The sequence below is a fragment of the Salmo salar genome, chromosome 25, assembly GCF_965601325.2.
Source record: "Salmo salar chromosome 25, fSalSal1, whole genome shotgun sequence".
NCBI classification, from domain to species: Eukaryota; Metazoa; Chordata; class Actinopteri; order Salmoniformes; family Salmonidae; genus Salmo; species Salmo salar.
Window position 1 is genome coordinate 17643252 of NC_138315.1, and position 53631 is coordinate 17696882.

Consider the following 53631-nt stretch of genomic DNA (forward strand, 5'->3'; position numbering starts at 1 on the left):
TATGATTTTTTTTACAATATCACAGACATGCAGAGAATGAAGTTGGGTTAGTTCTAAGTAACTTTGAGTTACTCGGAAGTCATCATCTCCAACATTGTGACCTTCCATCACAGAGCTTTGCTTTTGTGTGGATTGAGGCCTATATATTCATATATGTTCTGTTCCTCTATTGTCGTCACCTTTCCTTATTTCTATTGTGGATGATGTTTCTGTGCACAAATGGAAAGTCTACAAAACTATGAGAAAATATGTGCAATCAAAAAGTATTCAGACCCCATCACTTTTTCCACATTTTGTGACGTTACAGCCTTATACTAAAATGGATTAAATATTTTTTCGCCATCAATCTACACACATTTACATAAGTATTCAGACCCTTAACTCAGTACTTTGTTGAAGCACTTTTGGCAGCGATTACAGCCTCAAGTCTTCTTGGGTATGACGACACAAGCTTGGCACAACTGTTTTTGGGGAGTTTCTCCCATTCTTCTCTGCAGATCCTTTCAAGCGTTGTCAGGTTGGATGGGGAGCGTTGCTGCACAAGTCTCTCCAGAGATATTAGATCGGATTCAAGTCCGAGCATTGGCTGGGCCACTCCTGCATTTTCTTGGCTGTGTGCTTAGGGTCAATGTCTTGTTGGAAGGTGAACCTTTTCCCCCGTCTGAGGTCCTGAGCGCTCTGGAGGAGGTTTTCATCAAGGAGTTCTCTGTACTTTGCTCTGTTCATCTTTACCTCGATCCTGACAAATTTACAGTCCCTGCCGCTGAAAAACATCCCGACAGCATGATGCTGCCACCACCATGCATAACCGTAGGGAATATTGTCCAGGTGATGAGCGGTGCCCAGTTTCCTCCAGACATGATGCTTGGCATTCAGGCCAAAGAGTTCAATCTTGGTTTCATTAGACCAGAGAATCTTGTTTCTCATGATCTTAGAGTCCTGTAGGTGCCTTTTTTGCAAACTCCAAGCAGGCTGTCCTGCGCCTTTTACTGAGGAGTGGCTTCTGTCTGGCCAATACCATGAAGGCCTGATTGGTGGAGTGCTCCAGAGATGGTTGTCCTTCTGTAAGGTTCTCCCACCTAAGGGCTCTTTTTACCTCAGCTCCCATGCTGGCGATTCCAGATCCCTCTTTGGTGTTCATAGTGGAGGTGGACGCGTCCGAGCCTGGAGCCGTGCTCTCTCAGCGTTCGGGCACGCCACCGAAGCTCCACCCCTGTGCCTTTTTCTCGAAGAAGCTCAGCCCGGCGGAGCGGAACTATGATGTGGGGGACCGGGAGCTGTTGGCTGTGGTTAAGGCTTTGAAGGCGTGGAGACATTGGCTTGAGGGGGCTAAACACCCTTTCCTCATCTGGACTGACCACTGCAACCTGGAGTACATCTGGGCAGCGAGGTTCCTCCGCCCCCTCTGGACATCGAGGGGGCCTCGGCGTACCCCGTTCGGTCCATCCTTGATTCAAGGTGTCGGGCGAGGGGCCTTCTATACCTCGGGGAGTGGGAGGGGTATGGTCCGGAGGAGAGGTGCTGGGTTCCGGTGGAGAACGTGTTAGACCCTGCAATGCTGCAGGAGGTCCACCGTCTCCGGCCGGATCACCCTGCGCCTCGCCCTCCGGGTCGTTCCCGAGGCCGGTGTCGGCGTGCTGCCAGAGCCGCGCGTCAAGGGGGGGGGTACTGTCACGACTTCCGCTGAAGTCGGCTCCTCTCCTTGTTCAGGTGGCGTTCGATGGTCGACGTCACCGGTCTTCTAGCCATCGCCGCTCCACTCTTCATTGTTCCATTTGTTTTGTCTCGTTTCCCTGCACTCCTGGTTTATATTCCCTAATCACACTACATATATATTCCCTCTGTTTGTTTTTGTTACATGTTTCGTGTTACGTGCCAGGCTGGTTTTTCCCCAGGTACCGTGTTGTACCCAAGTGTGTTTGTTGTTTAACTTATGCATTATTGTGACTGTTGTCGCGCTTTGCACTTTTGCCATTAGGCTGGAGGTTTTTTTAAATTAAAGTGTGCGCCTGATCACAACTCTCCGCTCTCCTGCACCTGACTTCTTACCAGTAACGCACGCCTGACAGACTACTGGCTCTCACTGTGACAATGTCCCATTGTTGCGACAGTGTTTTCGGAAAGACAAGCATCCCATTGGGCACAGACATCAGTTCAATGTATAGTTTTTATCTACATTTGGTTGAGTTGTCAACTAACGTGAATTCAACCTGAAATCCAAAAAACATGTCACCATGTCATTGGATTGAAGGTTTTTTTAAAGACGAAACTACTTTTTGCAAATCCAATCCATATTCCATGTGTATTTAACGTCATCATTTTCTTTGTTGAAATGACGTGGAAACAACGTTGATTCAACCAGTTTTTGCCCAGTGGGATTGTGGAGACTCGGACACGAGTAACATCTGCTTACTTCTGCCCACTTCCTGTTCTGAGCTAGAAGTACACACTCAGTTAGTACTGTCCAGAATCCTTGGGACATCCCTACACTAAACCCTGACCTTAAACCTTACCCTTACTCTAACCTTAACCATAACTCTTACCTAACAATAGCCTTAAAACCTCACTAGGGTAGCGAGCACTATTTTCCCCTCCGGATGAAAAGCCTGCCCAAAGTAAACTGCCTGCTACTCAGGCCCAGAAGCTAGGATATGCATATAGGTAGAAAACACTCTAAAGTTTCCAAAACGGTTAAAATAATGTCTGTGAGTATAACAGAACTGATATGGCAGGCGAAAACCTGAGAAAAATCCATCCAGGAAGTGGAATTTTTATTTTTTTAGTTTTCTATTGAATGCCATTACAGTATCCATTGACTCAAATTGCACTTCTTATGGCTTCCACTAGATGTCAACAGTCTTTAGAAATTGTTTCAGGCTTGTATTCTGAAAAATGAGGGAGTAAGACCATTTTGAATGAGTGGACCATTCAGGGTCCCAGAGGTTTTTCATGCGCACGACCGAGAGCACGCCTTTCTTGTTTTCCTTTTATATTGACAAAGCTATTGTACGGTTGAAATGTTATTGCTTATTACGACTAAAAACAACCTGAGGATTGATTATAAACATCGTTTGACATGTTTCTACGAATTTTACTGATACTTTTTGGATTTTTCATCTGTCTGTTGTGACTGCCTTTGAGTTTGTGGATTACTGAACAAATCGAGGGAACAAAAACTGAGGTTTTTGGATATAAAGAGGGAATTTATCAAACAAAACAAACATTTATTGAGTAAATTGGAGTCTTGTGAGTGCAACCATATGAAGATCATCAAAGGTAAGTGATTCATTTTATCACTATTTCTGACTTGTGTAACTCCTCTACTTGGCTGGTAACTGTTTGTAATGATTTGTCTGCTGGGAGCTGTTCTCAGATAATCGCATGGTATGCTTTCGCAGTAAAGCCTTTTTGAAATCTGACACCGTGGTTGGATTAACAAGAAGTTAATCTTTAAACCGATGTATAACACTTGTATGTTTTATGAATTTTTATAATGACTATTTCTGTTTTTGAATTTGGCGCTCTGCAATTTTACTGGATGTTGGCCAGGTGAGATGGTTGCGTCCCACACCCCCAACAGAGGTTATTAACCCTTCCCTTAACCATTTTACATTTCAACTTCAATGGAGGGTAGGGACGTCCCAAGGATTCCAAATAGCATGGACCACCCACTTTCTCCTCATGTCATATGCTTCGGTCCTCTCAGCCAACCAGGGAGGAGATGAGCCACCAATGCCCTTTGACCCTTGGAAGCAAGCCTATCAGCAGCTTTCCTCTCTCCATAACGTTCTTTAGAATTGTGTTTTTTATATGAGGTTGAGGAGGTGTTCCTACCATGTTCACCTCTTGTAAAATATACAGTCAGGTCCATAAATATTTGGACATTGACCAAGTTATTATTTTAGCTGTCTACCATAGCATATTGTATTTTAAATTAAATAATGAATAAGAGCTGAAAGTGCAGACTTCAATATGCTTTAATTTGAGGGTATTTACATCCAAATTGGGTGAAGGGTGTAGGAATTACAGCACTTTTTATATGTGGTTCCCCCTTTTTTAAGGGACCAAAAGTAATTGGACAATTGGCTTCTCAGCTGTTCCATGGCCAGGCGTGTGTTATTCCCTCATTAGTTAATTTACAAGTAAGCAGATAAAAGGTCTAGAGTTGATTTCAAGTGTGGCATTTGCAATTGGAATCTGTTGCTGTTAATCCTCAATATGAAGTCCAAAGAGCTGTCACTGCCAGTGAAGCAAGCCATCATTAGGCTGAAAAATCTAAACAAACCCATCAGAGAGATAGTAAAAACATTGGGTGTGGCCAAATCAACTATTTGGTACATTCTTAAAAAGAAAGAACGCACTGGTGAGCTCAGGAACACCAAAAGGCCTGGAAGACCATGGAAAACAACTGTGGTGGATGACAGAAGAATTCTTTCCATGGTGAAGAAAACACCCTTCACAACAGTTGGCCAGATCAAGAACACCCTCCAGGAGGTAGGCGTATCGGTGTCAAAGTGAACAATCAACAGAAGACTTCAGAGTAAATACAGAGGGTTTACCACAAGATTGGTAAGCCTCAAAAAGAGGAAGACCAAATGAGTTGGCCAAAAAACATCTAAAAAAGCTTGTACAGTTCTGGAACAGCATCCTATAGACATTCTGGTACAAGTTGATCTTTGTATCATCTGATGGGAAGAGAAGTTATGGAGAAGGAAAGGAACTGTTCATGATCCGAAGCATACCACCTCATCTGTGAAGCATGGTGGAGGTAGTGTTATGGCATGGGGATGTATGGCTGCCTCTGGAACTGGTTCCCTTGTATTTATTGAAGTGTTTAGGGCTATATTATCTGCTCAGATTCAGCCAAAGGCTTCAAAACTCATTGGACAGTGCATCACAGTGCAGACTGCGAAAGGAACCCAGTAATTTTTTTAAGGAAAATATGTGGAATGTTCTGCAAGGGCCAAGTCAATCACCTGATCTGAATCCAATTGAGCATGAATTTCACTTGCTGAAAGCAAAACTGAAGGCAAAAGACTTCAGGCAGTAATTGACTGAAAAGGATTTGCAACCAAGTATTACAATCATAAATTAAATTGTGAGTTATGTTAGTTTGTCCAATTATTCGAGCCCCTAAAATTGGGGGGCTATATATACAACTGGTTGTAATTCCTACACGGTTGAAACAATTTTGACAAATCCCTTATATTAAAGATGAAAATCTACACTTAAAGCACATCTTGATCGTTTTCCTTTCAAATCCATTGTGGTGGCGTACAGAGCCAAAATGATGCAAATTGTGTCACTGTCCAAATACTTATGGACCTGAGTGTAGTACAGTATATCTCCCCCTCGCTCTACTAAAAGCCAGGTTTCCTCTTTGCTTTTTATCTCTGAGCAAAAAAAAGGTGTTTATATTCACTGTGCATCATCTCTCTGCTGTGGGAGCCATTTTTTATTAATGAGCAAATATAATGGGGGGTTCTATGATTCTACTAGTCTATGCATTCTTACCAAGACAGTCAGCTAGAGTTTGGCTGCTGTTGAATATTACTAAGACACTTATTTTCAACTGAGCTATGTTCAACAGCAGAGATGGGATTTCCAGTGTTTTAAATACTGAGTCAGGGTTCTATGTGCTAAGACTACAGTAAGGGCTCTGTATTCATTTAACTACATGGTAACTAACTACTTACTAAGAAATAGAAGAAACCCGCACACTGCTCTTGCTAGTATCACTGCTCTTTATTAAGCATGGCCTTCGTCAAAGCACTGGCGAAGTCCTTGAGGCCGATACGTAAAGCTTAATAAAGAGCAATGATACTAGCAAGAGCAATGTGTGGGTTTCTTCCATTTTCTCATCTTATTCAACTGTTACCATGCACCTGCAACAAAGATAGCTCAGATGTGAGAGTGCCTTTTCAACTAATTACTTACAGTGAGGGAAAAAAGTATTTGATCCCCTGCTGATTTTGTACGTTTGCCCACTGACAAAGAAATGATCAGTCTATAATTTTAATGGTAGGTTTATTTCAACAGTGAGAGACAGAATAACAACAAAAAATCCAGAAAAACGCATGTCAAAAATGTTATAAATTGATTTGTATTTTAATGATGGAAATAAGTATTTCAACCCCTCTCAATCAGAAAGATTTCTGGCTCCCAGGTGTTTTTTATACAGGTAACAAACTGAGATTAGGAGCACACTCTTAAAGGGAGTGCTCCTAATCTCAGCTTGTTACCTGTATAAAAGACACCTGTCCACAGAAGCAATCAATCAATCAGATTCCAAACTCTCCACCATGGCCAAGACCAAAGAGCTCTCCAAGGATGTCAGGGACAAGATTGTAGACCTACACAAGGCTGGAATGAGTTACAAGACCATCGCCACGCATCTTGGTGAGAAGGTGACAACAGTTGGTGCGATTATTCGCAAATGGAAGAAACACAAAAGAACTGTCAATCTCCCTCGGCCTGGGGCTCCATGCAAGATCTCACCTCGTGGAGTTGCAATGATCATGAGAACGGTGAGGAATCAGCCCAAAACTACACGGGAGGATCTTGTCAATGATCTCAAGGCAGCTGGGACCATAGTCACCAAGAAAACAATTGGTAACACACTACGCCGTGAAGGACTGAAATCCTGCAGCGCCCGCAAGGTCCCCCTGCTCAAGAAAGCATATATACATGCCCGTCAGAAGTTTGCCAATAAACATCTGAATGATTCAGAGGACAACTGGGTGAAAGTGTTGTGGTCAGATGAGACCAAAATGGAGCTCTTTGGCATCATCTCAACTCGCCGTGTTTGGAGGAGGAGGAATGCTGCCTATGACCCCAAGAACACCATCCCCACAGTCAAACATGGAGGTGGAAACATTATGCTTTGGGGGTGTTTTTCTGCTAAGGGGACAGGACAACTTCACCGCATCAAAGGGACGATGGACGGGGCCATGTATCGTCAAATCTTGGGTGAACCCCTCCTTCCCTCCACAAGGGCAATGAAAATGGGTCGTGGAAGGGAATTACGGCATGACAATGACCCAAAACACACGGCCAAGGCAACAAAGGAGTGGCTCAAGAAGAAGCACATTAAGGTCCTGGAGTGGCCTAGCCAGTCTCCAGACCTTAATCCCATAGGAAATCTGTGGAGGGAGCTGAAGGTTCGAGTTGCCAAACGTCAGCCTCGAAACCGCTTGGAGAAGATCTGCAAAGAGGAGTGGGACAAAATCCCTCCTGAGATGTGTGCAAACCTGATGGCCAACTACAAGAAAATTCTGACCTCTGTGATTGCCAACAAGGGTTCTGCCACCAAGTACTAAGTCATGTTTGGCAGAGGGGTCAAATACATATTTCCCTCATTAAAATGCAAATAATTTTATAACATTTTTGACATGCGTTTCTCTGGATTTTTTTGTTGTTATTCTGTCTCTCACTGTTGAAATAAACCTACCATTAAAATTATAGACTGATCATTTCTTTGTCAGTGGGCAAATGTACAAAATCAGCAGGGGATCAAATACTTTTTCACCACACTGTACTAACATCTGTTATCATTGACATCAAATCAAATTTTATTGGTCACATACACGTGATTAGCAGATGTTATTGCGGGTGTAGCGAATTGCTTGTGCTTCTAGCTCCGACAGTGCAGTAATATCTAACAAGTAACAACAGTGCAGTAATATCTAACAAGTAATATCTAGACTATATACATATGGACAAGTGATGTCAGAGCGGAACGACTGAATATCCCACCATTACAGGACCTAGCAGCGTGCCCAGGAGGTAAAAGAGAGTTGGACATGGGAAGAAATACTGGGTGGATGCAAGACCATTCCTTGGCGGGAGTCGCCGAGGAGTAAAGGGGGCAGCGACGACGCCGGGGTCCGCGGCCACAAACAGCCCAAGGGCAACCACAAGAGACCGTCTGGGAGTCGATGGAGCAGTTGGAGGAGGGATATCGGAGAGAGATATTGGTTAAGTGTATTCTGCAGCACAGGCGCCCTGAGGAGTGTGTCATCAGTCTGGTGAAACCTGAGCCGGCTCCACGCATCAGGCCTCCAGTGCGCCTCCCCAGCCTGGTACGTCCTGTGCCGGCTCCCCGCACTCGCCCTGAGGAGCATGTCATCAGTCCGGTGAAACCTGTGCTGGCTCCACGCACCAGGCCTCCAGTGCGCCTTCCCAGCCCGGTATGTCCTGTGCCGGCTCCCCGCACTCGTCCTGAAGAGCGTGTCATCAGTCCGGTGAAACCTGCGCCGGCTCCACGCTCCAGGCCTCCAGTGCCCCTCTCTCCAGCCTGGTACGTCCTGTGCCGACTCCCCGCACTCGCCCTGAAGAGCGTGTCATCAGTCCGGTGAAACCTGCGCCGGCTCCACGCTCCAGGCCTCCAGTGCCCCTCTCTCCAGCCCGGTACGTCCTGTGCCGACTCCCCGCACTCGCCCTGGAGAGCATGTCATCAGTCCGGTGCAACCTGTGCCGGCTCCACGCACCAGGCCTCCAGTGCGTGTGTACAGTCAGGAGTCTCCAGCGATGGTCTACGGCCCAGAACCTCCAGCGACAGTCCACAGTCCAGAGCTTCCAGTGACGGTCCACGGCCCAGAGCTTCCTGCGCCAGTGCCATGGACGGAGCCTTCCTCTGTGCCGGTGCCCAATCCAGGCACGGCGTCCAGTCCCGCTCCATGGCCGGAGCCTTCCTCTGCGCCGGTGCCCAGTCCAGGCACGGCGTCCAGTCCCACTCCATGGCCGGAGCCTTCCTCTGCGCCGGTGCCCAGTCCAGGCAGGGCGTCCAGTCCCGCTCCATGGCCGGAGCCTTCCTCTGCGCCGGTGCCCAGTCCAGGCACGGCATCCAGGCACGGCGTCCAGTCCCGCTCCATGGCCAGAGCCTTCCTCTGCGCCGGTTCCCAGTTCAGGCACGGCATTCAGCCCGGCTCCATGGCCGGATCCGCGGTCTGAGCGGGTGCTACGTTCCGCACCGGAGCCGCCACCGACGCTAGTTGCCCACCCTAACCCTCCCCATCTAGGTTCAGGTTTCGCGATCGGAGTCCGCACCTTTGGGGGAGGGGGGGTACTGTCACGCCCTGACCATAGAGAGCCCTCGGGGTTCTCTATGGGGTTTTAGGTCAGGGCGTGACTAGGGGGATTTCTAGTGAGTATATTTCTATGTTGGTGTATGTGCATGGTTCCTAATTAGAGGCAGCTAATAATCGTTACCTCTAATTGGGGATCATACTTAGTGTGTTCTTTTTCCCACCTGCGAGGTGGGGTATTGTTTTGTCTGGGTGCCTTTGTGCGCTACGTTTTGCAAGATCGTTATATCTTTGTTGTTTTTTGAAGTTTTACGAGCAATACAATGTGGAACTCTACTCACGCTGCGCCTTGGTCAAATTATTTATATGACGATCGTGACATGGCCAGTGATTTCTAGTCTATGCCTACAAGCAGCAGCCTCTAATGTGCTAGTGATGGCTGTATAACAGTCTGATGGCCTTGACATAGAAGCTGTTTTTCAGTCTCTCGGTCCCAGCTTTGATACTGACCTCAGCTTCTGGATGATAGCGGGGTGAACAGGCAGTGGCTCGGGGGTTTGATGTCCTTGATGATCTTTTTCATGATACTCCACTCCACTGTTCCAACGCCCCCGGCTTCTGACTGTAATTATTATTTTATGCATGTAGGTTTTTACAGCATTCTCCATTGCTTGCTCACAAGTAGATATCTGCACACATATTACCAAGCCAGTTCCTGAGTGAACTATGAACTTGTTCTCCTGCTATCTCTGCTTTGGGTTAAACATGCTAAACCACCCCCAGTGTTAGTGTGACCTCTTATAATAACCTTGATCACCAATTCCAGTCAAAACAGACAATGATAACCCCCACCTACCCTTTATAGACGAAATGCAGTACTTACTGAATGAATGAGTTCTTCTAATGATCGAAGCTGAGAGCTGCAGGTCTCACTGCCATCCCCTTCTCTCCTAAAACAGTGATGGGGTTGGTAGTGGCATTAGTGTACAGAAACTACTGTCCACTTATAACCTCATTACTGAAATTACATTTGATTCTGCGCTTCATCTCTAGACAGTAGTAATGTTTGCCTTAATTCAAGTTTCCTCAGGCTAGGGTGATTGTTTGATTGGTTGCTAGGTTCCCTCCCCACCTCATCTCTCCCTCCACTACAGTCTTCTATTCAGACACACTTCACCAACCATTCATCCATAATGGTGCACTGTGGGTAGTTGAGTTTTCTCCGGGGTAGTACTGACATGTTTATGGGTTTATTAGGCCCAGGTATATGTTGTGGATCAATAGGATCTTAGTATCACTAGCCACCAACGAGTAACACGATGTTACTAAAGCTACTATTGGTCCTGAATTGCACAGGAAGGAATTGTTCTTATTATTACATTTTCTTCTCTTTTTATTTTGCTGCTATTCATTGTAGGGCACAGCGCCACCCTAGGCTCAGGCACTGCAACTGCACTTGCTTTTAAAACATGTTACATTGTTTATCTCTACTCATTGGACAACTATTTACACGATGATGATACTCTTAATGGTGACCCGCCCCATCTGTGGTCTGAGGGGTTGGTGTATAGGGAGGCTGATGACTCCTTTATAACTGGAACTGACATGAAAGCAGACCTCAAAGATGACAGGTGACTGGCATTTCTCTAGTGCAAAATGCAAACATGGTAGCAACACATCATCACTAGTCTACAGAACACCATCCTGTTTCAACGTCACCATCTTTTCTCCCTATGTTGATGTTTGTTGTGCTTTTTATTTTAGCATTAAAGGTTTTTTAATGTGGCTCAGTTGGTAGAGCATGGTGTTTGCAACGCCAGGGTTGTGGGTTCGAATTCCCACGGGGGACCAGTACGGAGAGAAAAATAAAAAATAAAATAAATGTATAAAAATGTATGAAATATGTATTCACTACTGTAAGTCGCTCTGGATAAGAGCGTCTGCTAAATGACTAAAATGTAAAAATGTAAATGTTAACCAGGACAGATTAATGCAAGCCTTAACAGACAGAGTGCAGCTTCATTGCATTGTGTGTGTGAACTTAGACAACACTTCCTCAGTAGTATTATGTTTTGATTGGCAAGTAGAGGGACACTGACTCAGTAAGATTCACATAAATCTGCCCTCTGTTAAAATGACGAGGAACTCATGTTTTATTTCTCACTACAGAAAAAAGTAGTTAGGGTTAGTTAAATTATAGCTATTTGTAAAGCTAAAGAGATGAGGGTCCCATGACAACCTGCTCCTAGTTACAGTAATAGTTAAGAGGGCCCCATTTTAATAATACTTACTGTCCCATGATGCTTCTGTGTTCGATACCTCTGTTACATCTCCTGTTAAATCTCTCAACTGTCAATACAACTGTTACAGTAGCTTAGGAGAAATATGTTCTAGGTTTAAAGGCATAATGTTGTTCTCATCTCCAGTCTACTCCCATAACTCCAAACTACAGTACCACCTCTCCCTCGGGTATCTATCAGTCCAGCTCTCTGTATAAGGTGTATATATTTCCAGTGAAAGAGAACATGCAGAGAAGTTAACCTGTAGGTTTTTACTGGAAAAAAATCCCACAAATTTTAGATTTTCTTCATTTTGCCAAGTTTTCGAAACTAAAGAATTAGGTAATGTTAGAAATACGACAATGAAATCTGACCGTTTTTGGCTTAAAAGTGGCACATCTCGACTCAACTTTGATATGTCTTTTTTCAAAATATTTGCATCTGTTTATTCAATTAAACAATTAAGAATATTAAAGGATTTAATCACAGTTGATTCAAATTCTGTCAGTATGTCTGAATGAACTTCTCAGTTTGCAGCAGAAACCACATTGTTTTCAGACAGATGTCATTCTAACGAGTCCACGTCATCACAGGAGGGTGCTGAGGGGAGGCTGGCTCATAATAATGGCTGGAATAGAGTGAATGGAATGGTATCCTACATATGGAAACCATGTTTAATGTGTACCTTTCCATTCACTCCATTCCAGCCATTACTATGAGCCTGTCCTCCCCAGTTAAGGTGCCACCAGCCACCTGTGGTTGTCATGAACTATCAATACAGATTGCGTATAAGACAATGGTAGAACCACACACTGCAAGAAGTTACATCTAAGCACGACTAAATATCTTGTATTGAATGATAGTTCATTTAGTTATATACACTGCCATTCAAAAGTTTGGGAAATGTACTTGTTTTTGAAAGAAAAGCAAAAATGTTTGTCCATTAAAATAACATCAAATTGATCAGAAATACAGTGTAGACATTGTTAATGTTGTAAATGACTACTGTAGCTGTAAACGGCTGATTTTTTATGGAATATCTACATAGGCGTACAGAGGCCCATTATCAGCAACCATCACGCCTGTGTTCCAATGGCACATTGTGTTATCTAATTCAGCTTAATCATTTTAAAAGGCTAATTGATCATTAGAAAACCCTTTAGCAATTATGTTAGCGCAGCTGAAAACTGTTGTTCTGATTAAAGAAGCAATGAAACTGGCCTTCTTTAGACGAGTTGAGTATCTGGAGCATCAGAATTTGTAGGTTCGATTACAGGCTCAAAATGTCTAGAAACAAATAACTTTTTTCTGAAACTCGTCAATCTATTCTTGTTCTGAGAAATGAAGGCTATTCCATGCGATAAATTGCCAAGAAACTGAAGATCTCGTACAACGCTGTATATTACTCCCTTCACAGAACAGCGCAAACTGTCTCTAAGCATCATAGAAAGAGGAATGGGAGGCCCCGGTGCACAACTGAGCAAGACGAGCAAGTACATTAGTGTCTAATTTGCGAAACTGACGCCTCACAAGTCCTCAACCGGCAGCTTCATTAAATAGTAACCGCAAAACACCAGTCTCAATGTCAACAGTGAAGAGTCGACCCCGGGATGCTGGCCTACTAGGAAGAGTTGCAAAGAAAAAGTCAAATCTCAGACTGGCCAATAATAATAAAAGATTAAGATGGGCAAAAGAACACAGACACTGGACAGAGGAACTCTGCCTAGAAAGCCAGCATCCCAGAGTCGCCTCTTCACTGTTGAAGTTGAGACCGATGTTTTGCGAGTACTATTTAATGAAGCTGTTGTACGAGATCTTCAGTTTCTTGGCAATTTCTCACATGTAATAGCCTTCATTTCTCAGAACAAGAATATACTGATGAGTTTAAAAAGAAAGGTCTTTGTTTCTGGACATTTTGAACTTGTAATCGAACCCACAGAAAATGTGCTTTTCTTTGAAAAACAAGGACATTTCTATGTGACCCCAAACTTTTGAACAGTAGTGTACATACATAGAGTACCAGTCAAAAGTGTGGACACACCTACTCATTCCATTCTGCAGCGATACACCATCCCATCTGCTCTGTACTTAGTGGGACTATCGTTTGTTTTTCGACAGGACAATGACCCAAAACACACCTTCAGGCTGTGTAAGGGCTATTTAACCAAGAAGGAGAGTGAAGGAGTACTGCATCAGATGACCTGGCCTCTACAATCACCCAAACTCAACCCAATTGAGATTTACTGCAGAGTGAAGGAAAAGCAGCCAACAAGTGCTCAGCATATGTGGGAACTCCTTCAAGACTGCTGGAAAGCATTCCTCATGAAGCTGGTTGAGAGAATGCCAAGTGTGTACAAAGCTGTCATCAAGGCAAAGGAAAGGGTGGCTACTTTGAAGATTATAAAATATAAAATATATTTTGATTTGTTTAACACTTTTTTGGTTACTACATGATTCCATATATGTTATTTCATAGTTGATGTCTTCACTATTATTTTACAATGTAAGCAATTGTAAAAAAATAACGAAAAACCCTTGAATGAGTAGTTGTGTTCAAACTTTTGACTGGTACTGTATATAGATTTATATATGTAAATGACCTAGACATTGTCAGATATTCTTGCCTATTTTAACTTAAATAGGTATTTTCTGGCAAAAATTGGGCTTATGTGGTGGGTGTAATGGCTGGCGTGGACATGGGTGTGACCAATAGTGCAGTCGCTGACTGAAAATTGTATTCCTCCTGTTGGCCTCGGTGAAGAAATTGTAGCTGTTTTAAAGCTAATTTCCAGCAATTCTACACATTTTGTAATAGCTTATGCTATCCTAGTGACCGAAACATAAAATCAATGGGGGCCCCATGACATGACAAAAATGCTCCTGAATGCATAATTTTAGATTCTTCAGCTTTTCTTTTGGTGCATGTTCATTCTCAAAGATGATCTTAACTGAAATTATATAGGTCCATTATCTTTTCTACATACTTTACAGTATATCTGGTTTAGTAATTTAAGTTTAAACTGAAAATGTTTTTCCATCCCGAAATGTTGTTTGTTTTTACTGTTTGGACATAGGCAGCACCGAAAAACACTTAGGCAGCCGGACCAATAGTTTATTTGATAAATTATCTGCAAATGAAGTTGAATAATTTAGCTTGGATAGAAAAAACTAGAAATAAACACAAATTTAAGTAAATTATCACTCATTTTAAACGGGTGGTTCGAGACCTGAATGCTGATTGGCTGGGATATCCTGGGATATAAAATTCAAAAGGCTCTCGCACATCTAAAAAATATTTTTGCAGGTGCATGGCAACAGTTGAAACAGGATGAAGGAAAAAGGAATCCGCACACTGCTCTTGATAGTATCACTGATATTTAATAAGCTTACGTATCGGCCTCACGGCCTTCGTCAGCCTTCGTCAAAACAGCACCTCTATGTAGACCTAGCCCCACCCACATCCGTTCCACGCATGGAAAGGGGTTGGAGGCAAAGGAAAAATAAACAAGTGCTACCAAACATAACAATATGCATTTCACAAACACCACAAAAGTGTATAAATAAGACGCAGTAAACACGTCCATAAAACCACAATGAGGACATAGCAAGTTTTCATTAATCATTGGGTACATCATACGAAAAACATCAGAGTTATTTTAAATAGGCACATAATTCATGTTCAAAGCACATTAGAGGCTGCTGCCTGTGATCCCCTGCTGATTTTGTACGTAGGCAGCACCGAGTGATTTTGTACGTAGGCAGCACCGAGCTCTTGCTAGTATCACGCATCACTGCGTGATACTAGCAAGAGCTCGGTGCTGCCTATGTACAAAATCACTAAGCACATCTAAAAAATATTTTTGCAGGTGCATGGCAACAGTTGAAACAGGATGAAGGAAAAAGGAAACCGCACACTGCTCTTGATAGTATCACCCGCACACTAGCAAGAGCAGTGTGCGGGTTTCTTCTATTTCTTAGTAAGTAGTTAGTTACCATGTAGTTAAATGAATACAGAGCCCTTACTGTAGTCTTAACACATAGAACCCTGACTCAGTATTTAAAACACTGGAAATCCCATCTCTGCTGTTGAACATAGCTCAGTTGAAAATAAGTGCCTTAGTAATATTCAACAGCAAACAAACTCTAGCTGACTGTCTTGGTAAGAATGTATAGACTAGTAGAATCATAGAACCCTCCCATTATATTTGCTCATTAATAAAAAATGGCTCCCACAGCAGAGAGATGATGCACAGTGAATATAAGAGCGAGGGGGAGATATACTGTACTACAGTCAGGTCCATAAGTATTTGGACAGTGACACAATTTGCATCATTTTGGCTCTGTACGCCACCACAATGGATTTGAAACGAAAACGATCAAGATGTGCTTTAAGTGTAGATTTTCATCTTTAATATAAGGGATTTGTCAAAATTGTTTTTAACAGTGTAGGAATTACAACCAGTTGTATATATAGCCCCCCAATTTTAGGGGCTCGAATAATTGGACAAACTAACATAACTCACAATTTAATTTATGATTGTAATACTTTGCAGTCAATGACTGCCTGAAGTCTTTTGCCTTCAGTTTTGCTTTCAGCAAGTGAAATGCATGTTCAATTGGATTCAGATCAGGTGATTGACTTGGCCCTTGCAGAACATTCCACATATTTTCCTTAAGAAAATTACTGGGTTCCTTTCGCAGTCTGCACTGTGATGCACTGTCCAATGAGTTTTGAAGCCTTTGGCTGAATCTGAGCAGATAATATAGCCCTAAAACTTCAATAAATACAAGGGAACCAGTTCCAGAGGCAGCCATACATCCGCATGCCATAACACTACCTCCACCATGCTTCACAGATGAGGTGGTATGCTTCGGATCATGAACAGTTCCTTTCCTTCTCCATACTCTTCTCTTCCCATCAGATGATACAAAGATCATCTTGTACCAGAATGTCTATAGGATGTTGTTCCAGAACTGTACAGGCTTTTTTAGATGTTTTTTGGCCAACTCATTTGGACTTCCTCTTTTTGAGGCTTACCAATCTTGTGGTAAACCCTCTGTATATACTCTGAAGTCTTCTTGTTCACTTTGACACCGATACGCCTACCTCCTGGAGGGTGTTCTTGATCTGGCCAACTGTTGTGAAGGGGTTTTTCTTCACCATGGAAAGAATTCTTCTGTCATCCACCACAGTTGTTTTCCATAGTCTTCCAGGCCTTTGGTGTTCCTGAGCTCACCAGTGTGTTCTTTCTTTTTAAGAATGTACCAAATAGTTGATTTGGCCACACCCAATGTTTTTGCTATCTCTCTGATGGGTTTGTTTAGATTTTTCAGCCTAATGATGGCTTGCTTCACTGGCAGTGACAGCTCTTTGGACTTCATATTGAGGATTAACAGCAACAGATTCCAATTGCAAATGCCACACTTGAAATCAACTCTAGACCTTTTATCTGCTTACTTGTAAATTAACTAATGAGGGAATAACACACGCCTGGCCATGGAACAGCTGAGAAGCCAATTGTCCAATTACTTTTGGTCCCTTAAAAAAGGGGGAACCACATATAAAAAGTGCTGTAATTCCTACACCCTTCACCCAATTTGGATGTAAATACCCTCAAATTAAAGCATATTGAAGTCTGCACTTTCAGCTCTTATTCATTATTTAATTTAAAATACAATATGCTATGGTAGACAGCTAAAATAATAACTTGGTCAATGTCCAAATATTTATGGACCTGACTGTATATTTTACAAGAGGTGAACATGGTAGGAACACCTCCTCAACCTCATATAAAAAACACAATTCTAAAGAACGTTATGGAGAGAGGAAAGCTGCTGATAGGCTTGCTTCCAAGGGTCAAAGGGCATTGGTGGCTCATCTCCTCCCTGGTTGGCTGAGAGGACCGAAGCATATGACATGAGGAGAAAGTGGGTGGTCCGTGCTATCTGGAATCCTTGGGACGTCCCTACCCTCCATTGAAGTTGAAATGTAAAATGGTTAAGGGAAGGGTTAATAACCTCTCTAGGGGGTGTGGGACACTACCATCCCACCTGGCCAACATCCAGTGAAATTGCAGAGCGCCAAATTCAAAAACAGAAATAGTCATTATAAAAATTCATAAAACATACAAGTGTTATACATCGGTTTAAAGATTAACTTCTTGTTAATACAACCACGGTGTCAGATTTCAAAAAGGCTTTACTGCGAAAGCATACCATGGAATTATCTGAGAAAAGCGCCCAGCAGACAAATCATTACAAACAGTTACCAGCCAAGTAGAGGAGTTACACAAGTCAGAAATAGTGATAAAATGAATCACTTACCTTTGATGATCTTCATATGGTTGCACTCACAAGACTCCAATTTACTCAATAAATGTTTGTTTTGTTTGATAAATTCCCTCTTTATATCCAAAAACCTCAGTTTTTGTTCCCTCGATTTGTTCAGTAATCCACAAGCTCAAAGGCAGTCACAAGAGACAGATGAAAAATCCCAAAAGTATCAGTAAAATTCATAGAAACATGTCAAACGATGTTTATAATCAATCCTCAGGTTGTTTTTAGTCATAATAAGCAATAACATTTCAACCGGACAATAGCTTCGTCAATATAAAAGGAAAACAAGAAAGGCGTGCTCTCGGTCGCACGCATGAATAACCTCTGGGACCATGAATGGTCCACTCATTCAAAATGGTCTTACTCCCTCATTTTTCAGAATACAAGCCTGAAACAATTTCTAAAGACTGTTGACATCTAGTGGAAGCCATAGGAAGTGCAATTTGAGTCAATGGATACTGTAATGGCATTCAATAGAAAACTACAAAAATAAAAATCCCACTTCCTGGAAGGATTTTTCTCAGGTTTTCGCCTGCCATATCAGTTCTGTTATACTCACAGACATTATTTTAACCGTTTTGAAAACTTTAGAGTGTTTTCTACCTATATGCATATCCTAGCTTCTGGGCCTGAGTAGCAGGCAGTTTACTTTGGGCAGGCTTTTCATCCGGAGGGGAAAATAGTGCCCCCTACCCTAGTGAGGTTTTAAGGCTATTGTTAGGTAAGGGTTATGGTTAAGGTTAGAGTAAGGGTAAGGTTTAAGGTCAGGGTTTAATGTAGGGATGTCCCAAGGATTCTGGACAGCACTGACTGAGTGTGTACTTCTAGCTCAGAACAGGAAGTGGGCAGAAGTAAGCAGACGTTACTGGCGTCCGAGTCTCCATAATCCCACTGAGCAAAAACTGGTTGAATCAACGTTGTTTCCACGTCATTTCAACAAAGAAAGTTATGACGTTAAATGAACATGGAATATGGATTGGATTTGCAAAAAGTAATCAACGGAAGGAAGTTTCGTCTTAAAAAAAACCTTCAATCCAATGACATGGTGACATGTTTTGGGGATTTCAGGTTGAATTCACGTTAGTTGACAACTCAACCAAATGTAGATAAAAACTATACATTGAACTGATGTCTGTGCCCAGTGGGATGTTTGTCTTTCCGAAAACACTGTCGCAACAATGGGACATTGTCACAGTGAGAGCCAGTAGTCTGTCAGGCGTGCGTTACTGGTAAGAAGTCAGGTGCAGGAGAGCGGAGAGTTGTGATCAGAACCCAACTGCGTCAAAAACCTCCAGCCTAATGGCAAAAGTGCAAAGCGCGACAACAGTCACAATAATGCATAAGTTAAACAACAAACACACTTGGGTACAACACGGTACCCGGGGAAAAACCAGCCTGGCGCGTAACACGAAACATGTAACAAAAACAAACAGAGGGAATATATATGTAGTGTGATTAGGGAATATAAACCAGGAGTGCAGGGAAACGAGACAAAACAAATAGAACAATGAAGAGTGGAGCGGCGATGGCTAGAAGACCGGTGACGTCGACCGCCGAACACCACCTGAACAAGGATAGGAGCCGACTTCAGCGGAAGTCGTGACAGTACCCCCCCTTGACGCACGGCTCCGGCAGCACGCCGACACCGGCCTCGGGAACGACCCGGAGGGCGAGGCGCAGGGTGATCCGGCCAGAGACGGTGGAACTCCTGCAGCATTGCAGGGTCTAACACGTCCTCCACCGGAACCCAGCACCTCTCCTCCGGACCGTACCCCTCCCACTCCACGAGGTATAGAAGGCCCCTCGCCCGACGCCTTGAATCAAGGATGGACCAAACGGAGTACGCCGGGGCCCCCTCGATGTCCAGAGGGGGCGGAGGAACCTCGCTGCCCAGATGTACTCCAGGTTGCGGTGGTCAGTCCAGATGAGGAAAGGGTGTTTAGCCCCCTCAAGCCAATGTCTCCACGCCTTCAAAGCCTTAACCACAGCCAACAGCTCCCGGTCCCCCACATCATAGTTCCACTCCGCCGAGCTGAGCTTCTTCGAGAAAAAGGCACAGGGGTGGAGCTTCGGTGGCGTGCCCGAACGCTGAGAGAGCACGGTTCCAGGCTCGGACGAGTCCACCTCCACTATGAACGCCAAAGAGGGATCCGGAATTGCCAGCACGGGAGCCGAGGTAAACAGAGCCCTTAGGTGGGAGAACCTTACAGAAGGACAACAGTCTCTGGAGCACTCCACCAATCAGGCCTTCATGGTATTGGCCAGACAGAAGCCACTCCTCAGTAAAAGGCGCAGGACAGCCTGCTTAGAGTTGGCAAAAAAGGCACCTACAGGACTCTCAGATCATGAGAAACAAGATTCTCTGGTCTGATGAAACCAAGATTGAACTCTTTAGCCTGAATGCCAAGCATCATGTCTGGAGGAAACCGGGCACCGCTCATCACCTGGACAATATTCCCTATGGTTATGCATGGTTGTGGCAGCATCATGCTGTCGGGATGTTTTTCAGCAGCAGGGACTGGGAGACTAGTCAGGATCGAGGTAAAGATGAACAGAGCAAAGTACAGAGAGCTCCTTGATGAAAACCTTCTCCAGAGCGCTCAGGACCTCAGACGGGGGCAAAGGTTCACCTTCCAACAGGACATTGACCCTAAGCACACAGCCCAAAAAATGCAGGAGTGGCTTCGGGACAATTCTCTGAATGTCCTTGAGTGGCCCAGCCAATGCTCGGACTTGAACCCGATCGAATATCTCTGGAGAGACTTGTGCAGCAACGCTCCCCATCCAACCTGACAACGCTTGAAAGGATCTGCAGAGAAGAATGGGAGAAACTCCCCAAAAACAGTTGTGCCAAGCTTGTGTTGTCATACCCAAGAAGACTTGAGGCTGTAATTGCTGCCAAAGGTGCTTCAACAAAGTACTGAGTTAAGGGTCTGAATACTTATGTAAATGTGTATAGACCTTTGGCGGAAAAAAAACGATTTAATCCATTTTAGTATAAGGCTGTAACGTCACAAAATGTGGAAAAAGTGATGGGGTCTGAATACTTTTTGATTGCACATATTTGCTCATAGTTTTGTAGACTTTCCATTTGTGCACAGAAACACCATCCACAATAGAAATCAGGAAAGGTGAAGACAATAGAGGAACAGAACATATATGAATATATAGGCCTCAATCCACACAAAAGCAAAGCTCTGTGATGGAATGTCACAATGTTGGAGATGATGACTTCTGAGTAACTCAAAGTTACTTAGAACTAACCCAACTTCATTCTCTGCATGTCTGTGATATTGTAAAAAATCATAACAATTAGACAGTCCCCATTGCCTCGATATTTCCCTTTATTGTACATGGTGTGATACTGATAGGATGATTTAGAATGTAGTATTTACTGATTGCTGGAAACCATTAACACAATTGCACACATTTCTCTTCTAATGAAAAAAAGGTGTTAATATTCTGTGAACAAAACACTTATTAATTTTGTATTCACTGATGACATTTGTATTGAAGGTTTTGCAAAAGGTGATCCAAGTAAGGAACAAACACAAGAAAATGATCAGAAGTTCTGTAAATGTAATTGAGCATTTGGCCATTGCTGTTCAGCAGTAGATACGTTTCAACACAGATCCAAAAGGTGCTTGTACGAGAGAGAGAAAAAATATAATGTGTATTTTTGGCAAACTATCCCTTTATGCAAAGGTCTCCCTAAAACCATTTACAGAACTAGTATTCTGCCTCTTACACAGATTCTACAGTGTGCTGGGTCAACTGTTTCAATGGATAATCAGCGGAATCAGACTCCACTTTATTCTCTCTGGCCTCTTCCTCTTGTATCAGTAAACTCCCCAGCAGGACCCCTGCTGCAGCCTCTATAGTAGTCCCTGTGGCTGCACTTAGTGTTGCCCTCACAGAGCCAGCCATGTCCCCAGCCACTGCCCCCAGTACTGCTGCCCCAACCTTCAACCATGGTGCTTCTCTCTGTTCATCTCCAACTCTCTGCTCTCGTCCGCTGTGTCCTTCTGCTTCTCCTCTTCCTTCTGTGACAACATCTGTGTCTTTCCCAAATGTCTATGTTGAGTATACAGACATTACCACATTTTATTCAGTTTATTAAAAAACAAGGGTTAAACTTCTTATGGTTAATTAGATCTGATAAGGAGAGATATATTGATGTATAATAATATATCTCACACTCACTGAGATGTTTACCATGTCCACATAACCACTAGCAGGTGCTGTAGATTCCTCTGTGTAGTTGTATTCGATCCTCCTTAATCTTCACATGGTTGATCATGTCTTCTCACTTTATTCTGCTGTTTAAACTCCGCTACATCTCTCTCTAGCTTTGATATCTCCACTTCTTTCATTTCATACCTTTGTTTGTTCTCTTGTAACGCCTTCTGTGTCTCAACAATCATGGCATTCAACTCCTCTTAACTTTCTCTTTTCCATCTTGTCTCTCTGTTCTTTACTTTCTCATTCATGCTTCCTTTCCATCTGATCCAATGCTCTGTCTTTCTGCACACACATTTGTTTGAGAGCTTCTTTCTCTCCTTTGTACTTCGTATGTCTGTCTTATATCCCCTTTTCTCTCATTGTGTTTCTCTGCTTTATCTCTTTCAACATTCCATATTTCTCCTCATGTCTCTTATATATTTCCTCTCTCTTCAAACATCATTTTAAGCGTGTCATTCTCCCTCTCTTCCTCCTCTAGTCTTCTCCCAATCTCCTCAGAGCTTTTTGTTAACTTCTTGATGCTCTCCCTGAGCTCCCAGTACATTTTGAGCCAGTGTTCACCATCGTTTCCCACCACTGTCTCCTAAATTTTCTTCAGAAAGTCTTTGACCTGAAGGCCTCCAGCCGGTCTTGTGTTATCAAAGACACGAACCTGTCGCCACATTTATTGACAAGCCACTGACAGGCAGGCCATCTCTCGATGTGATGTCCAATGGCTGTATCTCCAAGCTTTTCTCCCCTTGGTGAATAACACTATAGCTTGACTCCAGACTGACCGACCAATCAGATTCAGTTGTTCTTCTGCTCTTGACCCGTCTGTCTCTGTGAATATTTTGTCACTCCGTACAACCACAAGGACAGCTCGGTGTAGTCCTATTTCTCTGGTGTCAACAGTGCATTATCGCCCATGCCACCTGGGTTTTCCACCACTGTGACTTGCCTCATGGTGATGTCACACTGTGTGATGTCATGTGTCCAGCCTCAAAGTTTTGGGGGAACTTATTTGGTTACAAAAATGTATATCCTTTTCCCTGAGCAGAGATCTGAGTGTGTCCCTATGTCTCTGAACGTTCATCAATCTGAGGTTCACCCTCTCCTCCTCTGCCCTCCTCCTCACCTCAGTGTCCTGAGTGACATCATCACCCTAGTGTTTAAAGCATGGTACCTATGCCCACACTTCCCCACCATCTCCTGGAGAAACCCATGTCTCGCTATGTGTTCCTCTAGTGACATTCCCCTGAGTTTCTCACATTGGGTAAACACTACCATCATGTGTCTCCAGAGTATATGGTTGAGAAGCTTGAGGGGGCCCTCTACGGTCCATTCCCTGCCTTTGCGTGAGTTCAAATGGATGACCATGAGGAAGGCATGAGGACCTGGTTGATACATGGATATGCTGGGTTTTATTACATTTACATTACAGTCAGATGCTCTTATCCAGAGCAACTTAGTGAATGCATACATTTCATACATTTATTATTTTTTCTTCCCCGTACTGGTCCCCCGTGGGAATCGAACCCACAACCCTGGCATTGCAAACACCATGCTCTACCAACTGAGCCACACAGGACCTGCTTTTATGTTATGATGGACAAGGAAAGGGTCCTGTACAGAGTACTGGATGCATCTGGCTGATGTGTTGACCACAGTGACCTGCCGGCCGTCCATTAAACCTTTTCTCCTTATACACATCTCCACGTCCCTCCTGTCCAGGATGGTGTTTCTTGTTGTCTCTTCTCCAGCCAATCCCTCCCCAGGAGGATGATTCTCAGCTCAGGGAGACTACGCTGGTCCCCTATTAGAGAGGAGAGTGCATGTTATATCAAAAATAACACACTTGAATTTTGGCATTACAGTATGACCAAATGTCAGTACTGCAATAAAACTGACTTGCCTACTTAAATAATGGTTAAATAAAAAAATATATATAAGTGTGAAGCATCCGGTTGGGGTTTCCACTCACTACCAAATATGGTGATGAGAGGAAGCACAGTGGCCGGCAGTGGAAGAAGATGGAGCGAGATGGATTTTGACCTACATTATGTAAATTGTCTCAAGGATGAAACATTTGACCTCAATACAAATTTTCTGTTCCCAAAACTAGAATCTGGTACGAACAGAGTGGATTAAGTTTTGTAGATTTTACCCTTTGCCAATGTCTTAAAAACTTGCAATGTTTAGAAGGACTGCAAGGGAGAATTTAGTTATTGCACAAGCACACTTCACAGAATAGGCTTTCCCTAATGGAAATATGCAAATACCTGCTAGAAGCACTACCCATACTCCGGCCTACAAGAAAAGTTTACACTGCTCAGTTTGCTCATATTTAGCAGATTCCAGTTCCAGATATACACCTACTGTGTAAATTCTACTCAGATGCTCCTTTAGACTGAGGGAGGATTGCTGCGTAGGTAAGGCTTGCAATTCATTTGATTAGATTACAGTTCAGTTTAAGTGTTGTTTTTTTCTGTGCAATGCTGAGTATGCTTCAACAGGCAATATGTGGAAATGTATGCATCTATGTTGAAATTGTGCTGTTTATGTGATGTTTAGGTTCCAATGGTTGAAATATTGTCATCAGAATATGGTTCATGGTTGTCTAATCAGCAAGCATCTACAGTACACCAGCTGTGCAGTACAACATTTGAAAAACTATTGTAAAATATGCTATTTGTTAGATGACTTTTTCTGCGCATGTGGTAAGTTTTCACAACGCTTTGTACAAAACTCAAAAGAGATCATCAGAAAGGCAGTTGTTTCAAAACTCTAACCACATTTTCTATTGACTAAGTATAAAATAAGCTCGGCAAAATAATACAGACACTTTTTCATCAAACTTAGTGTTTCATCTAGAATACGTATCACATTGCAATACATGTTCAAATAAAATAATTGTTCAAATAAAATAATTGTTTTTACAAAACCATGCTCACATCATTTTTGATATGATTATCTTCTAATTTGTTAAAATACATTTTACTATTAATTAATCCGACTGCTCAAAATTGATAATCACTTAACTGTTTGGTAAATTTATAGATTTTAAACTGGTTTGTCTACTGCATATTTTGAGTACTACATAATTAAATGTAAGGTATAAACGTATAAAGCATATATATATAAACTATTATGATGATAATTATTATGATTTAAAAAATTATATTGATTGTATGTAACAAATACATCCCCTAAACAGTAAACATGTTTCCAAAACCAAGTTGCTGGGATCTTTATGAAGGGAAGGTTTCACACTGCTTCACTGAAATGTCATTGCCAGCACAGTACTGTATTATTGTAATATATGCCATTTACATAGCAGGCACTTTTATGCAAAGTGACGAAAGTGAATCCACACATTTTTGTATGTGACCACTGTGAGAATCTAACCCACAACTCTGGTGTTGCTAGTGCCATGCTCTCAATAACTGAGCCACACAGGACCATGAAAGAGTATTGTTGAATGCTGGGAATGTGGGTCCAGGTGCTGAATTTTTTGCTACTTTAGTGCACGTATGGGTGAATTTGTTCCAGTGCTTTTGCTCCCCTGGGGTGGGGGGGACTACTATGTACGGACGGTGCTTTGGTTTATGGCCGGTACGCCCAATGTGGATCAAATCAAATCGAATCAAATTTTATTAGTCACATGCGCCGAATACAACAGGTGTAAACCTTACAGTGAAATGCGCTCAGGTTGAAGATGACAGTATGCACTTTAGCCTGGTGGTCATTGTATCGTTTCGGTTCTGGGGTGCTGAAGTGCCGAGCCAGAGCAGCAGGGAATGTGATACTGTCCCAATACTTTTGGAGCTCACTGTATATCACACCTCAACTGTCCACAATGCTAGTTAATGTATGGTGAGCGTTCTGGCACAAAATTATTGCTGTGCATCATCACCCAAATTGGTACCACACATTGGTGGTAGATGAGGTGAGTTTCCCTCTTACTATATAAATCCATTATTAATATTAAAATATATAAGTGCAACACAATATTGTTAAATACAATACAGGATTGGAATACAGGTAGAAGGTGTATGATTGCCATCCCCATGAGCCACCCTCCTTCAGGCCATGGATGAAGCATGTAATGACATTAATCCAGACCTACAGCATGTCAGGCTTGGATTCGCCATGACAAAAGGTTTTTCCCCAGGTTCATGAACAATAAGGATAGTTACTGTGTCGATGAGAACCTTTGGCCAAATGCTAAAGACAGGTTTGATGCAAACTAGTGTCTGCTGAACGTTATGTTTGTTTCATTTTCATTTCATTTGTTTCATGTGATTACAGTACACCTATTTTGTAATTAGGGATTAACATAGGTAACCGGGATCCCGGGGCTGTCATGGGAACACTCTTCATTTTTCCTCCAAAAATGTAATGACAAGACTCAGGAAGACGCAACATATCCCTCGATGTCAGCAATAATGAAATTCCACAAATACACAACATACACAGCATCAGATTAGCAAAAAATAACAGCACATTCTCCAAACAGGTTGTCGCATTGAAGCCTTTAACCTAGGGTGTTTACACACAAAGTCACCATTAATTGAAAACACAAGCATAATTGACACTCCTGGACTGCACAGGCGACCCGAATGCAGTTAAAAAAAACCCTACTGGAAACCCCCACTGTATAGCCTATAAAATAACATGTGCCTCTTTGAGCTGTCATTGTGTCTCTTCAGACAGTCACAAATGTGATAGGCACCTCTGTCACAGACATAAAGTCTGTTAACAATTCAGAGAGGAATGAGGTAAGATTCTATCTTCTCCTTTTCTATAGCCAAGGCTATTTTCCTATCCAGTCCCAATACCACTGACACCCAAAATCTCCATTCTCATATTAAAATTCCTAACTTCCTAACTCTGTAATCCATATAGCCTACTGTAGGTTGCATTATCAAAGCACGTATCTCGCCTACGCATGTCAAAATACAGCCATAACATTTTCCTCGCTTCTCTGCGCTGTCTCATACTTGTTGCCCATATGAGAGCTTTGGTAGAGAATATGTGATCATCAAACGATATGACAGTAGATAGGCTATGGATATTTTTTAGACAGAGTTGGCCTCCGTTAAAATACCTTGATATTTAAACTATTTCCACTCTTCGCCCTCGGTTAGTCATACATGTCAGAGCAAAAACTAAGCCATGAGGTTGAAGGAATTGTCTGTAGAGCTCTGAGACAGGAATGTGTCGAGGCACAGATCTGGGGAAGGGCACCAAAACATTTCTGCAGCATTGAAGGTCCGCTAGAGCACATTGGCCTCCATCATTCTTAAGTGGAAGAAGTATGGAACCATCAAGACTCTTCCTAGAGCTGGCCGCCTGGCCAAACTGAGCAATCGGGGGAGAAGGGCCTTGGTCAGGGAGGTGACCAAAAACCCGATGGTCACTCTGACAGAGCTCCAGAGTTCCTCTGTGGAGATGGGAGAACCTTCTAGAAGGACAACCCATCATTGCAGCACTCCACCTATCAGGCCTTTGGGTGGCCAGACGGAAGCCACTCTTCAGTAAAAGGCACAGAACAGCTCGCTTGGAGTTTGACAAAAGGCACCTAAAAGACTCTCAGACCATAAGAAACAAGATCCTCTGGTCTGATGAAACCAAGATTGAACTCGTTGGCCTGAATGCCAAGCGTCACGGCACCGTCCGTACGGTAAAGTATGGGGGTGACAGCATCATGCTGTGGTGATGTTTTTCAGTGGCAGGGTTTGGGAGTCTAGTCAGGATCAAGGGAAAGATGAACAGAGCAAAGGACAGAGAGATCCTTGATGAAAACCTGCTCCAGAGTGCTCAGGACCTCAGACTGGCGCAAAAGGTTCACCTTCCAACAGGACAACGACTGTAAGGACACAGCCAAGACAACACAGGAGTGGCTTCAGGACACGTCTTTGAATGTCCTTGAATGGCGCAGCCAGAGCCAGGGCTTGAACCCGATCAAACATCTCTTGAGAAACCTGAAAATAGCTGTGCAGCGACGCACCCCATCCAACCTGACAGAGCTTGAGAGGGTCTGCAGAGAAGAATGGTGTGCCACGCTTGGTGTGCCAAGCTTGTACCGTCATACCCAAATATTTAAGTTTTTGCAAACATTTGCAAACATTTCTAAAAAACGGTTTTTGTTTTGTCATTTTGTGGTATTGTGTGTATTGTGTGAAAAAACAATTGAATCCATTTTATAAGGCTGTAACGTATCAAAATGTGGAAAAAGTCAAGGGGTCTGAATCATGCACTGTATTCTGTCATTCTTTGAAGGAGGTTATCTAGCAAGCTAAGCAACTTTGCTCATTGGTCTTTTGTTTGACTACTGTTACGAAGTTTTTATGATTCAGCAAAGCTATACTCGGGATGTGTTCTGTGCTTCCTGGGCACACTCTGTGTTAAGATAGCCTACTGCTGAAATGCGCTGAATGCTGCAACATGTATAAGATGTTCATTCAAGTTTTCAAACGCCAAATTCGAAGTTGTTCCAAACGTCAAATGTCGAAGTGTTTAAGGTTAACTTTAGTCATTAACTTAAAATATTAAGGTTAGGTATTAGCTCAGAATGGTTAAGGTTAAGTGTTGGGATAGGCTTAAAACGAAATATGCAACCTTTTACACCAGAAGCAGATGCTTACGCCCATCCACAACGCCCTAGCAAAACCAAAACCTACTTGAAGGTAACAGCGGTCACTGTTGCCCCTAGTGGCCGGTTTCTACATCTCCCGACGTCCTCAGACATGGATGGACGTCTAACACTGACATGTATCACGGGTGACCTGGCTGGAATTAATTGAGGAGCATGATAACAATCTGAATTTATGAACGGTCTGTTTCAAAATTCACAACAATGTCATTGGCGATCAAAGATATACTCATTACTAAATATCAGTTTAATTTGCTCTGAAATCATTACATAGTGGCGCAGCCATGTCAACAAGGTGGCTCAGCGCTCTCTTATTTGGGGAGAACCATATCTTGGTTTTAAATGCTTTAAATGGTCACTGGATAAATATGAATTACCTGGATTAAAACTTGGTAGATTTTGGGGAAAAGATTCATTCTTAGCTGTAATTATATCTAAACAATACATTTCTATTTTGCATGAATTATTGTGAAATATGTATTCAATGAACACACCTGATCGCACATGGGAAAGAAATGATGACAATAAGATTTTCAGTACATTTTGATGGGTAGTGCAGATGTATGCCTAATGTGAAAACAGTGTAAGAATACAGTACTTTCCTCAATAAAAGTGTTACCAGTTTGGAGTTTTGTACTAAGAGTTTTGAAAATTCACCACATGCTTGTGAAAATAGCACCAAAGCGATTTGAACAAAAATTGTAGCAAACACGGGTTATTTTCCATAGAGGTCATGTTGCATGTCATGGTTTCTTCATTCAAGCTTAATATGTTACATGGCCACTTCAATAATCTACATTGTCAACATTTCAGTTTTCATAATTTCTGCAGTATCAATAACAGGATATCCTAAAAAGATCTTGAAAGAGAAATATGACTCTTGTTCTTTCTTATCAGTGGATGCAAGTTCCTGTTTTTCAGAAAATGTACTTCACTTTCAGGGTAAGCCCTTTCAGTAATTATTCACTCTGAACCTAAAAAACTATTCTGCATATGTATTTTATTCCCTCTTGAAAATAGGTATGTAATTTATTGTAAAAACAAGTAAAACATGTTCTTGATGTTTTATTATAGGGTCTTGTGTGGAATGATAGTTCCTGTCCGACTTTACAATAAGGTAACATTATTTTCTTTGTTCCCCTTGTCTTGTAGTTGGTGGATGGTGGTCTCATGTTTCTGCTCTTCAGTTTGACTAGGATTTCTGCCCAGAGAGAAATGTCCTTAAACCCCACTACAACAGGTCATTACACAGGTATAGCATCTTCTTCATATTTCACACATTTCTACATCCTATTATTACAAGGAATAGTGAATATATTGTACCTTGAAGAATAGACCTCTTTTCCTTCACATGCAACTTAATCGGGTAATGTATGTTCATATTTTGGCAGAGTCCCCATGTAAACTATTTGACAAGTATGAAACTACTGTGACAGAGGGGGAGGGCCTTAGTTTGCCAGCCTACTATGACCTGAGTGAGTTGGTTTGGGCCAGCGTGACTGAGTTTACCTGGTACAGAAACAGAACCCAAGAGCTCCCGTCCTCTGAGGAAGAGCGTGTGCATCATCATGGACCGGTGCTCTTCTTCCTCCCCCTTTTAATCAACGACTCTGATCAGTACTACACCTACTGGTAATACAACAACTGTGTGTGTGCGTGTGTTTAGGGGTTAAATTGGTCATTGAGTGCAGGGGAGCCCTGTTTGGGAGGGTTAGGGTGAGGGTTGAGTCTAGGGTTAGTGTTGAACCTGGATGTGTACATAGGGCTAGGGTAGGCATGCACATTTACAAAGAAAAAACCTAAGGGTCGCTTGTCTTGTGCAAACGCTGAATAAAATTCTATTTCAACTTACTCTGCCGATTGAAATTTGAGACAAAATATCCACAGAAAACTATTATTACCGACTTCAAAACGCAGAACTCTGTGTGTGGCAATAAAGATGTGTTTGCTCCTGACCTAAGGCCAAGCACAAGATGGAAGGAAATGCACGATGATACATGCATACTGACGGAAATTTTGCAGGTGTTTACATGGTTTTGAGCACGTGACAGGTGATAAACATTTCAACGGCAGTACTGGCACTATAAAGTTGGGTAGATAATACTTTCCTGTGGATATTTTGTCTCAAAATTCGACCCACTGAAGGACCAACGACACAGACAGCTGGTAGGGTCACATGTAATAAAAATGTATTCAACATTCTGGCTTGTAAGGAAACGTTCTAAGTTTTTAAACTGCTTCGATTCAGGCTGTATAGACTCTTGGAAAAAAACATTTGCTATCTACAGCCTAAATGGGTTCTTCGGCTGGCCCCCAGTTAGAACCCTGTTGGTTCCCTTTTGGATAACTAGTCCACTGTATATGCCTATGTTCCAGGAGAAAGGGAGCAGACACCTGCCTAATTTTTGTGACAGAGGTGATTGTGGTCAAAGCCCAACCGTTCGATCAGTCAGTCCTATTTAACAGTATCTCAGAGTCAGCAGACAACATCGCTATCCCATGTCCTGACCCAGTGGAAAAACTGTGCCAGGATGGAAAAGAAAACTTAGCCTGGTATAAGGTACTGAACATGACCAGAATGCTAACACAAACCCCAATCCTGCAAAACTATTTACCATTGGTTCTCAACTCCTGTCCTAATGCTCCTAAGGGTTGCACCTGCTCTTGATGTGTGGAATCAGGAGTGTTACTGTTATTTCAGCAAAGAAGTTTGTCAAATTGTTTGTCTTTAACTTCAGAATTTCAGTCCCATTCCAAACGAGTCTGAGAGAAATCTGTGGGTGTACCATGCCTCCAAAGCAGACGAGGGCATCTATACGTGTGTGTGTACGTGGGAGCACAATGGGACTGTTCTCAACACTTCTGCATCCAGGAGACTAAAGATCAAAGGCAAGTAGGTTGTGGCTTGATGACAGCTCTGTCAATCCTCTCAGCATTTTATTTATTTGATTTGAGCTTTGCTGAAACCTCATCCAAGATGGCAGCAGGGTCAACAAATATGGAAACTCTAGGCTCCATTGTATATCAAACAAACAATCAAAAGCAACATCAAAAGTAACCCTCATATCACATGTGGTCTTTGTGGCAGCAACAATCATCAATAACATCAGTGACAACGTTTTGAATGTATCCAAAAGTATCTTTCTGACTAAACTGTGTGTTTGTCTCCTTCAGCTCCCGCTGCCTCGCATCCTCCTCAGATCAACCTGCCTAGAAACGGAAGCACAGAGACCACTGACCTGTGTAGGGATCAAACCGGGCTCAAAAACGTTCAAATACTTGTGTTGTGCTTGACTTGGTTTGCCCGGTATATCTCTCTGTCTTCAGAGTATCTTTTGTTCTTCATAGACACCACTAAGAAGTTGAGGTGTGAAGCGTTTTGTGGGCAGAACATTGAAGACAACTGTCACGTGTGGTGGGAGATTAATGGCGTGAAAGTGCGCTTGCAGCAGCAAGACTACTCAGTGAACACCACCAGGTAGGTACACACATGCACGCACACTCACGGATTCATGCATACACGCAAACACACACACACACACTTGTTTTTGAGAACAAGGTAACAGAATTTACACATTTCCTTGAAAACAAGACCCTAGATTCACCGTTTAGAAATTACTGTGTGAATGTTTTGTGTGTATGTGTTACTGTAGTGAGGTGGAGGTTTCTTCAATGCGGAGTATCTTCACGGCTATCCTGACCATAAACACAGTGACTACTACAGACCTCCAGTCAAAGTTCACGTGTGTTGCAATGAATGACCAGAAATGGACTTCTGCAGTGGTTACTCTCAAGCAAAGAGGTTAGTGCACACACTCTTAAACAAACATCACACAGACACAAACTCACACATACAAACTGTGTAACTTTCTTGGTGTTGTGTTCTCCCTGTCATCCCCCACAGGGTTTATGGGTCTATGTGTGGTGCTACTGCTCTTCTTCTTGCTAGCTGCTGTGGCCATCAAAGTGTTTGACATCGATCTGGTGCTCCTCTTCCGTGGAGTTTTCAAACGCTATGGTCGATCTGAGGGTAAGAACATCTAGCCACCCACTGTTTAATGATTTTATTTAATGATTTTATTGAAAGTTTAATGATGCTATTTCACTAAGATATTTCATTGTACAGAAATGCTTATTCAGCCTACATGATCTATATAGTATTGGATACCATATAAACATATTACTACATTTAGTTCTTAGTCACCACACTGAAGCATGGCCACTGATTGTGCAGTGCAGTTGTCTGCAGTAGGCCCTTTTTAACAGGTCCTGGCTGGGGTCAATCCCACTGCAAGAGTAGAAGTAATGGCCCATTTATTATAAAATAACTAAATTTCAGTTGAAATATAATTTAATCAAATCTCTACAATCTACTCCTTTCCTGCTGAGGTTTGACAGAAACCTCCTCTTTGTCTGTGTTTTCAGATGGGAAGGTCTATGATGCTTACGTTGTCTACCAGATGGATGGCGTAGACAAAGACATGGATGAGAAAGTGTATAACTTTGTGTGCAGCGTTCTGCCCACTGTCCTGGAGCAGAAGTGTGGCTTTAGACTCTTCATCTACGGCAGAGACGACTTACCTGGAGAAGGTTGGTTCTTTCAGACTGTGTCCTGCCCTCTAAGAAGCAAATGTAACAGTAATAAAGTCAAAAGTTATCTTCTCCCGCTCCTCTCTGTTCTGTTGTCCCCAGACCGCATGGAGTTGGTGGAGGCCTGCATGCGGCTGAGCAGGTGGCTGATTGTCATCCTGACCCCCAGCTCAAGCACATGGTCAGGCTCAGGAGGTCAAGGCTCATGTGGCCAATGGGGCTACTCGTCTTCGTTGACCACAGCGGAGGACTATGACTGTCAGGTGGGGCTCTACCAGGCTCTGGTCCACAGTGAGATGAGCATCATCCTCATCCAGCTGGGGGACATGGGGAGGGTGGCTACACACACCTGCCCCCCGGCCTGCAGCACCTGGTCCGCAAGAGTGCCCCCTTAATGTGGCAGGAGGGAAGGCGTGGGTCGACGCTGCCCAACTCAAGCTTCTGGAAGAGGGTGCGTTACATGATGCCTTGGCCGCACCGCTCGACTAGTTTTGACAACCAGTTAATATGACTGTTCTATGTGAACAATCAGGTCTGAGGACTTGAAGTGCGGTTGGAGGTCTAGGATTCTGTTATAGAAGAGAACACCCCCAGGTTCTCTGAAAATCCTTATTCCATTCATAGAAATATCATTAATTATTCCAGTGCTGTGCAGAGATATACACAGGTTAGCTGAGAGCGTCACAAAAACGATGTGTACAACGTGGCAGAAGGCCGTGTGATGTTGTGATTCTGGATGGCTAGCAACAATGACAAGAAACTGCCATGTGGGGAATAGTAGGTGGCTAATTTCAGCTAGTTTTATCTTGTTCTTGAAACCATGTCTTGTTTTTAGGTATTTTCACTAATGTCACGTCTATGCTAATATGGCAAAAATGTGCTTTCTTACTAACCAACAACTGTAACAATGTATTTGAGAGATAACAAGTGTTCATTGTGCAACTTCATGTTTTCAATAAACATTGGAGACTAAACATAGTTTACATGTTGTCAACAATCTAAACCAACCCATTCTTTTTTGCTCCATATTTGTGCACGCGTCTGTTTTGTTGCTAAACAACCAAACTGTCTATGGTGCCATAGTGACATATTGACTAAGGTCCTAAATCAATTGAAATGTACATTTCCAACCTTTGAGAAACTTGTCTACTTACTCAAGATAAACGTGCCGATTATTATGTTGAAAGAAAATGAATTTAACTTATCTGATGCCCTGAAGATAGTCATTGAATAAACTGGATGGGGAAAAAGACACGACTGTAAATCTGAACAGTCAGCATTACAGATACCCTGTAGGCTAATTATGAAAGTGCTGCCACAGAAGACCATCAAATCAACAGATATATTTTTGCATTTTTCTGTGATGTTATATCGATTCCCGTTGTCATTTCATGTTTTCATGTGTATCTGAGCTATTGCTGTTCAAGCAGGCAGAAATACAGCAGGTATGACGAGTTTTGTATTTCTGCCTGCTTGAACAGCGAACAGGTCAGATACACATGAAAACATGAAATGAACCCAGGAATCAATAGATCATCGCTCAGAAATGCACAAAAATGATATACTGCTCAAAAAAATAAAGGGAACACTAAAATAACACATCCTAGATCTGAATGAATGAAATAATCTTATTAAATACTTTTTTCTTTACATAGTTGAATGTGCTGACAACAAAATCACACAAAAATAATCAATGGAAATCCACTTTATCAACCCATGGAGGTCTGGATTTGGAGTCACACTCAAAATTAAAGTGGAAAACCACACTACAGGCTCATCCAACTTTGATGTAATGTCCTTAAAACAAGTAAAAATGAGGCTCAGTAGTGCGTGTGGCCTCCATGTGCCTGTATGACCTCCCTACAACTTTGATGTAATGTCCTTAAAACAAGTAAAAATGAGGCTCAGTAGTGCGTGTGGCCTCCACGTGCCTGTATGACCTCCCTACAATGCCTGGGCATGCTCCTGATGAGGTGGCAGATGGTCTCCTGAGCGATCTCCTCCCAGACCTGGACTAAAGCATCCGCCAACTCCTGGACAGTCTGTGGTGCAACGTGGCGTTGGTGGATGGAGCGAGACATGATGTCCCAGATGTGCTCAATTAGATTCAGGTCTGGGGAACGGGCGGGCCAGTCCATAGCATCAATGCCTTCCTCTTGCAGGAACTGCTGACACACTCCAGCCACATGAGGTCTAGCATTGTCTTGCATTAGGATGAACCCAGGGCCAACCGCACCAGCATATGGTCTCACAAGGGGTCTGAGGATCTCATCTCGGTACCTAATGGCAGTCAGGCTACGTCTGGCGAGCACATGGAGGGCTGTGCGGCCCCCCAAAGAAATGCCACCCCACACCATGACTGACCCACCGCCAAACCGGTCATGCTGGAGGATGTTGCAGGCAGCAGAACGTTCTCCACGGCGTCTCCAGACTCTGTCACTGTCACGTCCTGGCCAGTATAAGGTTAATTGGTATTGTAGTTTGGTCAGGACGTGGCAGAGGGTATTCGTTTTATGTGGTTCGGGGTGGTGTGTTTGTTGAAGGGGCATTTAATTTAGTATTTCGGGGTTTTTGGGCACTGTTTGGTTTTCATGTATTCTATGTTTAGTCTAGTATGTCTGTTTCTATGTTTGGTTAATTGGGGTTGGGACTCTCAGTTGAAGGCAGGTGTTGTCTATCTGCCTTTGATTGAGAGTCCCATATATTAGGGTGTGTTTGTGTTTGTTATTTGTGGGTGATTGTTCTGTGTTAGCCTTGTGCCTTGCAGACTGTCAGTAGATCGTTCGTTCTCTTGTTTGTTGTTTTTGTGGTCGTTTTGATTTAATTAAATGTTCAAAATGAACAACCGCATGCCTGCTGCGTTTTGGTCTACCTTTTCAGACGACGATTTCGCAATATCGTCAGAAGACGAATATAAGTATGACAGAATCACCCACCACTCCAGGACCAAGCAGCAGAGGAAGGAGCAGAGGGACTTCGAGTTGGACTGGCGGGAGAAGTGGACCTGGGAGGAAGTTCTGGACGGGGCCGGACCTTGGCACCAGGCTGGGGATTATCGCCGCCCGAAGTGGGAAATTGAGGCAGCCAAGGCAGAGAGGCGGAGGTACGAGGCCATGGACGCACTGAGGGAGAAGCACGAGAGGCACCCCCAAGAATCTTTTTTGGGGGGGCACACGCGTAGGTTGGCTAGGCCTAGGAAGAGCCGGAAGCCAGCTACCCGTGGTTATATGGAGGAGCATATGGGGTGGAGAGTGCCATGTTTCGCTGAGGAGCGCACTCTCTCACCCATACGCACGCACAGTCCGGTGCGCGCTATTCCAGCCCCTCGCAGGTGCCGTGCTAGAGCGGGCATCCAGCCTGGTAGGAGGATGCCTGCGCAGCACATTTGGTCGCCGGTACGCCTCCGAGGACCAGGCTACCCAACTCCCGCTCTACGCACGGCTACCATCAGGCCCCTGCACAGCCCAGTCTGCCCTGTACAAGCACCCCGCTCGTACAGGGCTACTAGTTCCATCCAGCCAAGACGGGTTGTGCAGGAGGTAAGATCAAGACCGACTGTGTGCCTCCATAGCCCTGGGTTTCCAGCTCCTGTCTCTCGTGCGGACCCGGAAGGGCGTCAACCCAGTCCGACTCGTCCTGTTCCCACTCCCCGCACTAGCCTTCAAGTGCGTAAACCCAGCCACGCCAGTCAACAGTCGTCGGAGCTGCCCGCCAGTCAACAGTCGTCGGAGCTGCCCGCCAGTCAACAGTCGTCGGAGCTGCCCGCCAGTCAACAGTCGTCGGAGCTGCCCGAGTGGCCAGACTGCCCTGAACTGCCGGAGTGGCCAGACTGCCCTGAACTGCCGGAGTGGCCAGACTGCCCTGAACTGCCGGAGTGGCCAGACTGCCCTGAACTGCCGGAGTGGCCAGACTGCCCTGAACTGCCGGAGTGGCCAGACTGCCCTGAACTGCCGGAGTGGCCAGACTGCCCAGACTGTCCCGAGTTGCCAGACTGCCCAGACTGTCCCGAGTTGCCAGACTGCCCAGACTGTCCCGAGCTGCCAGACTGCCCAGACTGTCCCGAGCTGCCAGACTGCCCCGACAGCCTGGAACGGCCAGAGCCGGAGCCACCTCCAGAGATAGGTGGGTTGGGGAGGGGGGGTGTAGCACAGTGCCGTCGTTGACGGCAGCCACCCTCCCTTCCCTCCCTTTAGTAGGGGGGAATTTTTCTTTTTGGTGTTGCTTGGGGTTATTTTTGTTAAGGTGCTTCCGGGGTTAGCACCTTTAAGGGGGGGGGGGGGGGGGGGGTACTGTCACGTCCTGGCCAGTATAAGGTTAATTGGTATTGTAGTTTGGTCAGGACGTGGCAGAGGGTATTCGTTTTATGTGGTTCGGGGTGGTGTGTTTGTTGAAGGGACATTTGATTTAGTATTCCAGGGTTTTTGGGCACTGTTTGGTTTTCATGTATTCTATGTTTAGTCTAGTATGTCTGTTTCTATGTTTGGTTAATTGGGGTTGGGACTCTCAGTTGAAGGCAGGTGTTGTCTATCTGCCTTTGATTGAGAGTCCCATATATTAGGGTGTGTTTGTGTTTGTTATTTGTGGGTGATTGTTCTGTGTTAGCCTTGTGCCTTGCAGACTGTCAGTAGATCGTTCGTTTTCTTGTTTGTTGTTTTTGTGGTCGTTTTGATTTAATTAAATGTTCAAAATGAACAACTGCATGCCTGCTGCGTTTTGGTCTACCTTTTCAGACGACGATTTCGCAATATCGTCAGAAGACGAAGATGAGCGTGACAGTCACATGTGCTCAGTGTGAACCTGCTTTCATCTGTGAAGAGCACAGAGCACTGGGGACTTCCTGACAGGCCGCCCCCAGGTGGTGAGGGTAGGTAACAACATCTCCACCCCGCTGATCCTCAACACTGGGTCCCCACAAGGGTGCGTTCTCAGCCCTCTCCTGTACTCCCTGTTCACCAACGACTGCGTGGCCATGCACGCCTCCAACTCAATCATCAAGTTTGCAGACGACACTACAGTGGTAGGCTTGATTACCAACAACGACGAGACGGCCTACAGGGAGGAGGTGAGGGCCCTCGGAGTGTGGTGTCAGGAAAATAACCTCGCACTCAATGTCAACAAAACAAAAGTGATGATCGTGGACTTCAGGAAACAGCAGAGGGAGCAGCCCCCTATCTACATTGACGGGACAGTAGTGGAGAGGGTGGAGAGTTTTAAGTTCCTCGGCGTACACATCACGGACAAACTGAAATGGTCCACCCACACAGACAGCATGGTGAAGAAGGCGCAGCAGCGCCTCTTCAACCTCAAGAGGCTGAAGAAATTCAGCTTGTCACCAAAAACACTCAAACTTTTACAGATGCACAGTCAAGAGCATCCTGTCGGGCTGTATCACCGCCTGGTATGGCAGCTGCTCCGCCCATAACCGGAAGGCTCTCCAGAGGGTAGTGAGGTCTGCACAACGCATCACCGGGTGCAAACTACCTGCCCTCCAGGACACCTACACAACCCGATGTCACAGGAAGGCCAAAAAGATCATCAAGGACAGCAACCACCCGAGCCACTGCCTGTTCACCCCGCTAACATCCAGAAGGCGAGGTCAGTACAGGTGCATCAAAGCGGGGACCGAGAGACTGAAAAACAGCTTATATCTCAAGGCCATCAGACTGTTAAACAGCCATCACTAACATTGAGTGGCTGCTGCCAACATACTGACTCAACTCAAGCCACTTTAATAATGGGAAAATTGATGTAATCAATTTATCACTTGCCACTTTATATTATTTATATTAGATAATGTTTACATAACCTACATTATTCATCTCATATTTATATACTGTACGCTATACCATCTACTGCATCTTGCCATCTTGATGTATTAGATGTATCACTAGCCACTTTAAAACAATGCCACTTTATATAATACACTGCTCAAAAAAATAAAGGGAACACTTAAACAACACAATGTAACTCCAAGTCAATCACACTTCTGTGAAATCAAACTGTCCACTTAGGAAGCAACACTGATTGACAATACATTTCACATGCTGTTGTGCAAATGGAATAGACAACAGTTGGAAATTATAGGCAATTAGCAAGACACCCCCAATAAAGGAGTGGTTCTGCAGGTGGGGACCACAGACCACTTCGCAGTTCCTATGCTTCCTGGCTGATGTTTTGGTCACTTTTGAATGCTGGCGGTGCTTTCACTCTAGTGGTAGCATGAGACGGAGTCTACAACCCACACAAGTGGCTCAGGTAGTGCAGCTCATCCGGGATGGCACATCAATGCGAGCTGTGGCAAGAAGGTTTGCTGTGTCTGTCAGTGTAGTGTCCAGAGCATGGAGGCGCTACCAGGAGACAGGCCAGTACATCAGGAGACGTGGAGGAGGCCGTAGGAGGGCAACAACCCAGCAGCAGGACCGCTACCTCCGCCTTTGTGCAAGGAGGAGCAGGAGAAGCACTGCCAGAGCCCTGCAAAATGACCAACCGGCAGGCCACAAATGTGCATGTGTCTGCTCAAACGGTCAGAAACAGACTCCATGAGGGTGGTATGAGGGCCCGACGTCCACAGGTGGGGGTTGTGCTTACAGCCCAACACCGTGCAGGACGTTTGGCATTAGCCAGAGAACACCAAGATTGGCAAATTCGCCACTGGTGCCCTGTGCTCTTCACAGATGAAAGCAGGTTCACACTGAGCACGTGACAGACGTGACAGAGTCTGGAGACGCCGTGGAGAACGTTCTGCTGCCTGCAACATCCTCCAGCATGACCGGTTTGGTGGTGGGTCAGTCATGGTGTGGGGTGGCATTTCTTTGGGGGGCCGCACAGCCCTCCATGTGCTCGCCAGTGGTAGCCTGACTGCCATTAGGTACCGAGATGAGATCCTCAGACCCCTTGTGAAACCATATGCTGGTGCGGTTGGCCCTGGGTTCCTCCTAATGCAAGACAATGCTAGACCTCATGTGGCTGGAGTGTGTCAGCAGTTCCTGCAAGCGGAAGGCATTGATGCTATGGAGTGGCCCGCCCGTTCCCCAGACCTGAATCCAATTGAGCACATCTGGGACATCATGTCTCGCTCCATCCACCAACGCCACGTTGCACCACAGACTGTCCAGGAGTTGGCGGATGCTTTAGTCCAGGTCTGGGAGGAGATCTCTCAGGAGACCATCTGCCACCTCATCAGGAGCATGCCCAGGTGTTGTAGGGAGGTCATACAGGCACGTGGAGGCCACACACACTACTGAGCCTCATTTTGACTTGTTTTAAGGACATTACATCAAAGTTGGATCAGCCTGTAGTGTGGTTTTCCACTTTAATTTTGAGTGTGACTCCAAATCCAGACCTCCATGGGTTGATATAAATTGGATTTCCATTGATTATTTTTGTGTGATTTTGTTGTCAGCACAATCAACTATGTAAAGAAAAAAGTTTTTAATAAGATTATTTCTTTCATTCAGATCTAGGATGTGTTGTTTAAGTGTTCCCTTTATTTTTTTGAGCAGTATATTTTCAGAACCTACATCACTCATCTCATATGTATATCCTGTACTCTATGCCATCCTGATGTAATGTATCACTAGCCACCTTAAACAATGCCGCTATATATGTTTTCATACCCTACAATACTCATCTCATATGTATATACTGTACTCCATACCATCTATTACATCTTGCCTACGCGATTCGGCCATCACTGATTTATATATTTTTATGTACATATTCGTATTCATTCCTTTACACTTGTGTGTACAAGGTAGTAGTTGTGGAATTGGTAGATTACTTGTTAGATATTACTGCATGGTCGGAACTAGAAGCACAAGCATTTCGCTACACTTGCATTAACACCTGCTAACCATGGGTATGTGACAAATACATTTGATTTGATTTGAGATAACCTTAGGTCTCACTGTCGATCAGAAGCAAGGCTAGTTCTGTGCTATGTACTGGCAAGTGTATTCAGTGACATTTTCAACCTCTCCCTGTCTGAGTCTGTAATACCAACATGTTTCAAGCAGACCACCATAGTCCCTGTGCCCAAGAACAATAAGGTAACCTGTCTAAATGACTACCGACCCGTAGCACTCACGTCTGTAGCCATGAAATGCTTTGAAAGGCTGGTCATGGCTCAAATCAACCCCATTATCCCAGAAACCCTAGACCTACTCCAATTTGCATACAGCACCAACAGATCCACAGGTGATGCAATCGCTATTGCACTCCACACTGCCCTTTCACACCTGAACAAAATGAACACCTATGAATGCTATTCATTGACTACAGCTCAGCATTCAACATCATAGAGCCCTCAAAACTCCTCACTAAGCTAAGGACCCTGGGACTAAACACCTCCCTCCGCAACTGGATCCTGGACTTCCTGACGAGCCGCCCCCAGGTGGTAAGGTTAGGTAACAACACATCCTCCATGCTGATTCTCAACACGAGGGCCCCTCAGGGGTGTGTGCTCAGTCCCCCCCTGTACTGCCTGTTCACTCATGACTGCACGGCCAGGCACGACTCCAACACCATCATTAGGTTTGCTGATGACACAATAGTGGTAGGCCTGATCACTGACAATGATGAGACAGCCTATAGGGAGGAGGACAGAAACCTGACCGTGTGGTGCAAGGACAACATCCTTTACCTTAACGTGATCAAGACAAAGGAGATGGTTGTGGACTACAGGAAAAGGAGGACCGAGCATTCTCATCGACGGGGCTGTAGTGGAGCAGGTTGAGAGCTTCAATTTCCTTGGCGTCCACATCACCAACAAACTATCATGGTCCAGGCACACCAAGACAGTCATGAACAAGGTACGACAAAACCTATTCCCCCTTAGGAGACTGAAAAGATTTGGCAGGTGTCCTCAGATCCTCAAAATGTTCTACAGCTGCACCATCGAGAGCATCCTGACGGGTTGCATCACTGCATGGTATGGCAAGTGCTCGGCCTCCGACCGCAAGGCACTACAGAGGGTAGTGCGTACGGCCAAGTACATCACCGGGACCAAGCTTCCTGCCATCCAGGACCTCTACACCAGGCGGTGTCAGAGGAAGGCCCTAAAAATTGTCAACAACTCCAGCCGCCCAAGTCATAGACTGTTCTCTCTGCTACCGCACGGCAAGCAGAACCGGAGCGCCAAGTCTAGGTCCAAGAGGCTTCTAAACAGCTTCTACCCCCAAGCCATAAGATTCCTAAACTGCTAATCAAATGGCAGCCTGAACTATTTGCATGGCCACCCCCACCCTCTTCTACGATGCTGCTACTCTCTGTTATTATCTATGCATAGTCACTTTAATAACTCTACCTACATATACATATTACCTCAGTTACCTCGACACCGATGCCCCCGCACATTGACTCTGTACCGGTACCCCCTGTATATAGCCCCGCTATTGTTATTTAATTATTTGTTTTTCTTATCTCTTACCTTTTTTGTTGTTGTATTTTCTCCAAACTGCATTGTTGGTTAAAGGCTTGTAAGTAAGCATTTCACTGTAAGGTCTACACCTGTTGTAGTCGGGGCATGTGACTAACACAATTTGATTTGATTTAATCATCTAGTTGAGCATTCCAGATAATTTCTTCATCCCAGCAGAAAGGTCCCATCCACGTAGTTGAATTTTAGATGTGCAGATAGACAAGTCCAGTCTATTTTACAGTTACTATAGTCAAGTATGTGGGTTATGGTATTTTAAATATAGATGTTCCCATTTTAGTAATCAAGCAAGCTAGTAAAAATGTACTTTTGTCTTTCATACAGATGGGCTGGAAACCCAGTGACAACACTTAGGTCTGCAGCTGCCATTTTCCGTTGGGAAAGAGAAATGTTGCTACGTTGCTACTCCAAGTCAGATGGATCTGTAGAAGCAAATATTCTCTGTGTACCGTTCAATGAACTCTATCAAGCTGCTTCTGGGAGTTGCACCTAATGCTGTGATAACATATTGCAGTGATCTGCATTAGGATCTGTGTCAGACAAAGCCAGAAGTCGGAGTTTGAGAAGGTCTTCATGTCTGGAGATATGATTTTAGCAGGCAAAGGCTTCTTGGTGGAGAGCTTGAGGCCTGCAGGGGTCACTGAACATTCCTCCATTCCTGAACCACAGAAGGTTCACAGAGCGTGAGATATATCTCACAGATTGACTAAAAGATTCAAAAATCTTTAGATTCACCCCACCTTATCTACGTTGTTATAGTAATGTGCTGTGCACATGTAAGCCTCAAACTCAGAGAAGTAGCTGATGATTGGGAAACAAGAACAAACTATGATGCATGAGGATTGGGTGAGGGACCAATTGTCACATTGTCCAAGGTGGGTTTGTGTTATGATAAACAATGCATTTTCTGTCCAGATAAATATGGTGATATAGCATTGAAAAAGACCTACCACTGACCAAATTTCTCTTTGTTTTCCAGTCCAACAGGAGTTCATCCCTTAGATCATCCGATGGATGGACATCCTGTGCCAATGTGATCCGAGCACTTGAGTCCAGTTGTGGCGACTACAGCACATCGAGCCTGTGGTCAGTAACTCATCAAATATGATACATTTTTGCATAAAACCTTGAATTTTTAAATGCATCAACCTCCTTCTTCTCATGGTGTGCCAGTTTGCATTGGTGCGCTGTCATACCGTTGCCTGCCGTATAGCCTCTTGCTGCTCCGATGACAGCGCTATGCCTGCATGCCCCAGGTGCACTTTTTTTAAACAATGTCCAGTACAGACAGGGATGACAGTGAGGGTAGCGGTTGTTCTGGTTCAGGTTCAAGGAGACATGCCATTCCACTGAATGAAATCAAATCACAAGCGCCGTATAGAACAGGTGTATTCCTTACAGAGAAATGCTTACTTACAAGCCCTTAACCAACAATGAGAATGGAGGCGTGCTTTGTCCTCCTGTTACTGTAGTCCACAATCATCTCCTTTGTCTTGATCACGTTGAGGGAACCTGCACCGGAGACAATTCCTTAGCCACTGAAGATCCTCCTCTGTGGGCTCTTGGGACAGAGACTTGTAGTCATCGGCCGTTTCTCCACTAACTGCACCTGGTTGGGCACGGCTGGCTTTCTCCACTTGCATTCCCCATCTGTACAGCCGATATTGTGAACAAATGTATGGCTACACTTGTGAGCTACATGGAGGCATTCACATGTGGTAGAGAATCCCCGGTCACCTATAGATACCTGCCAAAAGGAATGATGTTACATTGCATTCGGAAAGTATTCAGACCCGTTGACTTTTTTCAAATTCTGTTACGTTACAGCCTTATTCTAAAATTGATCAAATATACTGCTCAAAAAAATAAAGGGAACACTAAAATAACACATCCTAGATCTGAATGAATGAAATAATCTTATTAAATACTTTTTTGTTTACATAGTTGAATGTGCTGACAACAAAATCACAAAAAAAGAATCAATGGAAATCCAATTTATCAACCCATGGAGGTCTGGATTTGGAGTCACACTCAAAAGTAAAGTGGAAAACCACACTACAGGCTGATCCAACTTTGATGTAATGTCCTTAAAACAAGTCAAAATGAGGCTCAGTAGTGTGTGTGGCCTCCACGTGCCTGTATGACCTCCCTACAACGCCTGGGCATGCTCCTGATGAGGTGCGGATGGTCTCCTGAGGGATCTCCTCCCAGACCTGGACTAAAGCATCCGCCAACTCCTGGACAGTCTGTGGTGCAACGTGGCGTTGGTGGATGGAGCGAGACATGATGTCCCAGATGTGCTCAATTGGATTCAGGTCTGGGGAACGGGCGGGCCAGTCCATAGCATCAATGCCTTCCTCTTGCAGGAACTGCTGACACACTCCAGCCACATGATGTCTAGCATTGTCTTGCATTAGGAGGAACCCAGGGCCAACCGCACCTGCATATGGTCTCACAAGGGGTCTGAGGATCTCATCTCGGTACCTAATGGCAGTCAGGCTACCTCTGGCGAGCACATGGAGGGCTGTGCGGCCCCCCAAAGAAATGCCATCCCACACCATGACTGACCCACCGCCAAACCGGTCATGCTGGAGGATGTTGCAGGCAGCAGAACGTTCTCCATGGCGTCTCCAGACTCTGTCACGTCTGTCACGTGCTCAGTGTGAACCTGCTTTCATCTGTGAAGAGCACAGGGCGCCAGTGGCGAATTGGCCAATCTTGGTGTTCTCTGGCAAATGCCAAACGTCCTGCACGGTGTTGGGCTGTAAGCACAACCCCCACCTGTGGACGTCGGGCCCTCATACCACCCTCATGGAGTCTGTTTCTGACCGTTTGAGCAGACACATGCACATTTGTGGCCTGCTGGAGGTCATTTTGCAGGGCTCTGGCAGTGCTCCTCCTGCTCCTCCTTGCACAAAGGCGGAGGTAGCGGTCCTGCTGCTGGGTTGTTGCCCTCCTACGGCCTCCTCCACGTCTCCTGATGTACTGGCCTGTCTCCTGGTAGCGCCTCCATGCTCTGGACACTACGCTGACAGACACAGCAAACCATCTTGCCACAGCTCGCATTGATGTGCCATCCTGGATGAGCTCCACTACTTGAGCCACTTGTGTGGGTTGTAGACTCCGTCTCATGCTACCACTAGAGTGAAAGCACCGCCAGCATTCAAAAGTGACCAAAACATCAGCCAGGAAGCATAGGAACTGAGAAGTGGTCTGTGGTCCCCACCTGCAGAACCACTCCTTAATTGGGGGTGTCTTGCTAATTGCCTATAATTTCCAACTGTTGTCTATTCCATTTGCACAACAGCATGTGAAATGTATTGTCAATCAGTGTTGCTTCCTAAGTGGACAGTTTGATTTCACAGAAGTGTGATTGACTTGGAGTTACATTGTGTTGTTTAAGTGTTCCCTTTATTTTTTTGAGCAGTGTATATGTTTTTTCATCTTCAATCTACACACAATAGCCCATAATGACAAAGCAAAAACAGGTTTTTGAATTTTTCAGAACGTATTAAAAATAAAAACACATACCATATTTACATAAGTATTCAGACCCTTAGCTATGAGACTCGAAATTGAGTAGAGGTGCATCCTGTTTCCATTGATCATCCTTGATGTTTCTATAACTTGATTAGAGACCACCTGTGGTAAATTCAATTGATTGGACATGATTTGGAAAGGCACACACCTGTCTATATAAGGTCCCACAGTTGACAGTGCATGTCAGAGCAAAAACCAAGCCATGAGGTCGAAGTAACTGTCCGTAGAGCTCCGTGACAGGATTGTGTTGAGGCACAGATTTGGGGAAGGGTACCAAAACATTCATGCAGCATTGAAGGTCCCCAATAACACAGTGGCCTCCATTATTCTTAAATGGAAGAAGTTTCAACCATCAAGACTCTTCCTAGAGCTGGGTCGGCCGACTAAATCGAGTAATCAAGGGAGAAGGGCCTTGGTCAGGGAGGTGACCAACAAACCCAATGGTCACTCTCCAGAGTTCCTCTGTGGAGATGGGAGAACCTTCCAGAAGGACAACCATCTCTGTAGCACTCCACCAATCAGGCCTTTATGGTATTGGCCAGACAGAAGCTACTCCTCAGTAAAAGGCGCAGGACAGCCTGCTTGGAGTTTGCAAAGAAGGCCCCTACAGGACTCTCAGACCATTAGATATAAGATTCTCTGGTCTGATGAACCCAAGATTGAACTCTTTGGCCTGAATGCCAAGCGTCACATCTGTAGGAAACCTGGCACCATTCCGATGGTGACACATGGTGGTGGCAGCATCATGCTATGGGGATGTTTTTTAGCGGCAGGGACTGTGAGACTAGTTGGGAATGAGATAAAGATTAACAGAACAAAGTACTGAGCTCCTTGATGAAAACCTGCTCCAGAGAGCTCAGGATCTCAGACTGGGGCAAAAGCGCACACCAGGAGACAGGTAATGGCGCACTGAACATAGTTATGTAGAGCACCTGAAGATAAAAACAAAATATTCAATATCGGCAAGTTAGACTAAATATTAGCACTACACAATCTGGTGGGTGATAACCTTCAATCTGGATAATAACACAAAACAAATCTTAAGACTCGAGAAATGTATCGACAAATATTACAAAAACAAGCAATACCCAAACATGACGGAGAGTAAGACAGGGGAACCGATTTCAAAACGAAAACATGACTCTTCTACAGACACAGACGATTTCATATTTTCACCACCGGGAATGGTAAAGGTCGAAACTGATCTGTTAAAATCAATAAATGACAAACTGGGTATACTTGAATTAGTCAGTAAGGATATAAAGGAGTTGAAGGCAAGCCTCGAGAATGAGTGATGAAAAAGCTGCGACATTGGAGAAGGAAACAAACAAGCTAAAAGGGACAGTCAATAAGATTGAAACCGAAGTGAATGAACTTAAAAAGGAGAGCACCGTTCTGAGAGAAGCCTTACTTGACATACAGACTAGATCCATGAGAGAGAATCTGGTACTTACAGGTATCCAAGAGAAAGAATGAGAGGTTCTTGAATCTGTAGTTAGAGAGTTCCTCCTAACAGCGCTTCAGATTCAAATCAAATCAAATCAAATTTATTTTTATATAGCCCTTCGTACATCAGCTGATATTCTCAAAGTGCTGTACAGAAACCCAGCCTAAAACCCCAAACAGCAAGCAAAGCATGTGAAAGAAGCACGGTGGCTAGGAAAAACTCCCTAGGAAAAACTCCCTAGAAAGGCCAAAAACCTAGGAAGAAACCTAGAGAGGAACCAGGCTATGAGGGGTGGCCAGTCCTCTTCTGGCTGTGCAGGGTGGATATTATAACAGAACATGGTCAAAATGTTAAAATGTTAAAATGTTCATAAATGACCAGCATGGTCAAATAATAATAATCATAGTAGTTGTCGAGGGTGCAACAAGCACGTCCGGTGAACAGGTCAGGGTTCCATAGCCGCAGGCAGAACAGTTGAAACTGGAGCAGCAGCACGGCCAGGTGGACTGGGGACAGAAAGGAGTCATCATACCAGGTAGTCCTGAGGCATGGTCCTAGAGCTCAGGTCCTCCGAGAGAAAGACAGAAAGAGAGAAAGAGAGAATTAGAGAGAGCATATTTAAATACACACAGGACACCGGATAAGACAAGAGAAATACTCCAGATGTAACAGACTGACCCTAGCCCCCCGACACATAAACTACTGCAGCATAAATACTGGAGGCTGAGACAGGAGGGATCAGAAGACACTGTGGCCCCATCCGATGATACCCCCGGACAGGGCCAAACAGGCAGGATATAACCCCACCCACTTTGCCAAAGCACAGCCCCCACACCACTAGAGGGATGTCTCCAACCACCAACTTACCGTCCTAAGACAAGGCCGAGTATAGCCCACAACGATCTCCGCCATGGCACAACCCAAGGGGGGGGGGGGGGGGGGGGGGGGGTCGCCAACCCAGACAGGAAGACCACGTCAGTGACTCAACCCACTCAAGTGACGCACCCCTCCCATGGACGGCATGGAAGAACACCAGTAGGCCAGTGACTCAGCCTCTGTAAAAGGGTTAGAGGCAGAGAATCCCAGTGGAAAGAGGGGAACCGGCAAGGCAGAGACAGCAAGGGCGGTTCGTTGCTCCAGCCTTTCCGTTCACCTTCACACTCCTGGGCCAGACTATACTTAATCATAGGACCTACTGAAGAGATAAGTCTTCAGTAAAGACTTAAAGGTTGAGACTGAGTCTGCGTCTCTCACATTGGTAGGCAGACCATTCCATAAAAATGGAGCTCTATAGGAGAAAGCCCTACCTCCAGCCGTTTGCTTAGAAATTCTAGGGACAATTAGGAGGCCTGCGTCTTGTGACCGTAGCGTACGTGTAGGTATGTACGGCAGGACCAAATCGGAAAGATAGGTAGGAGCAAGCCCATGTAATGCTTTGTAGGTTAGCAGTAAAACCTTGAAATCAGCCCTTGCCTTAACAGGAAGCCAGTGTAGGGAGGCTAACACTGGAGTAATATGATCAAATTTTTTGGTTCTAGTCAGGATTCTAGCAGCCGTATTTAGCACTAACTGAAGTTTATTTAGTGCTTTATCCGGGTAGCCGGAAAGTAGAGCATTGCAGTAGTCCAGCCTAGAAGTAACAAAAGCATGGATTAATTTTTCTGCGTCATTTTTGGACAGAAAATATCTGATTTTTGCAATGTTACGTAGATGGAAAAAAGCTGTCCTTGAAACAGTCTTGATATGTTCTTCAAAAGAGAGATCAGGGTCCAGAGTAACGCCTAGGTCCTTCACAGTTTTATTTGAGACGACTGTACAACCATCCAGATTAATTGTCAGATTCAACAGAAGATCTCTTTGTTTCTTGGGACCTAGAACAAGCATCTCTGTTTTGTCCGAGTTTAAAAGTAGAAAGTTTGCAGCCATCCACTTCTTTATGTCTGAAACACAGGCTTCTAGCGAGGGCAATTTTGGGGCTTCACCATGTTTCATTGAAATGTACAGCTGTGTGTCGTCCGCATAGCAGTGAAATTTAACATTATGTTTTCGAATGACATCCCCAAGAGGTAAAATATATAGTGAAAACAATAGTGGTCCTAAAACGGAACCTTGAGGAACACCGAAATGTACAATTGATTTGTCAGAGGACAAACCATTCACAGAGACAAACTGATATCTTTCCGACAGATAAGATCTAAACCAGGCCAGAACTTGTCCATGTAGACCAATTTGGGTTTCCAATCTCTCCAAAAGAATGTGGTGATCGATGGTATCAAAAGCGGCACTAAGATCTAGGAGCACGAGGACAGATGCAGAGCCTCGGTCTGACGTCATTAAAAGGTCATTTACCACCTTCACAAGTGCAGTCTCAGTGCTATGATGGGGTCTAAAACCAGACTGAAGCGTTTCGTATACATTGTTTGTCTTCAGGAAGGCAGTCAGTTGCTGTGCAACAGCTTTTTCTAAAATTTTGGAGAGGAATGGAAGATTCGATATAGGCCGATAGTTTTTTATAATTTCTGGATCAAGATTCGGCTTTTTCAAGAGAGGCTTTATTACTGCCACTTTTAGTGAGCTTGGTACACATCCGGTGGATAGAGAGCCGTTTATTATGTTCAACATAGGAGGGCCAAGCACAGGAAGCAGCTCTTTCAGTAGTTTAGTTGGAATAGGGTCCAGTATGCAGCTTGAGGGTTTGGAGGCCATGATTATTTTCATCATTGCGTCAAGAGATATAGTACTAAAACACTTTAGTATCTCCCTTGATCCTAGGTCCTGGCAGAGTTGTGCAGACTCAGGACAATGGAGCTTTGGAGGAATACCCAGATTTAAAGAGGAGTCTGTAATTTGCTTTCTAATGATCATGATCTTTTCCTCAAAGAAGTTCATAAATTTATTACTGCTGAAGTGAAAGCCATCCTCCATTTGCGAAGGCTGCTTTTTAGTTAGCTTTGCGACAGTATCAAAAAGAAATTTCGGATTGTTCTTATTTTCCTCAATTAAGTTGGAAAAATAGGATGATCGAGCAGCAGTAAGGGCTCTTCGATACTGCACGGTACTGTCTTTCCAAGCTAGTCGGAAGACTTCCAGTTTGGTGTGGCGCCATTTCCGTTCCAATTTTCTGGAAGCTTGCTTCAGAGCTCGTGTATTTTCTGTATACCAGGGAGCTAGTTTCTTATGACAGATGTTTTTAGTTTTTAGGGGTGCAACTGCATCTAGGGTATTTCGCAAGGTTAAATTGAGTTCCTCGGTTAGGTGGTTAACTGATTTTTGTCCTCTGACGTCCTTGGGTAGGCAGAGGCAGTCTGGAAGGGCATCAAGGAATCTTTGGGTTGTCTGAGAATTTATAGCACGACTTTTAATGCTCCTTGGTTGGGGTCTGAGCAGATTATTTGTTGCAATTGCAAACGTAATAAAATGGTGGTCCGATAGTCCAGGATTATGAGGAAAAACATTTAGATCCACAACATTTATTCCATGGGACAAAACTAGGTCCAGAGTATGACTGTGGCAGTGAGTAGGTCCAGAGACATGTTGGACAAAACCCACTGAGTCGATGATGGCTCCGAAAGCCTTTTGGAGTGGGTCTGTGGACTTTTCCATGTGAATGTTAAAGTCACCAAAAATTTGAATATTATCTGCTATGACTACAAGATCCGATAGGAATTCAGGGAACTCAGTGAGGAACACTGCATATGGCCCAGGAGGCCTATAAACAGTAGCTATAAAAAGTGAGTGAGTAGGCTGCATAGATTTCATGACTAGAAGCTCAAAAGACGAAAACGTCATTGTTGTTTTTTTTTTTGTAAATTGAAATTTGCTATCGTAAATGTTAGCAACACCTCCGCCTTTGCCGGATGCACGGGGGGTATGGTATGGGTATGATTCCACGCGAAGCTATCGACAAAATCCAACTCGTACGTGTACACCGCTTTCGGACAGAGAGCAGAGATATGAATGCCAAATTTGCTTCCTTTAAAGATAAAATAATGGTTAAAAGCCTGGGTAAAAGACTTGCTGGGAACAAAATTGTCATGAATGACCAGTTCCCGAAGGAAATTGCAGAACGGCGTAAAATTCTGTATCCAATTTTCAAGGAAAATAGATTAGAAGGGAAACAAGTAGCTCTCATCGTCGATAAACTATATATTGATAACCAGTTGTTCAGAGACACAAAGACTACTCCATGGTTATTTAAAAAATTACAAAGTTCTTATAGACGAGGAAATTAATGAAACACAATTCTAGCCCTGTTATGGATTGTAATACAATAAAAAAAAATGTAGCTTTTCTATACATCTTCAAATATAACTAATTGGAAAACAAAAGCACTAATTCAACATGATGAAGATAAAAACTCAGTAAACAGAAGGCACAGTATGTGTGGATGGTGTGGTGTGTGTTTTTTTTATGTTTGGGAAAGTGTGGCGTTGAGTGAGAAAGGAAATGGTTGCATATCCCAGAACCAATGTATTGCTGTGAGCGGGGGTGTGAGAGAGCTTTCAATGTTGTTCAGATGATGGATATACTTTTTAGAATGAATTATACATCTTATTTATTTATATATTGTCCTATCATGGTGGAACAGTGTTTTAAAATAAGTTATACATTTAATTTATTTATTGTCCTATCATGGGGAACTACATTTTTAAAATGAATGATATTTAATTTATTTATTTATGATCCTATATTGATGGAACGGTCCACAATCCTATACCCTAGACACCCACCTGAATGACCCAGATACTAAGGAGAAGTCCCTAACTGTTTTATGGGCCTGCTGTAAGTGGTCTGTATGCAGCCAAAATGCAATCAGAGACCTAGAGCAGCACTGCCCCTCAAGATTCTGAGCCCGCTTGGCAGGGTTGGTCCTGCAAAGCCAAAGTACCCTATAGGGAGAGCATACTATACAAGGAAATTCTCAAAGCTGCTAATGAGAACCTTGACGACCTTGTACCTAGCCGGTGGGGATTCCGGGTGGGGTGCCCCCACCCCTGAAGTGGCAGTGCTGACAACACTAGCTGCAGTAACCCATGGGGAGGGGGTCACAATCGAACAATCAAAGTGGAGGTATATTATTGTGGCCCTGATGGCACAAAATCAAAAGTCTGACTGCATGGAGATGCTTGGGAATATGGTCAATACGGGGGACCATGTTGTGGGTGTTTCAGGGAAAAGGTGTACATTTGACCTCCATCATCTAGGATGTGACAATGGTTAATAAAATCTCTCCATTTCTGCCCATTTTTTTGAACAGTCCTGCAGGCCTGCAACTGTATATGCATTTGTAAATCAAGACCTTTCTTGAGTTGGGCTCTGGGATGGTGCAACTGTTGAGAATGTGAGCCTATGGTTGTGGGGGGGGGGGGGGGGTTGAGTGTGTATGAGTGTGTGGGTGAATGTGCGTATTACACAACTGTTGCGAAGGAGTAAAAGAAGTTAGGGACAATATAGGATGATTCACAATAATTGTTTGCTAATCTAATAATTGCTTGCAATAATGTAATTTTGCTAATGGCGAGACTGGTGAGACGTAAAATCCTTTGCATAAATTGTCTACATTACTACAAAAATTAATAGATAATTATGGAAAATAAGAAACAGGATTTTAAAAATATATATATTTTTTTGATGGCTATATATAATACAAATCGAGGTGAGGGTGATGGTAATGCATTTGGCGGTTGATCTACTTCTGTTCTGCAAATGGCACTGTGTGCTCTTTTCGAAGGATGGATCCCAGTCTTTTCAGGGCTATGGGATACGGGGGGTCAGGGGTGGTCTGCCGGGCATTGGGATGACAACCCAACTCAGGATGAGGAGGGCTTTTAGCGGGTGGAATAGTGGGGACCAATTGGAGGTTTACTTAGTAGCAATGCAAATATCATGGTACAGCTATATAGACACTCAATCATCATGTTACTTTTTAAATGGTACGTTTAATAAACATATATTTTGATAAATCCTTTTCCCTCTCGCTCTCATCCAACACTTCTCACTCTCCCCCTACTCGGATGGTATTGCGCCGTCCCAACCTTCGCTCTCTCTCTCCCGCTACTCTCTCCTCTTCCATCCTATCATCTCTTCCCTCTGCTCAA

At 44.0% G+C, this 53631-nt stretch overlaps 1 protein-coding gene across 1 annotated transcript; it reads left to right on the forward strand.

The window, feature by feature from the left end:
• Window positions 1-24197: 24197 nt before the first annotated feature.
• On the forward strand, window positions 24198-34117 carry LOC106586276 (interleukin-1 receptor-like 1). Its single transcript, XM_045707721.2, is given in 13 exon segments — window positions 24198-24294; window positions 29418-29462; window positions 29673-29772; window positions 29912-30152; window positions 30897-31080; window positions 31259-31409; window positions 31695-31763; window positions 31869-31998; window positions 32174-32322; window positions 32425-32550; window positions 32946-33110; window positions 33213-33434; window positions 33437-34117. Coding segments are annotated over 12 exon segments (1764 nt in total). The 5' UTR covers window positions 24198-24294; window positions 29418-29420; the 3' UTR covers window positions 33622-34117.
• Window positions 34118-53631: the final 19514 nt, after the last annotated feature.